The 68,989-nt window shown below is 48.4% G+C and overlaps 1 protein-coding gene and 1 long non-coding RNA gene across 4 annotated transcripts; both read right to left on the reverse strand.

Moving 5' to 3' along the window:
- Nucleotides 1-10,865: 10,865 nt before the first annotated feature.
- Nucleotides 10,866-25,786, reverse strand: PEX26 (peroxisomal biogenesis factor 26). Of its 3 annotated transcripts, XM_074004489.1 has the most exons (7): nucleotides 25,647-25,786; nucleotides 25,172-25,482; nucleotides 24,515-24,599; nucleotides 23,759-23,899; nucleotides 18,578-18,873; nucleotides 17,235-17,381; nucleotides 10,866-13,894 (listed from the first exon to the last, which is right to left on the reverse strand). In XM_074004489.1, exons 4-7 carry the CDS (start codon nucleotides 23,842-23,844, stop codon nucleotides 13,791-13,793), a joined length of 633 nt encoding a protein of 210 aa, XP_073860590.1. In that variant the 5' UTR covers nucleotides 23,845-23,899; nucleotides 24,515-24,599; nucleotides 25,172-25,482; nucleotides 25,647-25,786; the 3' UTR covers nucleotides 10,866-13,790. The 3 variants fall into 3 exon arrangements, with proteins under 3 accessions (XP_073860590.1, XP_073860589.1, XP_065378590.1); XM_074004488.1 differs by lacking the exon at nucleotides 24,515-24,599; XM_065522518.2 differs by lacking the exon at nucleotides 24,515-24,599 and having other exon boundaries at nucleotides 25,172-25,786.
- Nucleotides 25,787-40,224: 14,438 nt separating this feature from the next.
- LOC135965485 (uncharacterized) lies at nucleotides 40,225-48,129 on the reverse strand. The gene is made up of 4 exons (XR_010578454.2): nucleotides 47,956-48,129; nucleotides 43,164-43,390; nucleotides 42,830-43,018; nucleotides 40,225-41,936 (listed from the first exon to the last, which is right to left on the reverse strand). It is a non-coding gene; the product is annotated as an uncharacterized lncRNA (long non-coding RNA).
- Between the last annotated feature and the right edge of the window lie 20,860 nt (nucleotides 48,130-68,989).

Here is a 68,989-nt window from a genome sequence, read left to right on the forward strand (position 1 = left end):
GAGACGGAGTCTTGCTCTGTCACCCAGGCTGGAGTGCAGTGGCCGGATCTCAGCTCACTGCAAGCTCCGCCTCCCGGGTTTACGCCATTCTCCTGCCTCAGCCTCCCGAGTAGCTGGGACTACAGGCGCCCGCCACCTCGCCCGGCTATTTTTTTGTATTTTTTAGTAGAGACGGGGTTTCACCGTGTTAGCCGGGATCGTCTCTCGATCTCCTGACCTCGTGATCCGCCCATCTCGGCCTCCCAAAGTGCTGGGATTACAGGCTTGAGCCACCGCGCCCGGCCCAGTCCCTAGTTCTATATTTGAATCTTTGGGTCAAAAAGTCTTCTGTTGATCCTGATACAGTCCCACTGTTTCTAGAAGTCTCTTTAAAGCATTATTTTTGGAAAAATACTTTTATAGATGAACCCTCAGCCTAACCTGGTGGATATGATGTTGAGAATTCCATGATTATCTGCTTAAAGATCAGAGTATCTGTGTGCCTTTTAGTTGTTAGTGCTGTGAAGGCAAAAACGCCCTCTAAGTCGGAGATCATTCCTGTTGTATGGGGTATCAGTGAGTGTAGACCATGTGCTGGAAATAGACTAAAAGCTATCCTCTTCTTCCAGCATATTAACTGTGTTTGTGCATGTTTGCCGAAAATCCTTTCCATATAGATCAGTTTGTTAGGTTCTCTGGGACAGGTCGGGACTCTGCAATTTCTTCTTCCTGTCAAAATCTTTCCACCGAGATGGTGTTCCACTCATCATCTCAGCCTGTGTAGGAAGTAATAAATACCTTTGCTGGTCGTCTACCTGCTTTGGTTTGGTACCATTGGTAGCATATTACTGACCAGAAAATATGTACATCACATCTCTAGAAAGAAGAAAAAACATAGCAGTTTAATTCCCAATGTGTACCTTTGATTTTTTAAGTAAAAGTAAGAATCTGTACTGACTTTTCACTTGGTTATTCTGGTTTTAAAGTTGGAGCCACCAACTATGTGTTTTTCTATAATGGTATGTTGCTTACTAAATACTTTTGGACCATGAGGTATATTTGAGGTAAATGAGGTACACTTGAGGTATTTTGCAAGAACCATCTTTTTTTTTTTCAAGTTAGAAAGAGCTGGCTGGGCATGGTGGCTCACGCCTGTAATCCCAGCACTTTGGGAGGCTGAGGAGGGCAGATCACCTGAGATCAGGAGTTTGAGACCAGCCTGGCCAAAATAGTGAAACCTTGTCTCTACTAAAAATATAAAATTAGCTGGGCGTGGTGGCGCAAGCCTGTCATACTGGCTACTCGGGAGGCTGAGGCAGGAGAATTGCTTGAACCTGGGAGGCGGAGCTCGCAGTGAGCCAAGATTGCACCATTGCACTCCAGCCTGGCCAACAAGATTGAACTCCATCTCAAAAATAATAATAATAATAATAAATAGAAAGAACTGAAATGGTCAACATAGAAATAAGAAGGAACACTGCATGGTTACTAACATGGATTAGTGGATTGAATTTTGGCCCCCCAAAGATATGTTTACCTAAAATCTCAGAATGTGACATTATTTGGAATAATGTCATTATCGATTACATTATAGATGGATAATGATATATATATATAATGTAATTATAGAAGGTAATAATTACATTATTCCAAATAATCGAGGACCTCAAGACGTAACTGAGGACCTCAAGATGAGATCACCCTGGATTAGGGTGGGTCCTAAATTCAACGACATGCATCCTTGGCAGAGAAGACACAGAGGTACAGAAGATGGTCAAGCAAAGATTGAGGCAGGCATTGGAGTGATGCTATTGCAGGCCAGGGAACACCTAGAGCCAGCAGAAGCTGGAAGAAACAAGGAAGGAATCTTGCCTGCAGCCTTCAGAGGCAGAGGCCTTGGCTGACTTCTGGCCTTCAGAGCCATGAGAGAATAAATTTCTGTGGTTTTAAGCCATACATTTGTGGCAATTTGTTAACAGCAGTCCTAGGAAACAAATGCATATAGTAAGGAAGTGATAACGTTGGAAGCTGAATAGGTAATAAGATTAAATGAAAAAGAATGCCAAACTCAAAGTGGTAGATATATGCTTACAATAAGCACATATGAATGTATTTTGAAGGGAAGATATCGACTTTTATTTTCATGGGGTGTTTTTAGTAAGGTTGCTTGAATGAATAGAAAGCGTTTCATGTATACTATAAGTAGCATGGACTGTTACACAAAACTGAAAAGAAGTCCAGTCATCCCACGTGGCAGCAGAGCCATACTAGGACCCAGGCTATTTTTCACTCTGGTCAATTTGATTTTTTGGTTTTGACCCCAGCAATATGCACTCACAAATCCATTTTTTTAATTCCAGTACCCACCCAAATCCTACCCATCTGCACCTTTTTCCCTGGGCTGGACTCTTGCCTGTCCTTCAGAGTAGATTCCCACCTTCCGGTCCACAAATCTCCAGCCTTTGTTTTCAGTTACACAGAACATTCCCTCACAAACTCTACTACCTTTCCATTCACCAGCCCCCACCTTCCTCTTCCTGCAAATCGTCACTAAAAGGTAAGGCAGACACCATGTCATTTTTTGGTCTAGTACCTGATTATTTTAGACAACCCAGAGAAAGGGTTGATTTGCAGTTGCCTATATAATTGTATGCACAGTTCTCTATCAGACCACTTAAATCTAACTTAATCCAACTAAATGTGCCTATATGCAGACATCAATATCTATTTAACTTATTTCATGCATCTATTTTAAATAGTTTTAATCTATTTTATATTTATTATGCAGTATTTTCATTACTCCATTGCATATGTATATATTTTATATATATGTGTATGTGTGTATACATACACACATACACATATGTGTATCACTTAATACTTTTCTAAGTTTTTCTTATAGACTTTTACTCATTTTATACAATAATATTATAAAGAAAATGATGGAGGTAATTTTTTTCTTTTTCCTTTTCTTTTTTTTTTTTTGAGACGGAGTCTCACTCTGTCTCCCAGACTGGAGTGCAGTGGCAGGATCTCAGCTCACTGCAACCTCTACCTCCCGGGTTCCAGAGATTCTCCTGCCTCAGCCTCCTCCTGAATAGCTGGGATTACAGGTGTGTACCACCACACCCAGCTAATTTTTGTATTTTTAGTAGAGGTGGGGTTTCATCATGGTGGCCAGGCTGGTCTCAGCCTCCCAAAGTGCTGGAATTACAGGCATGAGCCACTGCACCCAGCCAAGGAAGGCAATTTTTGTCCCCATCTTGGAGGTGAGAAAAATTGGACCCAAGAAGATTAAATGATTTATACAATGTTATAGGGCAAATTAGTAACAGAGCCAGAACCAAACCAGTTCGATCCTATATCCAGGAAGTCATATATTTATACTTTTCTTGTGTGTATGTGTGGGACAGAGTCTCACTCTGTCGCCCAGGCTGGAGTGCAGTGGCTCGATCTCGGCTCACTGCAAGCTGTGCCTCCTGGGTTTGAGCAATTTTTGTGCCTCAGCCTCCCAAGTAGCTGGGATTATAGGTGCATGCCACCACACCCAACTGATTTTTAGATTTTTTTTTTTTTTTTTTTTTGAGACAGTCTTGCTTTGTCACCCAGGCTGGAGTGCCGTGGCACAATCTCAGCTCACTGCAAGCTCCGCCTCCCAGATTCACGCCATTCTCCTGCCTCAGCCTCCTGAATAGCAGGGACTGCAGGCACCCGCCACCATGCCTGGCTAATTTTTTTTTTTTTTTTTTTTTTTAGCAGAGATGGGGTTTCACCATGTTAGCCAGGATGGTCTCAATCTCCTAACCTCATGATCTGCCTGCCTCGGCCTCCCAAAGTGCTGGGATTACAGACGTGAGCCACCGTGCCCGGCCAATTTTTAGAATTTTTGAAGAGATGGGCTTTCATCATGTTGGCCAGGCTGGTCTCAAACTCCTGGCCTCATGATCCACCTGCCTTGGCCTCATGATCCACCTTCCTTGGTCACCCAAAGTGGTGGGATTATGGGCGTGGGCCACTGCACCTGGCCTCTAGAAGGCTATATTATAATTACATTAATTACATATTGTCCTTTATTATCATCAAAATCATGCCACCTCTTTGAAAAATAAAAAAATCATCCGGGTATGGTGGCTCATGCCTATAATCCCAGCACTTTGGGAGGTCAAGATGGGAGGATCACTTGAGGCAACTTCAACACCAGCCTGGTCAGTGTAGTAAGACCCTATCTCTATATTTTTTATAAGAAAAAAAAAGCAAGGAATAAAACAGAGTACATAATATACTACAATTTTTTTTTTATAAAAAAGAGAAACTAGGATCTATATCCATATTGATTTTGCATTGGTGGAAAAAAATCTGGAAGAATAAATTTAAAACTAATGACCATGGCCAGGCACGGTGGCTCACGCCTGTAACCCCAGCACTTTGGGAGGCCGAGGCAGGTGGATCATGAGGTCAGGAAATTGAGACCATCCTGGCTAACATGGTGAAACCCCATCACAATTAAAAATAGAAAAAATGGCCGGGCGCGGTGGCTCAAGCCTGTAATCCCAGCATTTTGGGAGGCCGAGATGGGTGGATCACGAGGTCAGGAGATCGAGACCATCCTGGCTAACCCGGTGAAACCCCGTCTCTACTAAAACATACAAAAAACTAGCCGGGCGAGGTGGTGGGCGCCTGTAATACCAGCTACTCGGGAGGCTGAGGCAAGAGAATGGTCTAAACCCGGGAGGCGGAGCTTGCAGTGAGCTGAGATCCGGCCACTGCACTCCAAGCTGGGCGACAGAGCGAGACTCCGTCTCAAAAAAAAAAACAAAAAACAAAAACAAAACAAACAGACAAACAAAAACCAAACTAATGGCCGCGGCTGCCACTGGGGTGGGTGAACTTACTAAATGAAGAGATGGGAGGTGATATGGTTTGGCTCTGTGTCCCCACTCAAATCTCATCTCCAGTTGTAATCCCCACATGTCGGAGGAGGGACCTGGTGGGAGGTGATTGGATCATGGGAACAGTTTCTCTCATGTTGTTCTTGTGATAGTGAGTCAGTTCTCACAAGTTCTGATGGTTTTAAAGTGTGGCGTCCCCCCCTCACTCTCTCTCTCCTGCCACCATGTAAGACGTGCCTTGCTTCCCCTTTGCCTTCCACTATGATTGCTTGTTTCCTGAGGCCTCACAGCCATGCAGAACTGTCAGTTAAACCTCTTTTCTTCAACAATTACCCAGTCTCGGGTACTTCTCTAAAGCAGTGTGAAAATGGACTAATACGGTTTTCACACTAGACTTTTCAAGCCTTTTTAAAAACCCTATGAATGTATTGCATATTTAGAAAATTAAACATGGTCTTAAATGAACATATAAAAAGGCTCAGCACTTCTTTAAGAAATCAGAGCCATTTGCAAAGCCTATTTCGTAGGCTGAGAACGGGAATCAGAAGCTCTGCCTTTTCTGTGGTGTGGTGTTCACAAGATCCTAAGTTCTACCACTCCAACTCTCCCCTCCTTATCTCACTTAGTTAACAGCAACAATAATAACTAGCACCTGCTCACTATATGCTATGCACCTTTTCAGTGTTTTACATGGATTAGCACCAGTTAATCCTCACAACAAACCTATGAAGTAACTGAGGCAAAGGAAAGATTATTTGAAGGTCAAAGTAGGTGAGTCAAGATACAAACTCGGGCCGGGTGTGGTGGCTCACGCCTATAATCCCAACACTTTGGGAGGCTGAGGCACGCGGAACACTTGAGGTTAAGAGTTCGAGACCAGCCTGGCCAACATGGTAAAACCTCGTCTCTACTGAAAATTCAAAAATTAGCCAGGCGTGGTGGTGTGCGCCTGTAGTTCCAGCTACTTGGGAGGCTGAGGCAGGAGAATTGCTTAAACCTGGGAGGTGGATGTCGCAGTGATTCGAGATGGCACCACTGCACTCTAGCCTGGGCGACAGAGTGAGACTCTGTTTCCAAAAAAAAAAGATACAAACTTGGGCATTATGGGCCCGGGACCCACCCTCTTAACCACAATCCCACAGTGTCTCTCATGTACGCAGCAAAATTACTCCATTGGGGTTAGGCCTCGTTTCTAAAAATAAAATAAAATAAAATAAATTTTAAAAGCCTTGCAAAATGATGTTTCCTGGGATGATCAATAGAGCACATCTTTTAGCCACTGTCTTTAGCACCTCTGAAAACAGGCACTTGTCTCTATGGAGACCATGAAATCCACAAACAGGACAGAACACGAACAAGTACTAAAAGGGGAGTGGGAAGCATTCCCGGAAGGTTCCAGAGCAGGGGGTGCCTGCTGGACGGAGGATGTCAGAGCCCACAGAGGGACTGGGAATGGGTAGCATGTCTCTGGTGGGGTGACCAAAAACTTTCACCAGCTCCCCAGTTTTCCAGAGGAAGCAGCCCATCCTTTGGGACCCCACTAAGTCCACTGGTAACCAAGAGCATGGCTTATCTGTGAGTCATCTGATGAAACGACCAGCTTGTATTTATACCCACACAGGAGGACGCCCGCCAGGCTCTGTCGTCGCTGGTACATCTGAGAAGGAACACCTCCTGCTCTTTCTCTGGAGGGAGCTGGGCAACGATACTACTAAACAGATGCCAAAGCACCGAGCCCTCGCCTGCCCCACCTCCACCCTTCAGCCCTGGTGCTGGTCTTACTGCTCACCAACTTTTGCTGCTTCTATTTCTTCCTTCCCTAATTCCTAAGGCCAAAATCCAAGTTCATTCAACAAATCTTTATTACTTGGCCTCTTACATGGATGGCCTCATTCCAGGTGCTATGGGGGAGATAAGAACAGAAATCCTGTACCCATATGCCTAGGTTCAAATCCCAGCTCTACCATTTAAAAGCTGTGGGCCACTGGGCACATTAGCCCCTGAGTCTGCTTTGCTGTCTCTAAAATGATAATATCTACCTCACTGGCTTCAACCCGGGAGGCGGAGGTTGCAGTGAGCCGAGATTGCACCACTGCACTCCAGCCTAGCTGACAAGAGCAAGATTCCGTCAAAGAAAGAAAGTAAGAAAAAGAGAGAGAAAGAGAGAAAGAGAAAGAAGGAAGGAAGGAAGGAAAGAAGGAAGGAAGGAAGGAAGGAAGGAAGGAAGGAAGGAAGGAAGGAAGGAAGGAAGGAAGGAAGGAAGGAAGGAAGGAAAGAAAGAAAGAAAGAAAGAAAGAGAAAGAGGCCAAAGGAAAAAGAGAAATTAGTTATGGAGGCAGAAAAGGGCAGTCAGTGGGGTCAGAGCCAAGGTAAGAAGCCAAAGCAGGGATGGCGCTCTACTGCATTTGTAAAATAAGCCTGTGACATAAAAGTATGCATGCATTTTTCTGAGGGCAAGAACCTGTAGGTTACATTCTAAGGACCATACAAATCCGTTTTCCACTAAGAAACCTCTCCATATAAATTATATTGAGGTCATCGTTAAAGAGGGTTTTTTTCTGGCCAGGCGCGGTGGCTCACGCCTGTAATCCCAGCACTGTGGGAGGCCAAGATGGGTGGATCACGAGGTCAGGAGATCAAGACCATCCTGGCTAACACGGTGAAACCCCGTCTCTACCAAAACTACAAAAAATTAGCCGGGCGAGGTGGCGGGCGCCTGTAGTCCCAGCTACTCGGGAGGCTGAGGCAGGAGAATGGTGTGAACCCGGGAGGCGGAGCTTGCAGTGAGCTGAGATCCAGTCACTGCACTCCAGCCTGGGGGACTGAGTGAGACTCCGGAAAAAAAAAAAAAGACTTTTTTCTGAGCTGACACACTTCTACAAAAGTGCTTTCATTTCTTCACCAAGTCTCTGCTATTATCTGACACCTGTCCGTCCCACCTTGGATAGTATAAAAGTGACAAGAGGATGTTAAAAGTTTCAAAGGGGCTGTTGGAAAATATGAGCTGGGAAACATGCAGAGCTCAATATGAACTCGGGTCAGTATTAAAATTACAAGTAGGTCACAGAACCCCAACCCCGCGTATTTGGATCCAGCCCTTGGTGAGTGGACCCTGGACTGTACCTCCCAATCCCATCTTTACCTGCAGTTGTCCAGCCAACATGACCCCTTCCCACCTGTCCTTTCCTAACCACCTCCGCTCTCTTTAGTAGAGACGCCGAGCTGGCAGCCATGCTGGCTGCACACTGCCATTTTCCACAGGTTCTCAAGTGCCTGGGCTGCCAAGAGGGTTAGGTGTTTACATTTATTTTTAATAGAAATGGGGTCTCACCCGGGGCATCTCTTTTCTTCATACTGCAATGTTGCTGGATACATGATCAGACACCAGAAGGTTGGGCATTCTTGCAATACCTTAACAGTACTCAAATCTGCAGCATGGTACTAAGGAAGTTAAAGTTTGAATGTAACCACTTTATTTTAAAGTTTTTTTTTTTTGTTTTGTTTTTGTTTTTTTTTTTTGAGACAGAGTCTCGCGCTGTTGCCCAGGCTGGAGTGCAGTGGCGCGATCTTGGATCACTGCAAGCTCTGCCTTCCGGGTTCACGCCATTCTCCTGCCTCAGCCTCCCGAGTAGCTGGGACTACAGGCGCCCGCCACCACGCCCGGCTTTTTTTGTATTTTGTTTAGTAAAGACGGGTTTTCACCATGTTAGCCAAGATGATCTGATCTCCTGACCTCGTGATCCGCCCACCTCGGCCTCCCAAAGTGCTAGGATTACAGATGTGAGCCACCACGCCCGGTCAGGTTTTTTTCTTTAAATGAAATGGGGTTGAAATGAACATGATTTTGTTGACCGTGTTTGTGAATTATAGATGCAAGATGCATTGGTAGACTCGTGTGATGGTGTTTTGTGATACTTAAGTTTTACATATCCCCATCTCTGTATGTATCTGCATAGACAAAGAAAAAACAAACTCCTGCTTTGCTTTTATTGAAGGGTTTCCAGGACTGCGGGTCCGCTCCTGAGCTCTAAGTATGTGTATCCTTTGCTTGTATTTTGTATTTAAAAAATAAAATAACCCTTTATTGTTGAGCATGTTGGCATTGTCCCCTTTATTTTTTCTCTTTTTGGGACATATGAAGCAAGTTATTCTTTTTCTGTATCTTTTTTTCTTTTGTAAACTTTTTGTTTTGTTTAAAAATGACTTTATAAAAGGGCTTTTATAACATGCCCCCCTCACAAAAAAGAAGAAATGGGGTCTCATTAGGTTGCCCAGGCTAGCTTTGAACTCCTAGACTCAAGCAATCCTCCCACTCTGGCCTCCCAAAGCGCTGAGATTACAGGCGTGAGCCACCATGGCAAGCTGGATGTTAAAAAAAAAAAAAAAAAAAAGTCTCTGAAGCAGGAGTTGCAGGAAAAAGGAATTAATTAATTAGGGAAAAAAAGCTGAAAGAAAATCAACCAGTATTAATAGTAATTATTTCTGAGTGGTGGGATCACGAGTCCTGTATTTCCTTCTATGCAATTAATATTTTCTAAAATATACATGCATTGCTTTAACACAAGAAAAATATTTGCTGTTTTATCAAGAGGCCTAGAGGTGGCAAACAATGTCTGGACCCCTACACCACGGCAGGAGGAATGCAGAGGCGGGGTGGCGGGGGGTGACGTGACAGGCTGCTAGGCACTGTGCCCACTGTCTGTCCTGTAGCTTCCTACCAGCCCAAAACACTGACATTTCCAGAGGCAGCAAGGCTAAAGGGCCAGAAATTTTTCTGGTTAACACTCCACGTATTCAGCTCCCAAAGGTGCCAGGCCAGGGCGGTGAGGCAGACTTTGGTCAGGCCACAGCTGGGCTGCCTGACTAGGCCAGAGAGTAAATCAGTAGAATTCCCACAGGCCCCATCTGTGGGTGCCAGGTCAAAGTCCATCAGCGCCACGGCTTTTCCGTGCTGGGAGGGAGGAAAGCAGATGACGGCACAGGGAGGTGCCCTACTCAGTTCATGTCATGACTTTCTCTGACAGTTCCTTGGGCTGCTTTCAGTGGATGGCAGAGGATACCCGAGTGCCATTCTAGATTTAGAAAGAAACTGAACGTCCAGAGTGTGAAATGGCCTGTTGTCATCTCCCCTCCGTGGCAGTGGTGGTTGCCAGGCTGGTTTGCGTTTGCCCAAAAGTAACAGTAAAGAGCTCTGACCACTACTGTTCACCCTAAACTTGGGGCTGCTGTGCTTGTAGGCTTTGGAAAGAATGGAGGGGTTTCCACACATTAAAAAGGAAAAGGGCACCAGGTCTGTGCTCTGTGACCCCATCACGCAATGGAATGACACACAGGTATGAAGAATGAGGCTGCTCCACATATGCTGGGACTGAGAAAGGTTTTTGTGTTTTGTTTTGTTTCTGAGACCAAGTTTCACTCTTTGTTGCCCAGGCTGGAGTGCACTCACTGCAATCCCTGCCTCCTGGGCTCAAGCGATTCTCCTGCCTCAGCCTCCTGAATAACTGGGATTACAGGTGCCCATCACCGTGCCTGATTTTTTTGTATTTTTAGTAGAGACGGGGTTTCACCATGTTGGCCATGCTGATCTTGAACTCCTGACCTCAGGTGATCCACCCACCTCGGCCTCCCAAAGTGCTGGGATTACAGGTGTGAGCCACTGCGCCCAGCCGAGAGAGTTAAAAAAAATGTGGCACAGTGTGTGTAGTGTATGTGACTACTATCATTAGTGTATGAGAAAGAAAAGCTTACTATCAGAGACTGTATCTGGAGGGATAAACAGACTGGCAGGGGTTGCCTCTGGGCACGAAACGGGAATAGACAGTGGGAGTAGAAAGAGATTTTATTAGCTGGGTGTGGCAGTGCACACCTGTAGGCCCAGCTACTCCAGAGGCTGAGGGGGAGAACTGCTCCAGCCCAGGAGTTTGGGTCCAGCCTGGGAAACATAGCAACACTGAAAAAAAAGACTTTATTTTCCATGAATACCCTTTTGTAACTTACTTTTGAATTCCGTATTTTTTAATGGTCTGTGGTCTACATACACTCATGTGCAAACACACACATGCAGAAGAACAGGGATCACCTGCATGAAGCTATGAGCTCTTTCCTCATCCCTTCTAGCCCCTTTCTAGAGGCAAAGCCTCCGCCCCCCACCCCCAAGGCACTATCTGTCCTGCTTGCACCCACCTCCACCCCAGGCTGGCCAATAGTAGCCTGTTTCCTCTCCATTCCACCCCTCTCCCAAGCCTCCCATCCAACCACAGGAGAGGATTACTGGTTCCTGCTTTCCTTAGCACCCCTAAATGTAAAGGTATCTGTTCTATGTTGCATGCTTCAGAACCCTGCAGAAACAATCAACACGTCCACTGTTAATACACAGATTACCCATCTTGGATGCATCTGCAACGAGCACTCACCAACTTCGAAGTGGCAACAAAGAAGTTCACAATTACAAGACCATGGGTTCACTATCACAGAAGGGACATGAAACAGGGCCTAGGACACGGGGGGGGCGGGGCACGGAAAGAATTCTTTGAGTAAGCCTGGAAGGTGGCGGGGCTCACCAGGCCGAGAGCAGGTGCTAGGCCTTCAGCAGGAACAGTGTGAGCCAAGGCACAGAGGCCCAAGGGGAGCGTGCTGTAGCTGTGATGGTGGGCAGCTGGAAGGCCGTGCATATAATGAACTGGGGCCCCACATCCAAGGGGAGGTGTTAGCCAAAAGCAGCACACAGAGGCCTTCAATTCCATGAAGAATTTAGATGTTACCCTGTGAGCCATGGGAAGCCACTGAAGCGGTTTATCTAGGGTAGTAAGTGGGCCCAGATTTTCATTTTAAGAAATCATTCTATAGAAGGAATCTCAAACCTCACCTGACTGCCCTTCTCCCCCCAGGGTTCTAAGCTCTACTTAAAAGCCCATATAAAAAAGCATAGATTTGCTTCCTACAGACTTGAACCATGCCCTAGGGATTTAATTCTAAGGGGCCTGTGAAGTTTACCTACTTTACCCATTTTTCTTTTTTCTTTTTTTTTTTTTTGAGACGGAGTCTCGCTGTCGCCCAGGCTGGAGTGCAGTGGCCGGATCTCAGCTCACTGCAAGCTCCGCCTCCCGGGTTCCCGCCATTCTCCTGCCTCAGCCTCCCGTGTAGCTGGGACTACAGGCGCCCGCCACCTCGCCCGGCTAATTTTTTGTATTTTTAGTAGAGACGGGGTTTCACGGTGTTAGCCAGGATGGTCTCGATCTCCTGACCTCGTGATCTGCCCGTCTCGGCCTCCCAAAGTGCTAGGATTACAGGCTTGAGCCACCGCGCCCGGCCTACTTTACCCATTTTTCTAAAGAAAAGTTGTTGACTGGCAACCCCCAAAAATGTACCAAAGCTAGCAAGCACCTTCTGTATTTTTGGCATCAGCACCAACCAACGACACGGTGCAGGGCAGCCTGCTTGGCCTCTGGGTACAGAAAGGCCAGCCCCTGCCAAAAGCCCTTCTTCACCCTGACAGCACAGCAGTACTCTATGCTTCCCTGCACAGAAACTCGTAAGATGCTTGTGGCTGGTAAGAAAACAACACCGAAACATTTCAGCTCCTCATACGCTAAGGCCTCGGTGCCACCTCCCTAAGGTTTTATTGTTCACTGCCTTCAAAACCCATGTCTCTCCTCTGCCCCGCCCCCACATCCCTTCCAGCTCACCTGATTACTCAGTTCCATTTTCAGCTCAGCAGTCTCTGAGGCTGGCCTACTTTTCAAGGCCACACGAGCAGAAAAATTTGGGCATTACACAAACAACAGAACATAACTAGGACAATGGGACACAGAAAGGGAAGAACCTGCAATGGTGTGTACCAAGGAGGCAAGGATACAAGCAGAACCTGGTGAAATAGCCAATGGACAATTTGCAGGGCGGGAGGGAGGGGCTGGCGGGGAAAGAGTGGAAAGAGGCACTGAGCGTAACACAGCAAGGCTTGGCCAGGACAACCTGGAAAATTGAGCTGAAGACCAAGAGGCACCAGGCAAGATCACTTTACCCAGCGATAAGAGCTGTAAGGCTCACTTGGTTTTCAGTAGTCAACCGAGTGGTTCTGAAAACCACGCCCCAGTCTGAACGGTAAGAAGGCTCCCAGAGCTTCAAGCGCGTGGCAAGACCATGGGAGCAGCATCTCGATACAGAATTAGATCAGCTCTGGGGAGCACAGCCCAGGCAAGAAGAGGCCCTCTCAGATCGCACTCTAGCTAATTAAGGTACTGTCCTGTGCGGCATGTTTGTTTGTTTTGAGAGAGTGCGGTAGCACAATCTCGGCTCACTGCAACCTTTGCCTCCCTGGCTCAAGTGATTCTTGTGCCTCAGCCTCCTGAGTAGCTGGGACTACAGGCATGCACCACACCTGGCTAATTTTTGTATTTTTAGTAGAGGCAGGGTTTCACCATGTTGGCCAGGCCGGTTTTGAACTCCTGGCCTCAAGTGATCCACCCGCCTCACCCTCCCAAACTGCTGGGATTACAGGCATGAGTCACCATGCCCAGCAAAGAAGTATGTTTCTCAAGAAGTGAAAGGCCGAGGGTCACTCCACCAGGCTTTTTCTGAACTTCCAGCTCCGTTAACATCCTGACCTGAAGAACCAACCCCTTGCCTTTGCTGAGAAGATGGAATGTTTCATGGACACAGTCCCTGTCCCCAAACCCCTCTTTTTCAAGGGGCACTGTTCTGGAGGTGCTGTGTCTGCTGGTCCCGCTTTGTTTCCACATCATCTACCACGACCAGCCAAACTGGGGTGCAAAGGAGAGGGCACCCAGGCAGCAAGACACAGTGCACTCTGCGAGATTAGGCTGATCCCATTTCCCCAGGGGCGCCTGTGGATGTGTCGCTCTGTTGCTCTGCTTCTGTTGCCGCAGACGTGAGGAGCAGAGAGGCTGTGGTGCACAGGGACCCTCAGTCACGGATGCGGAGCTGGTAGAGGCGAGAAGATGCAGCCTTCCGGATCCAGCGGAAGAGCTGGGCCAGCTTGTAGAGGAAGGGCAGGGAGGAAGGGGAAGCTGCAGGGCAGAGGGAAACTACTGTGAACGTCCTGCCCCTCTCACCTGTCACTCTGCCATCTCCCAGCCTGGGAGACCCCACCACCCATTACACGTAGTTGTTTTGTTTTTTTAGAGGCAGGGCCTCGCTCTGCTGCCTAGGCTGGAGTACAGTACAGTCCGTGTTCGGCTCACTGCAGTCTGAATCTCCTGGGCTCAAGTGATCCTCCCGCCTCAGCCTGCAGGTGCAGTTTCTCCTCCCCTCAGCATCATCGCTCCAATGAGTCGGGCCTGCTGCTGAGGGTCAGGGCCACTGGGCCAGGCCCTTCTGAAGCAGCCTTGGAAAGAGCAGGCTCAAATGTCCTCATGCCATCCCCACTAGGAGACCAGGGTTTACGAGACTAAAGGGCTTACAGGAACCCTAAAGAATCACAAAGAATTTCTAAATCTGTATCAGTCAGGAGGTGGCCAGGGATGAACGCTGATGATACTAAGCATTCCGAGAGCTAACTCGTGACTTCTTTGTAAAGCAAACAGAGCCATCCACGGGGGATCTCTGCTCAGCGTTCAGCAGACAGGTTAGAAAGACACCTCTGAGCTATGTGAAGGAAACCTCACTGGCTGGGCATGGTGGCTCATGCCTATAATCCCAGCACTGTGGGAGGCTGAGGTGGGAGGATCACTTAAGGCCAAAAGTTGGAGACCAGTCTGGCAAACATGGCGAAACTCCGTCTCAACTAAAAATACAAAATGTAGCCAGGCATGGCGGTATGTGCCTGTAATCTCAGCTACTTGGGAGACTGAGGCAGGAGAATCGCTTGAACCCAGGAGGTGGAGGTTGCAGTGCACCACTGCAACCTGGGCAACATTCTAGCCTGGGCAACAGAACAAGACTCTGTCTCAGAAATAAAAATAAAAAATTAGGCCGGGCGTGGTGGCTCATGCCTGCAATCCCAGCACTTTGGGAGGCTGAGGCGGGCGGATCACGAGGTCAGGAGTTTGAGACCATCCTGGCTAACACGGTGAAACCCCGTTTTACTAAAAGTACAAAAAATTAGCCGGGCATGGTGGCGGGCGCCTGTAGTCCCAGCTACTCGGGAGGCTGAGGCAGGAGAATGGCGTGAAGCCAGGAGGCAGAGCTTGCAGTGAGCCAAGATCACGCCATTGCACTCCAGCCTGGGCAACAAAGCAAGACTCTGTCTCTAAAAAAAAAAAAAACAAAAAAAATTAGCAGGGCGTGGCGGCAGGCGTGTGTAGTCCCAGTTACTTGGGAGGCAGAGGAGAGAAGATTGCTTGAGCCTAGGAAGCAGAGGTTGCAATGAGCCAAGATCACGCTGGTACACTCCAGCCTGGGCAACAGAGAAAGACCCTGTCTCAAAAAAATTAATTAATTAATTAATTAATTAAATTAAAATTAAAATTAATAAATAAATTTTTTTTTTAAAAAAGCTCACTGAATAAGAGAAAGAGAAATGGGGAAACAGGAAGAATCTAAAGACTAAGTTAATAAATGGCAGTTCTCAAAACAGACGAACCATTTGAAGGGTTTCTGATTTCCTCTTAAATTTTGAAACTTAATCATATTCTAAGCCTAAATTCATGAGAAGAGTAGATGCCGGGCTCGGTGGCTCAAGCCTGTAATCCCAGCACTTTGGGAGGCCGAGACGCGCGGATCACGAGGTCAGGAGATTGAGACCATCCTGGCTAACATGGTGAAACCCCGTCACTACTAAAAAATACATAAAACTAGCCGGGAGTGGTGGCAGGTGCCTGTAGTTCCAGCTACTTGGGAGGCTGAGGCAGGAGAATGGCGTAAACCCAGGAGGCGGAGCTTGCAGTGAGCTGAGATCCGGCCACTGCACTCCAGCCTGGGCGACAGAGCAAGACTCCGCCTCAAAAAAAAAAAGAAAAAAAAGAGAAGAGTAGAGATTAGAACATAACTCACATTGAGTAACACAAAAAAACCTAAAAGAGCGAGTGCCTAAGTTTGGCCTCATGCACCTGAGGGGTCAATCCTCAGGAAATCACCAGGGTTGTTCCCAAATATCACTTAGGGAGCTCATTCCTTCTTCACAGCCAGGCAGAAAACAGAACCACCCAAATGTTCAAAAACATGGGTTGTTAAATTACTTAGGGGCATTCCTGGGAACTGGAATATTTAGCCATTTAAGGCCATGCTTGAAAGCATATGTATGACATGTAACTGCCTACAATCTCTATATCCACAGAAACAGACTGAAAGCATAGCAGAGTAGCAGATTTCTGTGCCTTTCTTTATACTTTTCTCTATTTTCCACATTGTTTTTTCTTTTTTGAGACAGTTTCGCCCTGTCACCTAGGCTGGAGGGCAACGGCGCAATCTCAGCTCACTGCAACCTCCACCTCCCAGGTTCAAGCAATGCTCCCTGCCTCAGCCTCCCTAGTTGCTGGGATTACAGGCACACACCACCACACCCAGCTAATTTTTGTATTTTTAGTAGAGAGGGGGTTTCACCATGTTGGCCAGGCTGGTCTCAAACTCCTGACCTCAGGTGATCCACCCGCCTCGGCCTCCCAAAGTCCTGGGATTATAGGCATGAGCCACCATGTCCAGCCTATTTTCCACATTTTCTAAAAGGTATGAGTTTTTCATTTACAACTTGTTTCGAATTAACACTTCATTAGACATTAATACTTGAATTAACACTTTTGTAGACATTCTGATGAGGGGAAGTTTATTTATTTATTTTTTTTGAGACAGAGTCTTGCTCTGTCACCCAGGCTGGAGTGCAGCAGCGGAATCTTGGCTCACTGCAATCTCTGCCTCCTGGGTTCAAGCTACTCTCCTGCCTCAACCTCCCAAGTAGCTGGGACTACAGGCACGTGCCACTACGCCTGGCTAATTTTTTTTGTACCTTTAGTAGAGACGGGATTTTATAATGTTGGCCACACTGGTCTCTATCTCCTGACCTTGTGATCTGCCTGCCTCAGCCTCCCAAAGAGCTGGGATTACAGGCGTGAGCCACCGCGCCTGGCCGAGGGGAAGTTTTTTTAAATTCTGAGGTTCCGGTCAGAGGTCAGCCCTAGAAAAAGTGGAGGGCTATGACTCAGTCCATGTTCAGGAGTCAGCAGAGCCAAGTGGACTTTCTCCCGGCTGCTCTCACAGACTCCAGGACTGGCCTCTCCTTCTGGGTGGGGCTGACTCGTGCCCCAGTCTAGCAATTCCTCCTTGTGGAACAGACTAAGGGGGAAATGTCATAGGAGAGGCCCCCATTCCCAGTAGGACTCTGACAGGAGTACTGACAAACACCCACTCCCACAGGCCCAGCCCTGACAACAACCCCTTCCCAGGAAGGAGGGGGGAAGAGTCTCCACCACTTACCTGGATCAAACCTCACCACCAGGAGACAGAGGATCAAGGCAGCCAGAAGGCTCTTTTTGAAGGGCAGAGAAAAGAAGTGGCTCACCGCAGAGTCCCAAAGCTGGCGAACCAACATCGGTAGTGACAGGAACTTGTGGGAGACAGAGCCTGGCCAGGGAGACAGAGCACAGCTTCAGGGGAGTCACGGGAATCAGCTTCCCTGACCCCAACCTCTGCGCTTGCTTCTAAGAGCTGAGCAGGCTGGGCGCAGTGGCTCACGCCTGTAATCCCAGCACTCTGGGAGGCGAGACCGAGGCGGGCGGATCAGCAGAGGTCAGGAGTTCAAGACCAGCCTAGCTAACATGGTGAAACCCCGTTTCTACTAAAAATTCAAAAAATTAGCCGGGCATGGCCACGTGTGCCTGTAGTCCCAGCTACTTGGGAGGCTGAGGCACAAGAATCATTTGAACCTGGGAGGTGGAGGCTGCAGTAAGCAGTAAGATCGTGCCATTGCACTCCAACTTGGGCAACAAGAGTGAAACTTGTCTCAAAAAAAAAGGCCGGCGTGGTGGCTCACGCCAGTAATCCCAGCACTTTTGGGAAGCCAAGGCGGGTGGGTCACGAGGTCAGATCATGAGGTCAGGAGATCGAGACCATCCTGGCTAACACAGTGAAACCCAGTCTACTAAAAATACAAAAAATTAGCCAGGCGCGGTGGCAGGCACCTGTAGTCCCAGCTACTCGGGAAGCTGAGGCAGGAGAAGCACTTGAACTGGGAGGCGGAGGTTGCAGTGAGCACAGTGAGCCGAGATCGCGCTACTGCACTCCAGCCTGGGCGACAGAGCGAGACTCCGTCTCAAAAAGAAAGAGATGGTGACTTTCTGTCCATGGAAGTATTCACAGCTAGACTAGATCATTACTCAAGGAGAAGGGCAGAAAAGATTCAGGGACCAGGGAAAGGGTCTGCAAATTAGTTTCTTATATTCCTCTGGCTATCCCAGCAGATCTCAGCTGCGTCTGTATTGGGGCCAGCATTTAAAGGAGGAAGGACATCCCACCCAGACCATGGTGGAAGCAAGAGACCTTGTCAGAGGACTCCAGCGGAAAGATGACTTTCAAAAGACAAGTCAAGGTCCCAAGACCCAGCAACACCTTCCCATGTGGAGATTCTCCTTCCACTGCCAACTTCAGAGGGTCTGGGCTTCACTTTGTTAAGCAACTCAACAGGCCTCCTATTCTGTGATTCAAGAATTATTTATACAAAGAACTGCTCCTAAGCTCCCAGGAGTTTCACGATGGACCCTGAGGTACAGTGCAAGGCCACAAGTCCACTTTACAGAGGCCACAAAGGGATAATGTCCTACCTTCCTCGTTTGGCTTCTGGGCCTCCTCAGAGCCTGAGTGTTCCTGTTGCTGCTGCTGCCTCGCTGTGTGAATGGCCTGAAGTACATCCAGTCGCCGCTCCTCACCGAAAGCTGCAGAGCCCACCACTAGCTCCTCAGCCTCCGACAAGCAGCCCAGAGGCAGCAGCACCCGCTGCACGTGAAATTCTGCCAAGGCTCCATATTCTGGAAGGTCTTGGTTGGCTGGGTCTTGGAGCCAGGCACCCACCACATCCAGCACAGCTCTAGGCTCTTGCATTTTGCTGTATAAAAGAATGCTGCAGTCCCCAAAAACCCGATCCCAACAAAATTAGAGTCAGTGCTCAATGACTGGTTCATTTCTCATGACCACTATGCTTCTCCTATCCAACCCCTCCTCACTGTGCCCTCCAGCCCTTTCCGATGAAATGTGGATGCTAATGGGAATTTGCCAGGACACACCCATCACTAACAGCATACTCAATGGGAAGCGGAAAGCCTTGCCTCTAAGATCAGGAGCAAGACAAAGATGGCTACTTTGACCGTTTTTTATTCAACAGAGTACTGGAGGTCACAGCCAGAGCAATCAGGCAACAGAAAGAAATAAAAGGTATCCAAATCGGAAAGGAGGAAGTAAAATTATCCCTGTCTGCAGATAATAAGATCTTATATACGGAAAACCCTAAAGACTCCACCAAAAGAGAGAACTAATAAACGGATTCAGTAAAGTTGTGGGATACAAAAATCAATGTACAAAAAAACAGCGTTTATATACCACTGGAAAAGAGACCAAGAAAACAATTCCATTTACAATAGCTACCAAAAAAAAAATACCTAGGAATAAATTAAACCAAGGTGGTAAAAGATCTCTACACTGAAGACTATAAAACCTGATGAAAGAAGTTGAAGGGGACACAAAAAAATGGAACGATATCCCGTGTCCATTCACAAATTGGAAGAATATTATTAAAATACCCAAAGCCATCTACAGATTTAATGCAATCTCTATCAAAACACCAATGGCATTCTTCACAGAAATAGAAAAAACAATCCTGGCCAGGCGCGGTGGCTCACACCTGTAATCCCAGCACTTTGGGAGGCCGAGGCAGGCGGATCATGGGGTCAGGAGATTGAGACCATTGTGGCTAACACGGTGAAACCCCGTCTCTACTAAAAATACAAAAAAATTAGCCAGGCATGGTGACGGGCACCTGTAGTCCCAGCTACTTGGGAGGCTGAGGCAGGAGAAAGGTGTGAACCTGGGAGGCAGAGCTTGCAGTGAACTGAGATCACGCCACTGCAGTCTAGCCTGAGCGACACAGCAAGACTCTGTCTCACAAAAAAAAAAAAAAAAAAGAGAAAGAAACAAAAATCCCGAAATTCATATGGAACCACAAAAGACCCCAAATGGCTAAAGCAGTTGTGGGCAAAAAGAACAAAGCTGGAGGTATCATATTACCTGACTTCAAACTATACTACACAAAGCTATAATAGTAACCACAACAGAATGGTTCTGCTCTCATGGTATGGCATAAAAACAGACAAAATAGAACAGAACAGAGAGCCCAGAAATAAATTCATGCACCTACAGCCAACTGATTTGCAACAAAGGTGCCAAGAACACACACAGGGTAGACAGTCTCTTCAATAAATGGTGCTGGGAAAATCAGATATCCTTATGCAGGAGACCAGACCCCTACCTTTCCCCACACACAAAAATTAACTCAAAATGGATTCAAGACTGAAGTGTAAAATCCAAAACTATGAAACTGCTAGAAGAAAGCAAAGGAGAAATGCCTCACAACCCTGGGCTGAGCAAGGGTTTTTTAAAGTAAGACCTTAAAAGCACTGGTAAGAAAAGCAAAAATGGACAAATGAAATTACGTCAAACTAAAAACTTCTGCATAGCAAAGGAAGCAATTAAGAGTGAAGAAACAACCTACAGAATGGGAGAAAATATTTGCAAACTATCCATCTGACAAAGAGTTAATATCCAGAATATATCAGGAACTTAACAGCAGGAAAAAAAAAAAAAACCTGATTCAAAAGGGAAAAAGACCTCAATAGACATTTCTCATTTCTCAGAAGAAGATGTACCACGGCCAACAGGTATCTGAAAAAATGTTCAACACCACTAATCACCAGGGAAATGCCAATCAAAACCACACTGAGACACCACCTCGCTCCAGGTAGAACAGCTCTTATTAAAAAGGCAAAAGAAAATCAGTGTTGGTGAGGGTGCGGATGTGGAGAAAGGGAGCACTTACACACTGCTAATAGGACTGTAAATTGGTATAGCCATTATGGAAACCAGAATGCAGGTTCCTTTAAAAAATTCAAAATAGGAAAGACGGCACTTCCTTTTGCAAGTGGTGGCAAGTGCTGAGAGAATGCCATGAAGGCCTTGGGCACACTGCAAGAGTATCTGCCGCCTGCCCACCCCCAAATGCTGCCCTTCTACTGCCAGCAAATCTCTGCACCTAAGCAAGTTGTTGCCAAGTCCCGCTTCTGGTACTTTGTATCTCAACTAAAGAAGATCAAGTCTTGGCCGGGCGTGGTGGCTCACGCCTGTAGTCCCAGCACTTTGGGAGGCCAAGGTGGGTGGATCATGAGGTAGGGAGTTCGAGACCAGCCTGACCAACATAGTGAAACCCCGTCTCTACTAAAAATGCAAAAAATTAGCCAGGCATGGTGGCGAGCACCTGTAATCCCAGCTACTAGGGAGGCTAAGGCAGGAGAATTGCTTGAACCCAGGAGGCAGAGGTTGCAGTGAGCCGCAGCCCGGGCAACAGTGCAAGACTCCGTCTCAAAACAAAAAAAGAAGATGAAGTCTTCAGGGGCAAGTGTCTACTGGGCAGGTGTTCCAAAAATCCCCCTGCAAGTGAAGAACTTTGGCATTTGGCTACACTATGACGCTTACTGCAGCATCCACAATATGAATGCAGAATAGTGGGACCTGACCACCCAGTGCTACCAAGATGGGCACCTGGCACCATGACCAGGGCCTACACCATCCGGATCATGAAAGTGGAGGAGATTGCAGCCAGCAAGTGCCCCCAGCCGACAGTCAAGCAGTTCCACAATTCCGAGATCAAGTTCTTGCTGCCCTACCAGGTCCTGTGTCTTCAGCACAAGCCACATTCAACACCAAGAGTCCCAACACCTTCTTCTAGGTACAGGGAACTCTCACCGAGTGTCATCAAAATAAACTCAAGAATGGCCAGGTGGCCGGGCGCGGTGGCTCAAGCCTGTAATCCCAGCACTTTGGGAGGCCGAGACGGGTGGATCACGAGGTCAGGAGATCGAGACCATCCTGGTTAACACGGTGAAACCCCGTCTCTACTAAAAAATACAAAAAACTAGCCAGGCGAGGTGGCGGGTGCCTGTAGTCCCAGCTACTCGGGAGGCTGAGGCAGGAGATGGCGTGTATCCGGGAGGCGGAGCTTGCAGTGAGCTGAGATCCGGCCACTGCACTCCAGCCTGGGTGACAGAGCGAGACTCCGTCTCAATTAAAAAAAAAAAAAAAGAATGGCCAGGTGAACAAAACAAAAATAGAACTACCACATGATCTAGCAATCCATTATCTCCCATGTTTAATGCAGCACTGTTCACAATGGCCAAGATATGGAATCAGTCTAAGTGTCCAACAATAGATGAATGGATAAAGAAAGTGTGTGTGAGTGTGAGAGAGTGTGTGTGTGTGTGTGTGTGTGTGTGTGTGTGTGTGTGTAATGGAATACTATACAGCCATGAAAAAGAATGAAATCTTTTCATTCATGACAACACAGGTGGACCTGGGGGACATCGGGTTAAGTGAAATAAGCCGGGCAGAGAAAGATAAATACTACACGATTTCACTCATGTGAATCTTTAAAAAAAAAAAGTTGGTATTATAGAAGCAGAGAGTAGAACAGTGGTTACCAGAGACTGGGAAAGGAAGAAAAGGGAGACAAAGAGGTTTGTCAATGGGTTCAAAGTTACGATGGGATAGGGGGAATAAGATGTGGTGTTCTGGCCGGGCGCGGTGGCTCAAGCCTGTAATCCCAGCACTTTGGGAGGCCGAGACGGGCGGATCACGAGGTCAGAAGATCGAGACCATCCTGGCTAACACGGTGAAACCTCGTCTCTACTAAAAAAAAAATACAAAAAAAAAACTAGCCGGGCGAGGTGGCGGGCGCCTGTAGTCCCAGCTACTCGGGAGGCTGAGGCAGGAGAATGGCGTAAACCCGGGAGGCGGAGCTTGCAGTGAGCTGAGATCCGGCCACTGCACTCCAGCCTGGGCGACAGAGCGAGACTCCGTCTCAAAAAAAAAAAAAAAAAAGATGTGGTGTTCTATTGCATAGTAGGGTGGTTATAGTTAACAGTAAGGTATTGCATATTACAAAATAGCTGGAAAAGAGGCTTTTGAATGTTCTGATCACAAACAAATGATAAATGCATGAGGTGATGGATATCCCAATTACCCTGATTTGATCATTATACAACATATACACAGCATATATTGAAATGTCAAACTTACCCCAAAAATATGTACAATTACAAGTGTCAATTTTTAAAACTTTGCTTTTTTTGGCCAGGTATGGTGGCTCACACCTGTAATCCCAGCACTTTGGGAGGCCGAGGAGATCGAGAACGTCCTGGCTAACACGGTGAAACCCCATCTCTACTAAAAATACAAAAAAATTAGCCGGGCATGGTGGCAGGTACCTGTAGTCCCAGCTACTTGGGAGGCTGAGGCAGGAAAATGGCGTGAACCCAGGAAGCTGAGCTTGCAGTGAGCTGAGATCACGCCACTGCACTCCAGCTTGGGTAACACAGGGAGACTCCATCTCAAAAAAACAAAAAACAAAACAAAACAAAAAAACTTTTTTTTTTAAGAATTAGAAATTCCCAGGATGTAGCAAGCTGCTCTTTCAGCTCGGTCCACTCTGTCATCCCATGTCACTCCTATTCCCTGTCCCCTCCCTTCTTTATATCTATTCTACTCCTAAATTCCTCCTCCCTTATCCTTTATTGCTATGTATGGAACTCTAGGAAAAAAAGAAGAAGTGAAGGGAAAGAATTAGATGTGGAGGGCAATAGTAGGGAAGGGGAAAAGAGTAGGTATTAGGCCCAGATTGCGGAGAGGAGATGCAAATCCTCTTGTTTCTGAAACGATCTGATGAGTCAGCAAAGACGACTCACCACAGCTCCAGGACTTTGGGGGGTAGCTTTTCAGGGACCTGGTAATACTGAAGGACCCAGGAGAGGACTTCTTGCCACCGATCCATTTCTGCCAGGGCCTGGATCCCCACAACACACAGGGAGCACTTCACCTCCAAGGAGCTGTCAGCAGAAAAACCAATTTCAGTTAGAAGTGGTTCCCCTCCATTTCCATGCCCACCTCCACCTTGGGACTGTTCCTCTCCAGCTCCCAACTCAGCAGCCATCATCTCTCTCATCCCTGTTAGTACTTAGATGGGCTTCACAATTGGTCTCATGGGCTGCCCTTTCCCCCAGGAACTAAAAGTTCCTGTAAACCTCTTAAGAGGCAAGTCAGCTATTGCTCAACGTTCTTCTTTGTATCCAAGTGAAATCAGATTTAAATGAAGAGGAAGGGTAATCCTGAGGGGGAAATAACACGCATCACCGGTGTGTGGGACAAAAAAGAGCTGGAACTAAGTTTGCTCAGTGAACAAATGGGCTTGCAGCAAGGTTTCTGGCTGAATGGAGGTATAGCAACTCCACAGCTGGCTAAAAGGCACCACCTAGTAAGGTTCCTCCAGACACCGAGAAGCAAAGCCTTCTGCATTCACTGAAATGAGCTTCCACCCAGTACCCTAAAACACAGCCAGGGCTCTCCAGATCATCCTTCTCTGCGGTCAGCTTTCGCTATTCTACCTAACACCTCCCTGGAGTGGCCTAACCCAACTTTACAATGCAAAGAAATGACGCTCTCACCTGCCAGACAAGGCTGGTGGCACTAGAAAGAGCAATGCAAGCCCAAGGTTTTTTTCTCCGGATTCTTTTCTTTTTCTTCTTTGTGCTAGAGAAGAGGGCTCATTATGTTACCCAGGCTGGTCTCGAACTCCTGGGTTCAAGCAATCCTCCTGCCTCGGCCTCCCAAAGTGCTGGGATTACAGGCGTAAGCCCCCGCGCGCCCGGCCCTGAATTAATTATTTAATCCATTCTTCCAATTGGACCAGAACACTGCTCCTGCCATGACCCCCATTCCCCATCATCCGCAAGGTCAGGAATAAACAACCTTGGGCGGGGCGGGGCGGGGCGGGGCGGAGGTACCTGGGAGAGGACTTTTACCACCTGCTTACTGACAGAACTTAGCACTTAATACACATTCAGCCTTCGCATCATGCCATTCTACCCTGGAACAAGGAGCAAATAATTGGCCGTGGGTTCGCCACTAAGCTCTTGTTATACGACTTCCCTCCTCTGTAGAATTGGCACACGATGAGCAACCACCCTGTCGGAGACAAACCACTGATGAAAGCGAGGTGTAAAGCTCCTTGTGGGCAATCTGGGAATGACAGAACTCCTGAGACCTTGGGCCCCACCATAAGAGCACCCGGAAATCGGTTCATTTCCGAGCCCAGCACGTACGTGCCCGCGGGTTCCTCTGGCAGGGCGTGGTTGGCCAGACTCTGCCAGGCCCGCTCGCAGGTCTCCAGCGCCGCCCGGAAGTCCAGGTGCACCACCAGGAGGTCGGCCGCCTCCTCCAGAAGGTCCACGGCCGGCGACCGGGCCGGGGCCGCGCGCACCGGCTCGCTGCTGCGCAGAGGTCCCCCAAGCCCCCTGAAGGGGGCTGCAGAGGTCGAGCAGTCGCTCTTCATAACGAGTCCGGGCCCAAGGCCCAGGTCCTCAGACGTCGGAGTGACCGCCTCCCCAGAGGCTCCGGGATATCCCGAGTTGGCCTGGGCGAAAAGGGAGAGTCCTCATCTCTTTGCCCACACCCCTTCCCGAGGTCGATTCCCCGAGAAGGAAAAGGAAGGGGCCTGAGGCAAAGGCAGGGCTCGCCTGGAGGCTGAGGAAGCAGTTTACATGTCGAATTTGCAGGATTCTTGCATCCTTGGAATACCTGGCCCTAGCGTCTCCGGCCCCGCGACACGTGCAGGAACTGCCTCAGCTCCGGGCGCCTGGTTACGGTCAAACACTCTCACCTCGCCTCCCAGCAGCGGGCGCGGACATCTTTGCGCTCGCCCCGCCCCGCAGCCGCACGGCGTCCCAGCGGCGCGGGGACGGCGTCCCAGCGGCGCGGGGTACTCTAGGAGTTGTAGTTCCGCAGCTCCCGGCCCATCGGCTTCTATAACGGAAACAGGCGGGAGATTGTGGACTACAACCCCCAGCACGCCGCGCCCCGGAAGCCGCCCCTGTTCCGTGAGAAAACAAAGTGCGCTACAGCTTCGGAGTGGGGAAGTCAAAACGAAACAAAACTGAAGCTGTCTTGTGAAATGGAGGGATCTTCACTAACCAGTTCCAGCGGAGGCTAACGGAAGAAATGCCAGCAATGGATTTGCAAATACATGCACGCTTCCAATTCAGAGCTTCTGCGACGGCGGCGATCAGGGAATCTGTAATGTAATGTCAAGGCTGAGGCAGAGCTGATCACACATTTTGGCAACCTTAGTCTTGAATTAATTCACACTTTCTCCGCGTTGCCTCCATAGTTTGCTTTGGGAGAATAAATATTGCCTGGTGAGGATGAGGGACTTAGGGTGTAAACCTTCACAAGGATCACTGAGAATATGTTGGTCCCAAGGGCAGTGTTCCAAAGTGAATAGTGACCCCACCGACGCAGGGTTGGGGGCACTGAGCATAAGGGCCTCATTTTCTCACTGCTTTGTACCCCACCCTGGATTTGTTGTTAGAAAACGTTAAATGCAGATACCAATTCTACCTCCCCACTGTTGTCACTTCCAATCTGTCCTTATTTTATATTTCTCGTTATCGTTTATCACCATCTACATACCAGTGTCTATATTTTACTTACTTTTTTTGTCTGTTTCCTTCCACTATGATACAAACTCACAAAGGCAGACGTTTTTGTCTCTTTTGTCACTGTGGGAACCTCAGCGCCTTGAACAGTGCGTGCCATCTATAGGTAGTCAAAAAGTATTTGTGGAATAAGTGAAGTTGTGGCTTCACTTTTATCTGGTTACAGAGTCCATACTTATCTTTCCTCGGAATCTGGTGGACTTGGTTCTGCCTCAGCTTCCCCTGCAGACTTTTCCGCAAGAGAACAGAAAGCCCAGAAGATGGATGTGTGTATGTCTGGTGACAAGGGTAGGGGATGTATGATGTGAGCAGGTGCCTGTCTAATTTCTAGGACAGCAAAAATTCTAGGGAAGCTTTGGAGAGAGTTCAAAGGGTAGAGAACTGGGGAGAAACTAAAGCCAAGAGGACCTAGTACAAAAGTGGGAAGCAAGGCAAAGCCCGAGTGAAACAGAATATAATAATGTGTGATTAGTGGATCTGTTTAAAATTATTATTATAGTTACAATTTACCACATACTCTGTTCCCAGTACTTTATTATAAAGTGCATTATGTATGGTATAGTTTTGTTTTTCACAATGTCCTTATCTTACATTGTGTAACTCACTCATGGAATGACTGTGCATGCCCTGAATAGAAAACATACTTAGTTCTGTCCCTGCAGAGCAGAGTAGGGCTCAATACACGCCTTTGAGCCAAAAGAGCCTAGGTTTGACTGAGATTTTGTCACTTACTAGTTGTGTGACCTCGGCAATTTATTTAAATGAGCTCCGATTTCCTCACCTGTACAATTGGGATAACAGTTTGTCCTTAGCTCCCGATGGCTGAGGGAAGAATTAAGTGAAATTGCGCACAAAGCGCCATGCGCGTTAAGCACTGAAAACTGTGAGCCAGGCCTGGGAAGACGGAATATGCTCAGAATTGGCCAGCCCTAAGTGGCTGCTGCCTGGGAAAGTCCCTTTCCTTAATTCCTAACAAATTTCTTGCTATTCCAAATTTGTCCAGGAGATGGACACACAGTCTTAAAAGAAGCAGCCTTGCTAAAAGTAAATTTGCCTATTTAGTAGTGAGACAGCCAGAATGAGGTCAAGATATTTAAGGCAGGAGAGAGGAGAGCTAGAAACCATGTAAAAATATGATTGTATTCCACTTCTGATTCACCCAATTTTCAACTATTCCCGGGCTTCGTATCTGTCCGTATGTAACCACTGTTTAGCACTATTATGCCCACAAATGGATTCCTCAACACACATCCATTGGGATACATCATCTCCTCTGTGTCTACAAGTACCTAGAATTTCTCAAGCAAAGACACAGAAATGCTAAACAGAAGCGAATTCATTCCCCCTGGGGGAACGTGAATGGGTATTGTCTTTACTTAGCCAACCTTCTCTCTCTAAGTTGGGGCTCATGGGACAGCCTTTGAAATCACCTCTTCTTCTCTCATTTCCTCATCCTTGAGATAAAAAACAGTGGAACTAAGGACAGCCCTTTCAGATGTTTAAGGCCAGGCCCATATTAATATTTGTATTGTTGCTCACGCCTGTAATCCCAGCACTTTGGGAGGCCAAGGCGGGCGGATCACGAGGTCAGGAGATCGAGACCATATTGGCTAACATGGTGAAACCCCATCTCTACTAAAAATACAAAAAAATTAGCCGGGCGTGGTGGCGGGCGCCTGTAGTCCCAGCTACTCAGGAAGCTGAAGCAGGAGAATGGCATGAACTCAGGAGGCGGAGCTTGCAGTGAGTGGAGATCCGGCCACTGCGCTCCAGCCTGGGCGACAGAGCAAGACTCCGTCTCAAAAAAAAAAAAAAAAAAAAAAAATGTCTTGTTTGAATTGCTTCGTTTTGGGAAAACTAGCAGAGCACCTGAGATGCCGGTATCCTCGTTGCGACCCCTTCCCTAGCCCTCCCTAGGCTCTGGAATTTGGGGTTGTTCCTTCCATTCGGCAGAGGGCTCAGTGTGGCTCCTTCATCTGAGGAGGCAGATTTGTTCAGCCTGCTGCCGCAGGGGATGAATTGTTGTTCTTGTAACAGAAAGCACACTGGACTGGAGATGACAGGCACAGTTAGAATCCTGGTTCCTTCAGGTGGGGCACAGTGGTTCATGCCTGTAATCCCAGCACTTTGGGAGGCCGAGGTGGGAGGATTGCTTGAGCTCAGGAGTTCAAGACCAGCCTGGGCAACATGGTGAAACCCTGTCTCTACAAAAATTACAAAAATTAGCCAGGCGTGGTGGCGCATGCCTATAGTCTCAACTGCGCAGAAGGCTGAGGTGAGAGGATGACTTGAGCCCAGGAGGTTGAGGCTGCAGTGAGCTGAGATCACACCACTGCACTCCAGCCTGGGAGACAGAGTGAGACCTTGCCTCAAAGAAAATAAATAAAAATTTTTAAAGAATAAAAATCCTGGTTCCTTCAGTGACAAAGCCAGGTGACCTCTAGAAAGTCACCAGATTTCTTTGTGCCTCAGTCGTCTCATCTGAGGACACTAATACTAACACCTGCTGCATAGGGTGGCTGTGAAGAGCAGAAGAAACCATGTGACAGTCCACTGAACACTTGTTAATCACGTACTTGTTCAGGCTGATGTAAGGCAAGAAAGAAGAAAGAATTTCGGCCGGGCACGGTGGCTCATGCCTGTTATCCCAGCACTTTGGGAGGCTGAGGCGGGCAGATCACTTGAGGCCAGGAGTTCAAGACCAGCCTGGCCAACATGGTGAAAAACCATCTATACTAAAAATACAAAAGGGCCGGGCGTGGTGGCTCAAGCCTGTAATCCCAGCACTTTGGGAGGCTGAGACAGGAGGATCACTTGAGCCCAGGACTTTGAGACCAGCCTGGGAGCAAAGCGAGACCCCATCTGTATTGAAAAATGTTTTCTTTTTTTTTTTTTTTTTTTTTTTTTTGAGGCGGAGTCTCGCTCTGTCGCCCAGGCTGGAGTGCAGTGGCGCGATCTCGGCTCACTGCAAGCTCCGCCTCCCGGGTTCCCGCCATTCTCCTGCCTCAGCCTCCCGAGTAGCTGGGACTACAGGCGCCGCCACCACGCCCGGCTAATTTTTTTGTATTTTTAGTGGAGACGGGGTTTCATTGTGTTAGCCAGGATGGTCTCGATCTCCTGACCTCGTGATCCGCCCGTCTCGGCCTCCCAAAGTGCTGGGATTACAGGCTTGAGCCACCGAGCCCGGCCTGAAAAGTGTTTTCTAATTAGCTGGTCATGGTGGCACGTGCCTTGTAGTCCCAGCTACTTGAGAGGCTGAGGCAGGAGGATCGCTTGAGCACAGGAGTTCAAGGCAGCAGTAAGCTATGATGCGCCACTGCACTAGAGCCTTCGAGCCTGGGTGACAGAGCAAAACCCTGTCTCAAAAAATAAAAAGCATACATCTGAGGTCAACCTAGCCTGTGTTGCCTTCTCCACACTGGTTCCACATTTCAGGCCAATAAACAGCATCCACAGCTGCCCCATCGAACATCCCAACCAGCCAGAACCCCTCCGTACAGAGACATCTGTGGCAAAGCTCTGCATGCAATAGGTTCAGACCAAGTGGGGACCTTTGGCCAGAAGCGAGCCGAGGAGATAAGTATAGGTGGGGTGGAGATATGTTTTTCCAGGATGGTCAAGGCACGCCTCGCTTGCTCCAGACGTTCATCAGTGGGATGGCATTTTTATGGCTCTTTTTTAAAGCCTGGACTAGGAGTTCAGGGCAGAACTCGTTGCTGCCTCTAGTGTTCCTCTCCATGTAGACACAGCAGAACTCTGCTTCTGTGTCTAAGAAGTGACCATCATAATCGTCCTGTATAGCACTTTACAACAATAATAGTGATGGCTCAATTTATATAGTATGATATTGACTATGCAGTAGGTGTTTTTCTGAGTGCTTTATTTATTTAGTTAGTTAGTTATTTGAGACAGGGTCTCTCTGTGTTGCTCAGGCTGGAGTGCACTGGTGTCATCACAGCTCACTGCAGCCTCAACCTCCCGGGCTCAAGCAATCCTCGTAACTCAGCCTCTGAGTAGCTGGGACTACAGGCACATGCCACCACGCCTGGATAATTCTTTAATTGTTTGTAGAGACGGGGTCTCACTATGTTGACCAGCTTGTCTTGAACTCCTGGGCTCAAGGAATCCTCCTGCCTCAGCCTCCCAACGTGTTGGGATTACAGGTGTGAGCCACCACACCTGGCCTGAGTGCTTTACATTTAACTCATTTGAATCCTTATAACTATATGATGGAAGCCCTAGGCTCACTCTTATTTTGTCAAGGAAGAAACTGAGTTATGGGGAGGTTAAATAACTTGCCCAAGGTCACCCAACAAGTGCATAGTGGAGCTGGGGGAGGTGCGGGGACTTAATCCGGGCCACTGGGCTCCAGTCTTTCTTCTTAATTAGTATAATACTGGATCTACAAGGTACTATTGCTCGTCTTATTTGACCTTGAAAGCAAACCTGTGAACAAGGTCATATGGGTATATTATTATTATTATCCCTATGGATAGATGGGCAATGAAAGCTTGGAAACTCTGCCCAAGTTTAAAATCCATGGTTTCAATGGAAAAGCTGGGAAGGAGGTTTCTTACCAGATCCCATGCCCAGGGGCCATGCTTCAAAGGGCCTCCACAGCTCTTCTTCATCTGCCTTGAAGGTGACTTCAGGAGCCCCTCCGTTTCTTACCTACCCCAGGAGTCAGAAGATGCCCTCAGAGAAGGCTGAACAAACCTTCATGATGACAGACCAATTCATTCCCTCTCCAAGCCTGAGGAATGAAACCAGTAATGGGTGTGCACTGGGGATAATTCAGCCCTGGCTGTATTGTGGAAGGATATAAAGATGCTCTTCCCTCCCAGAGTCTTTCCTGATCCTACCTAATTCAGGCGAATCACTCTTTCCCAATCGTGCTCTGCTTTTTTGATGCCTCACCTGTGGGTCCTTCCAAGTTTCCATAGTTCCTTATAGTTATTTGTGTCATTCCCCTGTTGTACAGTGTCCTCCTTGGGCAGGGACAGGGTCCCACTCATTCTAGGATCCCGGTGCCATCTAGCTTGGTGTGAAATAACCGCATGTAATGCTACAGAGGGGCCCCATCTCCCCTGTGCTGTTCGGTGTCATATGGCCTTGACTTTCAGCCACCCTTGCTGGTGAGCACTATGTGAAAAGGTCGGAAGCTGAGAAGGTCCATGCCCTGGCCCAGGCCTGCAGAAAGAGAGACACTGGCAGATGTTTCCAGATACTGATCTGCCCAGCCTGACTTCTTGTCTATGAGCAATTTGCAACTAGAGTTCTTTTCCTTATTTCCTAGCAAATAATCTAATAAACTCAGTCACTCTGAACCACAGAATTTTAGAGTTGGAAGGAGCCTTATACTACAGTCAAGGAGAAACTGAGGCCCCACTCAGCATCTGTTTCCAGAGCAGAGGAAGAAGGACACCAGATGCAACACTTAAAAGCTGGTGAAGTGAGGAAAACAGGTGTCCGTGGATCTTTTTAACCAATGACATTTCAGTTCACTTCAAAAGTTAAGGGCTACTCAGCCAAGCTCCAGTCTACTTGGTTTTGTAAAGACCTTTCTCTGCAAGTTAGTATGTTCAGGAAAAATGACCCTTCCAGCTGGGCGCGGTGGCTCACGCCTGTAATCCCAGCACTTTGGGAGGCTGAGGTGGGTGGATCACCTGAGGTCAGGAGTTCGAGAACAGCCTGGCCAACCTGGTGAAACCCTGTCTCTACTAAAAATATAAAAATTAGCTGAGCATGGTGGTGGGTGCCTATAATCCCAGCTACTCGGGAGGCTGAGGCAGGAGAATCACTTGAACCCAGGAGGCGGAGGTTGCGGTGAGCTGAGATCGTGCCCTTGCACTCCAACCTGGGCAGCAGAGCAAGACTCCATTTCAAAAAATAAAAAGAAAGAAAGAAAAAAAAATCACCCTTTCTGGGATTCACAGGGCACAACTCTTGGAGGTGCCAATCATATCACACATCATGTATGGGGGGTGGTGCCCCTGGAGTTGTGCAGCTTTACAGCGTGCCAGGCCGGATGTGGCAGCCTACCCTGTTCCTGTGCCACCCTAACACGGGCTTTGATGGCGAAGTCCAGATACATTCAGTTTTCTGGGGACACTCTCAGTGGTTTGTGGCAACAGCAAAGGTTCTGCCCATCCCCCCAGCCCTAGACTCTTATCCTCCCTCACTGAGGATGGGCTGCTCAACAGACAGGCTGCCTCTAAGCAGGTACAGACCTGCCTGCGGGGAGTTCTCTGGGAAGAAGAGGATCCCGAATGGCAAGGCATGCAGTCACCATCCCTTCTATTTTGTGTCCTGCTGGGAAGCTTGTTTGTTCTTTGTGCGTCTGGTTTTGAAATGTAGCGGGACAGTGGAAATATATTACAGGTAGACTCCACACACCTTTCCCCTAATCCCTCGTGACAGAGGTGATTACCTGGGCAGCATGAATGAGTAGGTGAGTTCATAGTTCTCCTCTCTTGACAGCCAGAGTCTAAGGGATCAGAAAAACAGAGGTGGAAAAACAGGAATCACATGTTACCATAGCAAACAAGGAAACTCATGTGTACACAGCCTATGATTGAAACCACCATGTTATTACAGCCTATGAAATAAACAGAGATGAAAAGGCGTCTCTTCTTCCCTTCCCAGGGCCATGTTGCAGGGACTCCTTCCCCTCTGACTTCCTGTCACAGGCGTTTGTCATTATGATTTTCACCAGCTGCTCCTGGTTTTCAGAAACTCCATTTTCCATACCTGAGAAAACCTGTGAGATTAAAGGACCCTATGGATCCAAGGTTTTACAAACGGGAATCTGGTTGTTCAGTATCCACTGTCTTTTGTCTTTTGTTTTTGCTTAAATGATACATACCTAAAGTAAAAATAATTCAAAGACACAAAAGTACAAAGAGAATGAGAATCATCTGAAATCCCACCATTCCCAATAACAGCTTTTTGCACTTTGCTGCACATCCTTCCACAAGCACACACGGTGTACATGTGTAGCTACACACAGTTATGCCACTCTGCACCCTGACTAACTCATGGCACATCAGGGGAATCCTTTTTATTCTTCAATTGGATATTGGAATTACTACCTAAAACAAGAAATCAAATAATCCTGCTGTTGCTAATAATGACTTAGCTGTTTACAGTTCTCCGTAGCTAAAAAGCAAGTGTATGTACATTCTTGATCCCATATAGTCCTGAAGCTGCAAGGAGAACTCTGGGGTGCCGATCTCCCTTCTTTGTATGCTTAATTCTCATCATCCTTCACATTTGTGTAGTACTTTACAACTTAAGCACTTTCACATTATTTGATTTGATTATCATGAAGTGAGATGGTCAAGCACAAGATATGTAAAAATGATTGCAATGACAATGATAATAGTCGTAACGATATTTATTGAGAAATTAGTATGTGCCAGGCTCTGGGCTAGTTCCATTACATGTGTTGATGCATTGTTTCATTTAATGCTCATCATCCCCATGTTAAACGTAATAGAACTACAGTTTAGAGAGGCTGAGTAGTTTGATCACAGTTCCACAGCTAATCCAGATGGAATTCTAATCCAGGTGTTTCTGACTTTAAAATTCCTTGTTATTCACCACTGCGTCATACTGCCTCTTATAACGGCTGATCTTTGTGCAGCACTTTACAAAAAACTCTAACATATATTATCATCTCAATTTTATAGATGAAGAAACTAAAGCCACAGAGGTTACGGGTTTGCCTGAGTCTCAGAGCTGGGATCCTAACCAGTGTGATTTCACCTCTGCTGCTGTTTCCACTGCACTGTACCAGACTCTCTCCTGAAAGAAAAGGTGCTGGGTGTCAAAACTCTTCTCTCAAGTCTCCAGAAAGGGGAGTTCTTACTAAGGTCTTTCAAAAATCCTTCCTGCCGCAGTGAAATCTGTGTTCCTTTTTCTGTGGGAACAAAGGTCAGCCTCTTGCATAGAGACTGAGCTGTCATGCGCTAGTTGGGAAGAAGGAGATAAAGTTCACGGAGCTCAGGTCTGGTCTGGATGGTTTCTTCTTCACCATTTTCTTGTGCGTTTGGCATAGGGCAGAGTTGGTCTGTCTCATTCTTTTTTTATTTTTTCAGAGAGGAAGGAGGGAGCCTGTTTATTCTTGAGGATATGAAACTAGAGATGATACAAAATAGAATGAGATGCAGGGAAACCATTTAAACCCAGGGCGAGTGGAAGGCACTTACAAGGAATTACACAGCATCCTTTTGACGAATAGGCAAAGTGTTGGTTTATGGAGGCATCTTGGGCGATCAAAATTAATATTTTCCCCTCTAGAGATAACAAGTGTTATTTATAAAGCACTCCTTTCTGGAATGAACTCACAGCACTGAATGGGTGTTGGCTAATTACCCCACCCAACAAACAATCGGGCAGCAAGGAAAACAGAGAGATAATTATACCCATTTTACAGGTTGGGAGACTGAGCCATGAAAGGAGCGAGGCCTTGCTCAAAACCAGCTCATGGAGAGCTGAAAATAGAAGGCAAGCCTCCTAATAGGACCCTCGCATCTCACTGTGTACAGTTTTCCTGCTTTCAGATGTCCTCCTGAGAAAGGACAGACTGCTTGCTCTCCAGAGAAAAGCAGCCGACATTCACTGGGGACTACAGCTCCCAGCAGACACCGAGAGGAGACAGGGCTGTGCCCCTAGTGCCCATTCCAGATTCCCAAATATGGAGAAGCACTGGGTTTTGGAAGAGGAACGGAATGTTTACCCTTGAGAGAAAGAGAGAGGGAGGATGAGGTAAGTTTGGAATATTTAACTCTGTCACCTAAACGCCTGCCTGGTCTTTGAAATATAGCAGCCAAAGTCATGATCTTTTAATACATCTTTCTAGAAGATCTCACTTTTTAAATTCAGCAGTCAGTTGAGCAGAAGTCTGCTTTCTCCTAGGATTAGATGTGTGATGATGGGGCGTTGTAGTTCCAGGAGGCCAGATACCCTTTTTCTGACTCGGAGCAGCTCAGAAAGTGGTGGTGGGAAGGAAACCCAGGGGAAGATGTGCTCTGCTGCAAAAGGAGCGGGCGGATGTCCCTGAGGCTGGGGCTGCTGGCAGGCTTGCTGAACCAAAGGACCAGCAGCCTGGGAGGATAAGGGTTACTCTTTGTCTGCCTGGGAGGCTGCTGAGCCCGCCTGGTGGGAAAGGCATGAAAGAACTATTCCCACCAGCTCGGTCTCCATTCTGTCAACAAACATTGACAGAAGCCCCTTTGCTGGAGGCACTAGGCTGGATGCTGAGGGGGATGTCTGACACCGAGCAGATCTCTGCCCTCAGGAGGCTTCCCCTTGAGGATGGAAAAGGAAAGATGGAGCAAGGAAGAAAGAGACAGACAACTTAGGGCAGCGTGTTCCTACACCTTTCATTCAGTGTTTATTTAGCCATCGCCCACCATGTGCCAGGCAGGCACTGTTCTAAGCCACTTGGAATGCAATGGTGACTATGCCAAAAGAAAAGGCTTCTGCCCTTATAGATTTCACCTCCTGGCAGCCCCTGATGTCTGGGGGAAGAGTTCTCCAAGCAGAAGTAACAGCAGCAAGTGCAGGGCCTTGAGAGGGGTGTGAGGGTGGTGAGCGTGCGAGCAGAAGGCCAGTGTGGTGGGAGGGGAGTGGACAAGGGCAGGAGCAGGAGGTGGGAGAGCCAGGCTGGGGTCAAAGCACACAAGGCCTCATAAGGATTAGGCGGGATTTCTTTCTAGTTGTAGTGGAAACCATTGAACTGTCCCCAATGAGGGGAGCAGACTCTGAAAGAGTCTGGAGAATGGTGCGAGGGTGTTTCTGAGCAGGGATGGACAGGAGGACAGATTCTGATCTAGAGAGAAGGTGCTGCTGTCAACAAGACCCTCAGAAGCTGGGTGTGGAGCTACGCTAGCCCATGGCCTGTTCAGTCCATCCATCTGTCCAGAGACGTGGTCACTTGGGAAGCAGTGGATGGCGAGGCTGGAGAAGGAGGATTAGGAAGATGTTTGTTCGTTTGTTTTTTGAGACAAGGTCTCACTCTGTCACCCAGGCTGGAGTGCAGTGGCACCATCTTGGCTCACTGCAACCTCCACCTCCCAGGTTCAAGCAATTCTCGTGCCTCAGCCTCCCAAGTAGTTGGGATTACAGGCACACACCACCACACCCGGCTAATTTTTGTATTTTTAGTAGAAATAGGGTTTCACCATGTTGGCCAGGCTGGTCTCAAACTCCTGAGCTTGGCCTGCCTTGGCTTCCCAAAGTGCTGGGATTACAGGTATGAGCCTGTAATGATGATGCACCCAATAATGAGGCTGCACCCAGCCTCATTCAGAAGATTTTGAGTCAGAAGGCTCTGAGCCTCAGGTTAACAGTAACAGGGAGACTTGGGTACATAGAGCCATTTTTCACAGACTTTGATGTCCATCTGAGAACCTGGTCTCCACCAAGAGGGCACCGTTTTCCCCTAAGAGATTTGTTGCTTTGGAGGCTTCTGAGTGCCACACTGAAACTAAGGTGGCTGAGCTGCACAACTCCAGTGGCGCCGTGGACTCTGTATTGTACGTGAAAGGTGCCCCCAGTGCATGACGTAAACCACAGGGCAAGGCAACTGGTGGCACTGCGCAATGGCAGAGGCACCGGTTAGCATTTGGGGAATGAAGTGTCAAACCCGCCAACAAGGACACATGGCACTTTAGTCACTCCCTTGACCCCCGACCCGGCAGAGCTGGCTGCAGGACAGGAAGAGGAATGGGGACGAGAAGAACGGGGTGAGAGAGAGCTGAGAGGGAGAATGGAAAAGAGGAGTTAAAGGAGTAGGTAAGGGAAGAAGCACTTAATTTAGGTCATCCTTTTGCCTAGCAAAATGTGAGAGGGAAGTGAAAGAAGGGCAGAAAAAGGGAGAAAAGGATTGTACAGGTGGCTGAGTTGCAAGTAGTTTTTTGTTTAGTTTTTGTTTTGTTTCATTTTGTTTTTTTGAGATGCAGTGTCGCTCTGTCACCCAGGCTGGAGTGCAGTGGTGCGATCTCAGCTCACTGCAAGCGCCACCTCCCGGGTTCACGCCATTCTCCTGCCTCAGCCTTCCGAGTAGCTAGGACTATAGGCGCCTGACACCACGCCCAGCTAATTTTTTTGTGTGTTTTTAGTAGACGGGGTTTCACCATGGTCTCAATCTCCTGACCTCATGATCCGCCCGCCTCAGCCTCCCAAAGTGCTGGGATCACAGGCATGAGCCACCGTGCCCAGCCTGCAAGTAGTTTTAGTAGAATTGTCCACAGCTGTGATCACTCTGGTGCAGTGTGGCATGTATCATGGTCCCGCCAGTCTGTGGAACTCGGGACAGTAGCAAGGCACCGAGACTGCAGCTCTGGGGGTCTAGAGAAGACCCTGCCCATGAGGAAGACAGTAGGCTTGGAGCCATCCAGTTCCTGGACATGCAGGCCAGCTGCTAGTCCACATTAAGCTCCCCACCAAGGGGTCTCATCCTTACTGCTCCCTTTCTGTCTGATTTTGGGGAGACCATGGTCCCACCCCAATAGGTCAGAGCCGAATCAGTTCAAAGCAAATGACAGTCCCTGCCATGCTGCTGCTTCTCTCAACCCCCAGCAGCCAAACAGAAGAAGGACTTTGCATGAAGAGGGAGCAGCAGACTGTTGTATGTGTGGCAGGGATGATGTGATGATGGGATTGGTGCGTTCTCTGCCCAGTCAGATCCATTTTCAATTCTCAATAATAGGAAGTAGCAATAAAAGATTCTCTCCGGGCCGGGCGCGGTGGCTCAAGCCTGTAATCCCAGCACTTTGGGAGGCCGAGACGGGTGGATCACGAGGTCAGGAGATCGAGACCATCCTGGTTAACACGGTGAAACCCCGTCTCTACTAAAAAATACAAAAAACTAGCCAGGCGAGGTGGCGGGCGCCTGTAGTCCCAGCTACTCGGGAGGCTGAGGCAGGAGAATGGCGTGAACCCGGGAGGCGGAGCTTGCAGTGAGCTGAGATCCGGCCACTGCACTCCAGCCTGGGTGACAGAGCGAGACTCCGTCTCAAAAAAAAAAAAAAAAAAAAAAAAAGATTCTCTCGGACCATCACATCGAGGTTGCATACTTCCTTGGACATGCAAGATCCAGCAGATTGTAAAGCGAGCTATAGTATTTAGGAGACAGGACAGACATACCAATGACATCACCTCTCCTGCCTCTCACCCTGCCTCCTTTCCAGAGCTATTGCATTTAGAGCAGTGTTGCCCCCTGCTCCCTTCACCAAATGCAACTGGCATACAGCTGCAGACACGGCTGCTATGCCCCATCCATCCTACAGGTGCCCATTGTCCAGTGAAGAAAGGCCTGACTTTGGTGTGATAGCGTCAGAGTGTCTGGAAAGAATCCTCCATCCCCCAAACCACCCAAGAATTACATAGCTGTGCCCCATCATGCTGGCTAAGAACCTCTGCCTCTGCCTGCACCAGCATGACTTTAGCTTAGCAAGCCTCGGCTCTGAGGGATGACGCAGCTTTGACCGAGGGAAGCCACCACTGCCTGCCTGTTGGTGGGCACAGCCAGGAAGACTCCTTCAAGGAGCACAGGCTCATTTCATCCATCTCCCGGAAGCAGCTTGCCCATGTCCCTCAGGACCCAGCCCCTGCCTGCCTTCCTGGCCTCATTTCTCACGCCCAGTCTCCTCCTCATACCCACAGCTGCAGTCATAAAGCCCGCTCTGCCACTGTCCTGGTCCACTCTCTCCTCTCCCAGCCTGGGACTTTAAGCAAATGACTCCTTCTTGGAAGCCCTTCCCTGCTTCCTGGACAGGCTGACCCCTTTTAACCCTCCAGAGTTCAGCTCAATTATTACCGCTTCTGGGAAGATTTTCCTGAACCTCTCCTCGCCTCTGTCAGATGGGTGACTAGCTCCTCGTCTGTCTTCCTGTGGCGCCCTGTACTTACCTGCATTGCAGCCGGCTCACCGTCTGCTTACGGAAGCAAATCCCACACCGAAACTATTAACTCCTGCAGGGCTTTGCTGCGCATTTTATTTCTAACTCCTAACCTAGCTAGGCCGTGAATATTTCTTGAATGGATGATCAGGATGCCATGGCCTCGTGAGTCACCAGGTCTCCACTAGCGAGGTAAAATAAAGAAGTAAGGCCATGATCTCAACTTTCCAGGCCAGTCACCTGTCTTACCAAGCACATCCGCGTCCTGAGGTGTTGACTCCTGCACCCATACTCTAAGCCCTCCCTTGGGCTCCCCCAACCCAGTCCTTATTCCCACCTCTGCCACCCTTTATTCTGAGGCTCCCCTTGGGCACTCCGTGACTAAGAAAACAAAAGTGTCTCTCTGGATTACCAAAGAGAGTGTGCTGCGTCCTTGGATAAGGACTTCCTTTTCCCCCTTCTCTTCCTGAGTCAGGAGAACCTGGGCTGCACCCTTTCCAACTGCGGATCAGCCTCTGCTCGCATCCCACTCCAGCCCCCACCTGAATGGGGGAGGGAACACAAAACCTCAGAGAGGGTCTGGAGGCAAGAAGCAAATTGAGTTTGAAAAACGGGACTTGTACAAGCAAAATAGAGGTTGAGAACATCAACATTCAGCTAGGAAAGCAGAGGGGAGAGGTGATGGGACGCTGCCTAGAGGCCTCGTTCAGGCAGGTTGGGAATGTACAACTGGAAGAAAACTTTAGTCAGATATCAGCAGGAACCGTCAGTGTTTTACTCAGTGTTTTAACAGATCTCCACTGTGGGGATTGTCTCCTTGGAGTCAGAGTTGGGAGTGAGTGTGAGACCCCTGGAGGCCCTTTCTACCCTGAAATTCTATGCTCTAGGCCAGCTGTGGCCTTCCTGGGACCCAAGTTCCATTAAAGCTATTTTCATCAGCAGTAAATTAGCTAGTCTGGGAGGATGGGAAAGTACGGCTTCTAAAGGAGGCAATTCACTGGGTCAGGATGCCCTGAGGCAACAGTGGAGAAGCTTTGGATCCCAGAACAACAGCCTCCAGTGTTCAGGATGCGGTGGGTTAAGTGGGGAATCTCCACAGAGCCTGACCCATCCACAGAGCGGGCAACACCAGGACCCCCGGATAAAACTGCAGAGACTTCCGAGCTCCCTGGGGCTAACAGCTCACCATTTGTAACACTAGCTATTCAGGCAATGAAGCTTACAGTCCAGGCTTACTCTTAACAATAATCCTGGCTACTGCCATTAGACTGAAGCTCAGAAAAGTTAAGAAATTTGCCTGACACTACCAGCTAGTAAATGGCAGGGCCAGATCCTAACCCAGAAATGTGACATCAACTCAGCTATGACACATCACTCCATCTCCCAGTGCTCCTCCCCGAGGAACCGATTCAGTGAGTTGGCCGGTGACAGGGACGGTCTGGCCTAAGCTCCACTCTTCCCTTCCCAGAATAAAAGGGAAGACTGAGATCTCAGTGCCTATCAGATTTATGTTGGTGGCACACAAGTGCTGCCTCTGAAGACCAACATATGTGAAGACCAACATATGTGAAGACACAACATATGTGAAGACACAACATATGTGTCCTTTTTCCTGGCTGGGCCAGGTTCTTTTAGCAAGCAAGAACTCACTGGGCTGTGCAGAAAAAGCAGGGTTGGAGGGAGAGTCGAGCTAAAGAGGCGCCTGGAGTAGTGGAGAGAGCCCTAGGCTGGGTCAGAATGTCTAGCTTCTTTTTCCAGTTAGTGCAGAACAAGTTACTTCCTCTCCAATCCCCAGAATCTTTATCAAGGAAAAGGGTGTGGGGTGGTGTAGAACAGAGGTATTAGTATAAGGAAATGCCCACTCTACTGACCTTGCTGGGTTACAAGGATAAAATGCAATCATTGCTGTGAAAGAACATTGACTAATATGAAGTGCCGTATGTAGTCATGTTTTATAAAATCCTTAAGCGCTTGTGTCATTGACTGTCCAGCTCAGTGTGTTTTATAGTGAGGTACTGGCACTCAAATGCCCAGCCTAAGCATTTCGATGCCCTAGGGCTCTCTGTAATCTGTTGATCAAATCATCCAGCCACATCAAAATCTTGACAAGATCAGTCCTTCCTGACTGTCCACTCTTGAACTCTGAACTCCTGATATTAACCTCAGTTCCACTTTTCTAAACAAGTCGGCCAGGCGAGGTGGCTCACGCCCGTAATCCCAGCACTTTGGGAGGCCGAGGCGAGTGGATCACCAGGTCAGGAGTTTGAGACCAGCCTGGCCAATATGGTGAAACCTGTCTCTACTGAAAATACAACAATTAGCCGGACGTGGTGGTGGATGTCTGTAATCCCAGTTACTTGGGAGGCTGAGGCAGGAGAATCACTTCAACCTGGGAGGCGGAGGTTGCAGTCAGCCGAGATCGCGCCATTGCACTCCAGCCTGGGCAACAAGGTGAAACTCTGTCTCTAAATAAATAAATAAATAAAACAAGTCAAGTTCTTTCTCATCACTGGACTTTGCAAATTCCAAGTCCTTAATTCAGAATACTTGGTCTGATCATCCCTACCCCACATCTAAGGTCAACATTCAAAAAGCAGAGACCAGCCGGGCATGGTGGCTCATGCCTATAATCCCAGCACTTTCAGAGGCCAAGGCAGGTAGGACACTTGAGCCCAGGAGTTCAAGACCAGCCTGGGAAACATGGCAGAACTCTGTCTCTACCAAAAAGAATACAAAAATTAGTTGGGCATAGTAGCGGGCACCTGTAGTCCTAACTACTCAAGAGACTGAGGTGGGAGGATCACTTGAGCCCAGGAGATGGAGGCTGTACCTATTATTGAACTACTCCACACCACTCCAGCCTGGGCAACAGAGTGAGACTTTGTCTCAAAAAAAAAAAAAAAAAAAAAAAAGGCAGAGACTGTCGTGTTTGCGTCGTACATTGCAACATCAATGCAGTGCAGAATGGGTGTCAGTAAATGCCTGATGAAATATGGATTTCCCTTCAATTTCCCTTCCCACCTCTGCCTATTTTTTTCCTTGCTACTGAGATGGTGATTGTTCTGACCTCATTCTATGGGGATGCCACAGAGATTAGCTCATTAAAAATGATGAAGCTCTCCTGACACTTTGTGTTAATGTTTAACAAAAATAGCTGGGGGTGTAATGACTCAGGGAGACAACGGAGAAACCCTTTGACTTTCTTAGATGGGCAGGACAACCAGGTGCCCCCGTTCTCCCACACACTAGCTCTGTGGGAGCCCTGACCCTTGCCCTCAGTGCCTCCCACCCTGCTCTCTCCTCTGGGCAAGGCAAGGGACATCCCCAGCCTTAGCCTGGGAGGCCGAACCCCACCCACCGTCGCTTTGGACATGGCCTCTCCCTCTGGGAGATTCTTGCAACCGTGAGATGGCTGGAGCTTTTGGAAGCATGGCAGAGTCTGGAGGCCACAGTCACCTGCTGCTGAGGTTCCCGCATCCCTGCCCCTTTGCCAGATCAGACTGTGGGGCTGGGGTATGTGAAGAAGGGCAGTTTACTTAGTTCTTCCCTAGGATAGAGAAAAGGGAGGGGAATGGTCACTGGCAGTGAATAAATTAAAGACCCATGCCGGCTGGAGACCACTGGGGAAAAAACAGCAAATCCGTGAATTATCCTGTTTACACCAGAAGTAAACTGATAGTCTGGACCTTTACCTAATAGACTGTGCTGAAATCACAGGCCATTCACGAGGAAAGATGCATGGAGCTGTGTCTTTGCTCCTCCATATTCATTAAAGACTTTGGCACCACTCCACTCCAAGTCTTGCCATCATCCTGAGTAACTTCAGTGTCCAAACAGACCATTCATTTACAAACTCGGAATCACAACCCATTAATGAGTCATGAAATTGATTTTGAGGATTGTGGTCAGCAATCTTTTTCTAAAGAAACGGAGTAGAAAGAAAATATTAGAGTACTTCACATGTAGGAAAGGTGGTTTGGGGGTAAAATATTTATTTTAATTATATATATGATATAAAACATATGCTAATAATAGGTTATTTCCATGACATAATACCTTCATCTCTAATAGGTCACGGTGTAAACTATGTTTCTAGTTGTGGGCCGTAATCAAAAGTCTAAAAGAGAAAGGAGTATATACAATGGAATGTTATTCAGCCTTACAAAGGAAGGAAATTCTGATACATGCTACAAAACGGTTGAACGTTGGGGACATTTGTGCTAAGTGAAATAAGCAAGTCACGAAAGGACAAATATTGTATGGTCCTACTTTCATGAGGTTCTTAGAATGGTGAAATTTATAGAGACAGAAATCCGGAGAATGGTGGCTGCCAGAAATCCGGAGAATGGTGGTTGCCACGGGCTGGCCAAGGTAGAGGGGGAGGGATGGGGAGTTGTGGTTTAATGAGTACAGAGTTTCTGTTTTGTGAGATGGAAAGAGTTCTGTGGCTGGGTGGTGGTGATGGTGGTACAACCATGTGAATGTACTTAATGCCACTTAACACACTTAATGTTCTTCATACAATGTACTTAATACATTTAAAAATGGTTAAGATGGGCCGGGCGCAGTGGCTCAAGCCTGTAATCCCAGCACTTTGGGAGGCCGAGACGGGCAGATCACGAGGTCAGGAGATCGAGACCATCCTGGCTAAGACGGTGAAACCCCGTCTCTACTTAAAAATACAAAAAATTAGCTGGGCGTGGTGGCAGACGCCTGTAGTCCCCGCTGCCCGGGAGACTGAGGCAGGAGAATGGCATAAACCCGGGAGGCGGAGCTTGCAGTGAGCTGAGATCCGGCCACTGCACTCCAGCCTGGGCGACAGAGTGAGACTCCGTCTTTAAAAAAAAAAAAAAAAAAAAAAAAAAAAAAAAAAAAAATGGTTAAGATGGTTAATTTTATGTTATGTGTAGTCTACCACTTTTTTTTTTTTTTTTTTTGGGACGGACTCTCACTCCATCTCCAAGGCTGGAGTGCAGTGGTGAGATCTTAGCTCACTGCAAACTCTGCCTCCCGGGTTCACACCATTCTCCTGCCTCAGCCTCCCGAGTAACTGGGACTACAGGCGCCCACCACGACGTCGGGCTAATTTTTTGTATTTTTTAGTAGAGACGGGGTTTCACTGTGTTAGCCAGGATGGTCTCGATCGCCTGACATCGTGATCTGCCCGCCTCGGCCTCCAAAAGTGCTGGGATTACAGGCGTGAGCCACCGCACCCGGCCTCTACCACACTTTTTAAAGCCCTGGGAGAAACCTCCCACATACTTGACCTCACGTCAGGTGACTTTGGTCTCCACTCATGTTCAGCTCCCATTCTGAAGGCTACACCCTGGTCCCAGCCATCATCAGGAACTACTTTATCTTCCACTCTCTGACCTCAACGTCCTATCTTTCCAACTTTCTCACTCCTTTTATTCCTTCTGTAACAATGTTTCTGTCTGGTTGCATCCCTGAAACTTTTGACCAATCTACCCCCTCCTAGTGAGGCCACCTCCATTCCTCCCGAAATTGCTGCAACAGTCGTCTCACTGGTCTTCCTGCCCAGAGTCCTGCCCACTCCAGTTCATCCTCAACTTCGCATTAGGAGTGCCATCTCTGACGTTTCAATCCGATCTTAACACTCCCTATTTAAAACCTCTCAGAGGCCGGGCGCGGTGGCTCAAGCCTGTAATCCCAGCACTTTGGGAGGCCGAGACAGGCGGATCACGAGGTCAGGAGATCGAGACCATCCTGGCTAACACAATGAAACCCCGTCTCCACTAAAAATACAAAAAAATTAGCCGGGCGTGGTGGCGGCGCCTGTAGTCCCAGCTACTCGGGAGGCTGAGGCAGGAGAATGGCGGGAACCCAGGAGGCGGAGCTTGCAGTGAGCCGAGATCGCGCCACTGCACTCCAGCCTGGGCGACAGAGCGAGACTCCGCCTCAAAAAAAAAAAAAAAAAAAAAAAAACCTCTCAGAGGCTCTCTATTGACCTCAAGATAAAGTCCAAACTCCTTAACAAGGCAGACAAGCTGGGGTGCGGAGCGGCTCCTGGTTGATATGCCTCCCTTCTCCGCTGTCCTCCTGCATGGGCAACGTGTAAGCTTTAACTTTATCAGCAGGTCTTGCAGTGCACTGAGCTTTCACTTTGCTTCTGGGTGCTAGGGTCCTCCCCATCCCATTCCTTCTTCACTTGGCTAACTTCTATCACTCAAGACTCAGTTGGCCAGCACTTCCGGGAGTCTCCCTCTGTCCTCACCAGGCTGGATCTGGGGCCCTCAGGTGAGGTCCCGTAGCACCTATGCCTGGCCAGATCAGAGGGCTCGCCGCTCTGCACTGTAATGACCTGTTTCCTTTTCTCTCCACCCTGACCAGACTGTCATCTGCCTTCCCCCACAGCCAGGCACTGTGTGAAATTCATCGTGGCATCGCCATGCCTGTTACACTGCCTACCACAGATAGACATTCTCTGAGAGGCGAGTGGGTGGGTGGACAGGAGGTTGTTCGAATGGGTGTGGACTGCACAGATTTTGAAATTCCAACCTGGGAATCAAGTTCCATCAAGACTTTCAGCTGGAAACACATTTGATCAAAGATGGTTTATCCAAATTAAGAATAGTTTCTGTCTTTGTATAGCACCCAATGGTTTGTAGCCCGCTGTCATATTTATGATGCTGTTTAACACACTTAATGACCTGTGAGTTAAGAAGGAAAGCTATCATCATTACCACATTGTAAATGAGGTGCGTATGTTCACCCAAGGTCAGAGAGTTAGTGAATGTCAGAGCCAGGACACGCACTCAACCTCTTCCTTCCGCTTGCTCTACCCCACTGCATTTAACCTTTAGGAATAAAAAGAATCAGAATAGCTAATCCTAATATTACAACCTTTCAGAAAACAGGGAATATGTATTTTCTGGCTTCTGTGGGATTCTACCAAGGTCCTAGTTCTCAGGTACTTAAAAAATATTAACTAGCTCCACTGCAGCAAAGCTATCCTTGATGTGCCTTGCTTTTTCACATTTTTTAGAAAAAGAAACAAAAACAAGTACCCCAAAAGACCAGTGTCTAACAACACATGGAAATAATGCCTTATATCCACCCTTCATCTCTGCAGTTGCAAATCAAGCCCAGTTTCTTTTATTTGGTTCTCAGTAGAGAGAAATAAATAAAGCATGAATATCATTTCTATCCCATCTACATCCAAAAAGGCATGAAAAGCGTTTATCACTATTCCTCATATAAATAACCTCTTCCATCTGCTTGCTGTAGTCTAATTTAAGTAGTCCTAATTGCATTCTGCATAGGACCTATTTTCCAAATATTCATTTTATTTGTTCTTATATGGACTGTATCCAATTGCTCCCAGTCTCTTTTACCTTTAAAGCCAAAACTGGACATGAGTCACCAGTAAGTTTCTGGTTAAAGCCAAGAACAGTGGGAGGATAACGTCATGGGCCTTCAGCCTTGCTCGTGATGCTCATTTGAGTGTGTCTCAGGCACACGCAACTACACTGTGTGTCCCCAGAGGAAGGCGAGCACTGTGGGGCTCAAGTGCTGCTGCTTCTGCCCAGGGGGAAGCACAGACAGAGCATTTAAATGACAAACAGCTCTTCCTCTTTCTCCACATATGCACCCCATAGGCACTTTGGTCTCTACCTGGATCCGTTAAGCACCCATAACCATCTTTTGCAAAAGTGAACTTAGGCTGGGAGAGGTGGTTCATGCTTGTAATCCCAGCACTTTGAAAGGCCGAGGCAGGAGGATCACTTGAGGCCAGGAGTTCAAGACCAGCCTGGGCAACAAAGCAAGACCCTGTTTCTACAAAAAATTTTTAAAAAGTAGCCAGGTTAGGCCGGGCGCGGTGGCTCAAGCCTGTAATCCCAGCACTTTGGGAGGCCGAGACGGGTGGATCACGAGGTCAGGAGATCGAGACCATCCTGGCGAACACGGTGAAACCCCGTCTCTACTAAAAAATACAAAAAAAACTAGCCGGGCGAGGTGGCGGGCGCCTGTAGTCCCAGCTACTCGGGAGGCTGAGGCAGGAGAATGGCGTGAACCTGGGAGGCGGAGCTTGCAGTGAGCTGAGATCCGGCCACTGCACTCCAGCCTGGGCGACAGAGCGAGACTCCGTCTCAAAATAAATAAATAAATAAATAAAAATAAAAATAAAAATAAATAAAATAAAAAAGTAGCCAGGCATGATGACCCACACCTGTAGCCCCAGCTCCTCAGGAGGCTGAGGTGGGAGACTCTTAGCCTGGGAATTCAGGACCGCAGTGAGCTATTATCATACCACTGCACTCTAGCCTGGGTGACAGAGCGAGACCCTGTCTAAAAAAGAAAAAAGAAGTTGAGGAGCACCAAAGACACAGCCGGCACAGTGCTGCCTTGCTTGGCTGCCGCATCTCTACGCCTCTTTGAGCCCACAGCCATTCCCAGACTGCAGGAGCAGATTCAGCCCCTCGACGGTCTCTCCTCAGTGTGCAGCGTCCCCATTCTCCTCACCTGACACAGCCTAGCTCAATGGGCCCCCGAAGAAGGGATTCTCTTGCTGGGCCAGCAGGTTCCTACTCCAACTGTGCATCTTAGTTTCAGTGTGAGTCACTGTGGGACCGTAGGCAGGGTCAGATGCCCCCAAAGGTAGTCAGGTGTCAGTCCGGAGATCTGTGGGGATGGTCTGGACTAGTTTCCCTGGGATGGCAGGGCTGGAGGGAGGCCTGGCATCAGGAAGCACATGACTGGCAGAAAGGGGAAAGGAATACCAATTTCCATCCTCCCCTGCAAGGCCGCAAGACACTCCTAAGAAAAATTACCACGGTGTGTGCTTAGCTGGAGCCAGTGTTGTCTATTTTCTTATAATATTAATTACTGCCTTGTAACTGTAAGTTAACTGCTGGATTTTAAAAGAGCTCACAGATGAAAGCTAAAAGAAGAAAAACAGAGGAACTGGAAATTCCACACAGCTACGAGCAGCAGATAAAAGCTGCCCCCCTACAAATGCAAATCTAGATGAAGAGAAGGTAAACAAGATAATGCCAGCTAGGGTTGTTCAAGGAAACAAGAGAGTGTTCTATAAATATAACCAGAAAAAAAATATTTGTCTTAGCAGATGAGATCATCACACATGGCTCATGATAGAGATCTTTTGTTGCTCCCTTAATTGAAGCTTGGAAGAGAGCAGAAATGAGAGCAGAAATCAGACTACTGCCCACAAGGTTCCAGTGGGCTGGTCCATGTTTAACTAAGTGCAGCTGAAGTCATGAAGACTCGATGCCATCAATCTGAACTATGGCCTGTGTCTCACAGACATGTGGGCCCCGCCCTGCCCACTCAGCACCAAACCGGCTATGGCTCACCCGCACTGAGCAAATCAAGGGCAAAGCCGGGAAGGGGCACACGGCCACGGGCTGAACACAAGCCTAGGGGCAGGGAAAGGCCGAACAAAGCCCCAGCCTCCACTTTTCTGGGACTTCCTTTTCTGAAGGCTACTCCCCATGTGGGACAGGAGCTGGAGCAGAGCTGGAGACCTCCACCCATAGCCAGTGCCTGCTGCATGCCACGTGAGCTCTCGGCATTGGGACTCTGGCAGTGAACAAGACAAGCCCCCAGCTCTGGGAGCTGGAGATGAAAGGCTTCGGGGGTGGCTGGAGACAGCCAACAGAAATGACAACTAGCCAAGATAATTTATGTACTCACAAGTATACACTGAACACAAAATGCACATAGAAGCCAGGCATAGTGGCTCACACCTATAATCCCAGAGCTTTGGGAGGTCCAGGAGGGAGGATCACTTGAGGCCTGGAGTTTGAGGCTGTCGTGAGCTATGATCACACCACTGCAGTCTAGCCTGGGTGATAGAGTGAGACCCTGTTTCAAAAACAAACCAGAACAAAAGTGCAGCCAGAGAGTGATGTGGGGCTCCTTTAGCTCACAAGGTTAGGGCAGGCCTGTCTGAGCAGGTGTCAGAGTTGCAGCCTGAAAGGTGAGGGGGCTGCTGTGTAGCAGGGAAGAGTGTTCCGAGAAGAGGGACCATCGAGTGGAAGGGCTCAGAGTCAGAAAAGAGCTTGGTGTGTTCAGGGGACAAAAAGAAGGCCCATAGGACAGTGCCAGAGAGACCAAGGGAGAGGAGGGAGAAGAGCCGCAAACGCCGGCAGGGCCAGCTCTGTCGCTGCAGGCCACCGGAAGGGGTTTGGATTCTGTTGGGTTTTTTAAGGGGAAGAGTGCTGTGATGTGGCATGTACTTTAGAAAGGGCTAAAGCACTCTTGGGCTGCTTTGTACAGGATGGGCTAGAAGGGGCCAAGAATGGTGATAGGAAGACTAGATAGGGGCTTTGGTCCATGGAAGAGAGGAGGGTGGCCAAGATCTGGGTGGAGGAAGTAGAGGTAGTTAGTAGTTGTCCACTGGGAAATGCGTTTTGAATGTAAAAAAAGTGGAGAGGACTGGCTGGGCGCGGTGGCTCCCACCTGTAATCCCAGCACTTTGGGAGGCCAAGGCAGGCGGATCACGAGGTCAGGAGATCGTGACCATTCTGGCTAACGTGGTGAAACTCCGTCTCTACTAAACAAAATACAAAATATTAGCCAGGCGTGGTGGTGGGCGCCTGTAGTCCCAGCCAGCCGGGAGGCTGAGGCAGGAGAATGGTGTGAACCTGGGAGGCAGAGCTTGCAGTGAGCCGAGATCGCACCACTGCACTCCAGCCTGGGCGACAGAGTGAGACTCCATCTCGGGGAAAAAAATAAAAATAGAGAGGACTTACTAATGGATTCATTGTGAGATGTTAAGGAAAAGCAAAGAGTTCAGGGTGAGGTTTTTGTCCTGAGCAACAGGGTAGAGTGGTTTCACTTAGTAAGATGGAGGAGACTGGGGAATAAATGAGTTTGGAGTGGGAGGGAAGCAAGTCTTCTGTTCTATTTATTTGTTTATTTATTGAGACAGAGTCTCACTCTGTCACCCAGGGTACAGTACAGTGGCGTGATCTCAGCTCCCTGCAACTTCCATCTCCTGGGTTCAAGCGAGTCTCCTGCCCCAGCCTCCCAAGTAGTTGGGACTACAGGCAAGTCTTCTGTTTTAGACATGTCAAGTTTGAGACCTATTGGGCGCCAAGACAGCACATAGCCTGGGAGTGCATATGAGTCTGAAGCTCGGCTGGAAGATCAGCAGAAGGTCAAAGGTGAGAGTCAGTAGCATGTGTGTGGTTCTTAAAGCCCTGGGGTAGAGGAGCCTAGGACCAGAGTGCGGAGAGAGAAGTGATGGAAAGACTCAGGACAATTAGAGAACAGGAGGAGGAGGCAGCACAGGAGGCAGAGGCTGTAGCCATTGCAAGAGGAGCATATGGGCCGGCTGTGGGCCTGGAAGGCCTGGAAAAGAAGCACTTTGAGAGAGGGTGCTGCTCTGTGTCAAGCCATGCCAGAGGCCAGGGGAGGGGACATGGGGGGATTCCCTACTGCCCTGGGGAAGATGGAGGTCAGGGGCAGCCTCATGAGGAACCATGAGAGGGGATGGTGGAGACACGAGCCAGGCAGAGTGAGATGAGGAGGGAGTGTGGGGAGGTGGGGAGGCAGTGCACACAAACTGTAGGATGCTCTGCAGCACCAGGGAGAAGGACAGGTGGTGACAGCAGAAGAGGAACGTGCCTCAAGCTCTTTGAACAGGTTGTTGGGCTGCCCCTACCACACCCAACTCTACCACTTATCAGCCACCTGACCCGGAGCAGCTCACTGAAACCCCATGAGACCCCATGCCTCTGCTGCTGCTGCTGTTTTTTTTTTTTTTTTTTTTTTTTGAGACGGAGTCCCTCTCTGTTACCCAGGCTGGAGTGCAGTGGTACGATCTCAGCTCACTGCAACCTCCGCCTCCCGGGTTCAAGTGATTCTCCTGCCTCAGCCTCCCGAGTAGCTGGGATTACAGGCGCCCACCACCACACCCAGCTAATTTTTTTGTATTTTTAGTAGAGACGGGGTTTCACCATGTTGGCTAGGCTGGTCTTGAACTCCTGACCTCAAGTGATCTGTCTGTCTCGGCCTCCCTAAGTGCTGGGATTACAGGTGTGAGCCGGTCAATCTTGTCTTTTTAATTGCAAATGACAAGAGAGAATGGATTGGGGGTTAAAACTTTGGGAGAGAAAAGGGAGAAGCCGGGCCGGGCGCGGTGGCTCAAGCCTGTAATCCCAGCACTTTGGGAGGCCGAGACGGGCGGATCACGAGGTCAGGAGATCGAGACCATCCTGGCTAACACGGTGAAACCCCGTCTCTACTAAAAAATACAAAAAACTAGCTGGGCGTGGTGGCGGGCGCCTGTAGTCCCAGCTACTCGGGAGGCTGAGGCAGGAGAATGGCGTGAACCCGGGAGGCGGAGCTTGCAGTGAGCTGAGATCCGGCCACTGCACTCCAGCCTGGGCGGCAGAGCGAGACTCCGTCTCAAAAAAAAAAAAAAAAAAAAAAAAGAAAAGGGAGAAGCCACGTAAGCAGAGAAGAGAGGGTTCCAAGAGTCCTCATAGAAACGTGGCCTCAGAGAGGGACAGAGACCCTTCTGCTGCTGAAACAAGGCAGCCTACAGTCGCCAGGGTGTCCTGTTGATCTCCACCGTGACTCCTGCCCAGGACCACCCCAGTGCTCAAGCAGAGCAGCCTCACCTGCTTTAGCTATGACGTCCACCCTGCGTCAGTGGCAGAAGCAGCCCAGAAGCCTCCTGTCCGCTTGTTTCTCTGGGGTCCGATCCCCTGAAGCAGCAGCAGGTTTCCCACCATCTTTATCGCTTTGCCTCTGCCCAGCATGGCCACATGCAGTGCACGTGGGGAAGAGCTCATTGGGGAAGATTCTGGCAGAAAGATAACCAGAAAGTTTGCACCAAAACCCAGCCTGACCTCTCTCTCCCCTGAAAATGGGGTGCATAGACTTTCTTTTTTTTTTTTTGAGATGGAGTCTCGCTCTGTCACCCAGGCTGGGGTGCAGTGGCCGGATCTCAGCTCACTGCAAGCTCCGCCTCCCGGGTTCACGCCATTCTCCTGCCTCAGCCTCCCGAGTAGCTGGGACTACAGGCGCCCGCCACCTCGCCCGGCTAGTTTTTTGTATTTTTTAGTAGAGACGGGGTTTCACCGTGTTAGCCAGGATGGTCTCAATCTCCTGACCTCGTGATCCGCCCGTCTCGGCCTCCCAAAGTGCTGGGATTACAGGCTCGAGCCACCGCGCCCAGCCGGGGTGCATAGACTTTCTGTTCCTTGCACATATAGTAGTCTGTTTTGTTGCTAGTATTTAACCAGCCTTATCCAACTGTGAGGCCAGGCTTCCTCTGAGGCCTCTGGGACCTACCCCAGCAAATGGGGCATAGAATCTCCACTGCCTCCTTTAAATGATGGGCTAGGCAGTGACTGGGGAGACGCAGGGAGGAACCCCAAAGATGTCCTCCTCATACTGTTCCAGACAGAAAGAGCCAAGTCTTGATCTGTGCTGGCAAAGTAATTTTTCAAACTGGAATTGCTGGTAAGGCTGCTTCCCTAAAAGGCAACTCAAGTCCTGTCCCCAGCCTGCCTTTCCCTGGAGCCATGGCTCCCTGCCATTGTGCAGCCATGGAGACTTCCACAGACTCTCTAGGGCACAGGGTTCTTCTAGTCCATTCTCCCCTATCTCAACCCCTTAACTCCCCACTTAGCCACCCTCACCCACTCAGGATAACAATGAACACTTGGAAAACTTCTCTAATAATACTCTAGAAAAGCAAAAACGGCGCAGTGGCTCACGCCTGTAATCATAGCACTTTGGGAGGCTGAGGCAGGCGGAGTTCAAGACCAGCCTGGCCAACATGGTGAAACCCTGTCTCTACTACAAATGCAAAAAGAAAAAAATTAGCCAGGCGTGGTGGCGGGTGCCTGTAGTCCCAGCTATTTGGGAGGCTGAGGCAGGAGAATCACTTGATCACTTGAACTCCGGGAGGTGGAGGTTGCAGTGAGCTGAGATCGCACCACAGCACTCCAGCCTGGGTGACAGAAGGAGACACCGACTAAAAAAAAAAAAAAAAAAAAAAAATCCCAGCACATTAGGAGGCCAAGGCAGGCAGATCATGAGGTCAGGAGATTGAGACCATCCTGCCTAACACCGTGAAACCCCATCTTTACTAAAAATACCAAAAAAAAAAAAAAAATTAGCCAGTGGTGGAGGCAGGTGCCTGTAGTCCCAGCTACTCGGGAGGCTGAGGCGGGAGAATTGCTTGGACGTGGGAGGTGGAGGTTGCAGTGAGACGAGATCGTGCCACAGCACTCCAACCTGGGCGACAGAGGGAGATTCTGCCTAAAAAAAAAAAAGGCCGGGCACGGTGGCTCACGCCTGTAATCCCAGCACTTTGGGAGGCCAAGGCGGGCCGATCATTAGGTCAGTAGATCGAGACCATCCTGGCTAACACGGTGAAACCCCGTCTCTATTAAAAAAAAAAAAAAAAAAAATAGCTGGGCGTGATGGCGGGTGCCTGTAGTCCCAGGTACTCGGGAGGCTGAGGCAGGAAAATGGTGTGAACCTGGGAGGTGCAGCTTGCAGTGAGCTGAGATTGCGCCACTGCACTCCAGCCTGGGCAACAGAACGAGACTCCGTCTCAAAAAAAAAAAAAAAAAAAAAAAAGGAGAAGAAGAAGAAAAAAAAGAAAAACAAAAATGTCCCTAGTTACACATGGTGCAGCTCCCAGCCCAGACTTCAGACTCTGGGGTGGCACAAGGTCTCCAGGAATCACTTCCAAAAATGCTTCAGTCCAGCCCAGCTGTAGCATCTACACTTGTATGATGGGCTTGGGTCTCAGAGTGTCCCTGTTGTCTGGTTGTCCCTGGTCTATCAGATCACTTGGATGCCAGATGCATCTGATCATCTCTTCCCTGTCTTCTCTATACGGTTGTGGTCCACTCAAAGTAGGACAGTTATCATCCCACCAAAAGAAAGATGGGGCAGGGCAACGTGGCTCATGCCGATAGTCCCAGCACTTCGGGAGGCCAAGGCAGGAGGATTGCTTGAGCCCAGGATTTTGAAACCAGCCTGGGCAACATAGCAAGATCCCATCACTACAAAAAGTTTAAAAATTAGCCAGGCAAGGTTACAAATGCCTATAGTCCTGGATACTCAGGAGACAGGTGGGAGGATCACTTGAGCCCAGCAGATCGAGACTGCAGTGAGCTATGATTGCGCCATGGCACTCCAGCCTGGGCAACAGAGCAAGACCCTGTTTCAAAAAATAAAAAGATGGGTTCAGCCGGGAGGGGTGGCTCATGCCTGTAATCCCAGCACTTTGGGAGGCTGAGGCGGGTGGATCACCTGAGGTCAGCAGTTCAAGACCAGCCTGGACAACATGGTGAAAACCTGTGTCTACTAAAAATACAAAAATTAGCTGGATGTGGTGGCAGGAACCTGTAATCCCAGCTACTCAGGAGACTGAGGCAGGAGAATTTCTTGAACCCAGGAAGTGGAGGTTGCAGTGAGCTGAGACCACACCATTACACTCCAGCCTAGGTGACAGAGCGAGACTCAGTCTCAGAAAATAAATAAATAAATAAATAAATTTTTAAAAAGATGGGCTTATCGAGGACCATGGGTCTCCTTTGCTCTGCTCTCTGCAGAGTAGTTAAACAGGAGAGATGAGGGAAGCACTGCCAGTGCTGAGGCCCCTCAGGCCTCCTTGGGTTTTCACGCCAGCAATAGGAACTGTGGCTCGGACCACGTGTCAACACCACATTTTGCCATCCTTCTCTGCTCTGGGCACCACCTTTCTGGCCGTCTTCACCTGAGCCTTGGGGTGAATTCTTCCTGTGGGTCCATCTGACTTCCCAGGCAAGAAACAGGAGAGGTTTTTAAAATCCCTATTATTACTTGAATATCTGAAGCACTTGGAATAGGAGGGGAACAGGAAAGGAAATCCATTAAAGGCACTGTGAGGCAGATAAAACGCAGAGAGCAGAGAACCGGGGTGAGTGGGAGGAGATAACAGGGTGTAAGGAGCGCATCACCGCAGCCAGCGGCACGTGGCGTTTGCCAGCTCCCTAAACGGACAAGGGCAGAACGCGTTTCAGTCTGCCTTTGCACGAGAGGAACTAATCCCCTTGGAAAAGGAATGGGTTCTAAGAGGGTCAAAGGAGTTGCTCGAGGCACGGCGTCATTCGGCTGCAGCAAGGGAATGTAAACCAGCTGCGCGCAGGCAGCGCCTCCGTGCCTGTTCTAGCCGGGCGTCGGGCTTCCTGTGTGGTCCTGAATCCGTCTTCTGGTTTCTGGAATCTTAAATGCACTGGCAGATGGTGGGGACTTTAGAGCTATGTTCCTTAAATATTCTCAGGCCCTAGAGAAAAAGATTCTTGTTTATTCTCATTAGCTTACTTATGTTTCATAACACCCGCACCTTCTCCCCAACAAAACGTGAGGTGTGACTGCACACACAGGGCACGTCCGGAGCACCCAATGATGTGGGGTGAGATTCCAGGAGGCTACTGGGGTCATGTACGTGCCATTAGCACTGCTTTCTTTCTGTTTTTGTTTAAGACAGGGTCTGGCTCTGTCACCCAGGCTGGAACACAGTAGCACAATCAGGCTCATCTCATCTACAGCCTCCAACTCACAGGCTCAAGGGATCCTCCCACCTCAGCCTCCTGAGTAGCTGGGACTCCAAGGGCTTACTGCCATGCCCGGCTAATTTTTGTATTTATTTATTTTTTGGTAGAGATAAGGTCTCGCCATGTTGCCTAGGTTTGCCTCAAACTCTTGGCTCCAAGCAGTCCCCCTCCTTGGCTTCCCAGCGTGTTGAGATTACAGGCATGAGCCACTGTGCCCAGCCAACAGTAGCAAGACCTGTCTCTAAAAAATAAAATTGTTTTTTTAAAAAATCAATGTAACTTGTTGGAAAGTATTGTAAAGGCTAATAAAGACATATCGTTCCCCCCCCGAGAGGCTCTAGGTTCTCCTAAGCATCATCCGTGCGTGTGGCGAGATCCACATAATAACTAAACTTCTGAAGAAAGTTATCTTTTTCAACTCAGTCATGTGGCCCTTCGGGTTGACCTGTCTGCTTCTTTTTCCTTCTATGAATGATGATCTGGTTTTGACCCAATTGGATGCCATCCCAAATGCTATCTAGATACAGATGAAGTTCAATTCGTTCAGGTTCCTATCTTGAAGCCAAACGGCAGTCAGCGCCATTTTCAATGCGGGTTCTGTATTCATCTTCAGAAAGACTAAGTCAGTAGTAGGCCGGGCGCGGTGGTTCACGCCTGTAATCCCAGCACTTTGGGAGGCCGAGGCGGGCAGATCACAAGGTCAGAAGATTGAGACCATCCTGGCTAACAGGGTGAATCACACCACTGCACTCCAGCCTAGGCAGCAGAGCAAGACTCTGTCTCAAAAAAAAAGAAAAGAAGATCAGGGTCTTGATTTCCACTCAGTCCTATAGCGTTTCATGTTTATTGATTGACTGGAGGCTGGATGCAGTGGCTCATGCCTATAATCCCAATACTTTGGGAGGCCAAGGAAGGCAGATCACTTGAGCCCAGGAGTTTGAGACCAGCCGGGGCAATGTGGCAAAACCCTGTCTCTACAAAAAAAAAAAAAAAAAAAAAAATTTAGCTGGGCATGGTGGCATGCGGCTGTAGTCTCAGCTACTCAGGGAACTCAGGTGGGAGGATTGCTGAAGCCCAGGAGATTGAGGTTGTAGTGAGCTGAGATCACACTCCAGCCTGGAAGACAAAGTGAGACCCTGTCTCAAAACAATAAAAATAATAAAGAATAAAATTGAATGATTGCAACCAAACTTCACATAGTAAAAAAGCGTATAAAATAATTTTGATGGCCGGGCTCAGTGGCTCACACCTGTAATCCCAGCACTCTGGGAGGCCGCAGCAGGCAGATCACCTGAGGTCAGGAGTTCAAGACCAGCCTGGCCAACATGGTGAAACTCCATCTCTACTAAAAATACAAAAATTAGCCAGACATGGTGGTGGGTGCCCGTAATCCCAGCTACTTGGGAGGCTGAGGCAGGAGAATCGCTTGAACCTAGGAGGCAGAGGTTGCAGTGAGTCGAGACCACACCATTGCACGCCAACCTGGGCAACAAAAGCGGAACTCCATCTCAAAAAAATAATAATAGGCTGGGTGTGGTGGCTCACGTCTGTAACCCCAGCACTTTGGGAGGCCCAGGTGGGTGGATCACCTGAGGGTCAGGAGTTCAAGACCAGCCTGATCAACATGGAGAAACCCCGTCTCTATTAAAAATACAAAAATATAACTGGGCATGGTGGTTCATGCCTGTAATCCCAGCTACTCGGTAGGCTGAGGCAGGAGAATCACTTGAACCTGGGAGGCGGAGGTTGCGGTGAGCCAAGATTGTGCCATTGCATTCCAGCCTGAGCAACAAGAGTGAAATTCCATCTCAAGAATAATAATAATAATAATTTTGATGTGGGTTTCATTCATTGTCTTGAACGAAAATGGCAGCCAATGTTAAAAGTCTGATGTTTTTATTGGGTGTCGGTGACATTTGACAAGTATCAGAGGCTACCAATATCACTGTTACCCAATAAAAACAGCAGGCAGAGGCTACTTGTCAAATGGATGCCTTGTGAGAAGACAAAACCTGAATCTGCCACCTCAAAAAATAACCCATTGAGTGTACTAAATGTGCCCATTAAAATACTGACAATGTTTTCATAGCTAGCAATTGTCCTTTTCACACACATCAGCAGGATGTGTGACATGTCACTTTATTTATATAATACTTATGTAATAATACTTTCATATTATGCTTTTTCTGAGTATATTTTAATTACCAATTAATCTCATTTTATTTTTTGAGAGAATGGGTAGGTAGAAGTGAGTATTTTAAAAATCAGGGCTGGGCACAGTGGCTCACGCCTGTAATCCCAGCGCTTTGGGAGGTCAAAGCAGGTGGATCACTTGAGCCCAGGAGTTCGAGACCAGTCTGGACAATACAGTGAGACCCTGTCTCTGTAAGAATTAGCAGGGTGTGGTGTTGCACACCAGTGGTCCCAGCTACTCAGGAAGCAGAGGTGGGAGGTGGGAGGATCACTTAGGCCCGGGAAGTCAAGGCTGTAGTGAGCTGTGATCGCACCACTACGCTCCAGCATGGGTAACAGAGTGAGACCCAGGGAAGTACAAATGGCTATTTTAAGAGAATATAGGCAGCGTGTTGTGGATCTGGTAAGAAGTCCAACCAGAATAGCTAGGTCTAGGGCCTGTGGTAGAACTAAGACTTCAGATGAGGATTGATGAGGTTGGGGTGGGCCTGGAGAAGTAAAGAAAGAGAGAGGAAGGATGAGGGCACCAAACTGGTTCTACTTCCTCCTGAAGGCCTCCTAGCAGAAGCCATTAGCCAACAGCAGGTGCACTGCATATACAGGAATGCGACTGGAATAGATGTCTTAGCCCTGTACAAAGACTGCATCTCAGTTGTATCGAGCTGGTCCTGCTATTCAAATCCTACAGACCTTATTGAACTTCCAGACTCCACCCTCTGGAGGGTCTCCTTCCCTCTCCTGTACCCCAAAACCCTGAGCTCGTCAGGATTTCATCTGGCCTGTACAGCTGCCCCCCCAGGCCCTCCAGAGAAAGAGAGGACAGCATGTTGGCTCCTGGGCCCTGGTGTTTCACTCTGAGGAGGTGGGTGGACGGGAGGGTGGGAGCCTGGAAAGAAAGTCAGGAGGACCTCATCTCTAAGTCCGAGAGTTGGCCTGATGAGGAGAGTATCGGTGAATGGCGTCTTGCTGTTATTTCTCTGTATCCCTGCTGGGGATGGGAGTTCCTGGCAGCTGGCCCTGGCCCTGGCCTTGGCCTTTGTCTCCCTACACTCTCCTCTTGGCACAGCCAGAGGCTTTCAGTGTTGTGCTTTCAGGGTCACATGGTTTAAGCTTTGCACAGCTGCCGGGGGAAAAAGAGAGAGTGAGGGAGAGACTGAGACAGAGAGCACTCGCTCCATTCTTACCATATATGAGGCTAAGCGATGGATATCGGCATGACTCAAAGCCCATGAAAGCAATCTCTGCCTGACTCTCACCCCTCGCTATGGAACACACTGCCTCTCACCCTACTTCTGGGCTTTTCACACCCAAATCCTCCCCGGCCCTCCACACACAAGCTTCCACTGACCCCCCATGCACCCTCCCCTGAGTACACACACACTCTCACACCACACAAAAGATGTGTGTGCGCACTGTCTTTTTTTTTTTTTTTTTTTTTTTTTGAGACGAAGTCTCGCTCTGTCTCCCTGGCTGGAGGGCAGTGGCGCGGATCTCAGCTCACTGCAAGCTCCGCCTCCCGAGTTCCCGCCATTCTCCTGCCTCAGCCTCCGGAGTAGCTGGGACTACAGGCGCCCGCAACCGCGCCTGGCTAATTTTTTTTTTTTTTTTTTTTGTATTTTTAGTAGAGACGGGGTTTCACCGTGGTCTCGATCTTCTGACCTTGTGATCCGCCCGCCTTGGCCTCCCAAAGTGCTGGGATTACAGGCGTGAGCCACCGCGCCTGGCCGTGTGTGTGCACTTTCTATCAAACCCATGGAAAGAAAAGCCAGCAACTTAACCTAATAACTTTTGCACATCATGGCGGACAAGAGCTTGCTCTGGCAATTCTCTCCCTCTCTCTCTCTCTCTCTCTCACACACACACACACACACACACACACACAAACACACACACACACACAAACACACACAATGCCCATGCCATGGGTGTTTTCCATACTACTTTAAGATTTTAGAATCTCTGTCCTTAGTCTCTCTCCAGTGTAAATTCTTGAGTGCCATCTCCTGTTTTTCCACCAGTGCTGCACCTTTCCCATCAGAAAAGTTACTTACTTCGATCAGACTTCTCACACCGTGGAGTTTCAGAAGCCAGCCCTCCCGTGTCCCCAGCCAGCCAGTGGTCAGTGTTCCTCCTCTGCCTCTCCCACAGCACCTTGGCCTGTGCTGTGTAGCTTCTGCATGCTTCTACCACTGTTTGTAGCCTCCATCAGCAATTGCAGCCAGCACCAGCCAATGCAGGTGGGGACCGTGGTCTGCCTCACGCTGCTTTAGGTCACCTTGCATTGTCTTTATGAGCTTAACATCACGAGCGGTCACCGGTAATATGGTCTTACAAAGTATGGTTATGATGCAAGATGATTTTTTTAAACAAACATATGAAGTCTTAAATATTCAAATAAGGCTTCAAATAATAATGTGATCACCGCCACTGCCATTATTCTCTTACCTCTCAAGGTCATCAGTGGGAAGGCAGCGTTCACTTAGGTGAGAATTTTTTTGGTTTTTTTGGCAACAGGGTCTTGCTGTATTGCCCAGGCTGGGGTGCCAACACGGCTCACTGCAGCCTCAACCTCCTGGCTCAAGCTATCCTCCTGCTTCAGCCTCCCAAGTAGCTGGGAGTACAGGTGTGTGCCATCATAACCAGCTTATTTTTTAAAGTTGTTTTGTAGAGATGGGGTTTCACCATATTGCCCGGGCTGGTCTCAAACTCTTGGGCTCAAGTGATCTGCCTGCCTCAGCCTCCCAAAGTGCTGGGATTACATGCATGAGCCAACATGCCTGGCTGACATTTTTGATATATTGTTCCCAAGCTAGTATCTCTTTTTTTTCTTTATTTTTTTCTGAGACGGAGTCTCACTCTCTAGCCCAGGCTGGAGTGCAGTGGTGCAATCTTGGCTCACCGCAACCTCTGCTTCCAGGTTCGAGCAGTTCTCCTGCCTCAGCCTCCCAAGTAGCTGGGATTACAGCCATGCGTCACCATGCCCAGCTATATTTTTGTATTTTTAGTAGAGATGGGGTTTCGCCATGTTGACCAGGCTGGTCTCAAACTCCTGACCTCAGGTGATCTGCCCTCCTTGGCCTCCCAAAGTGCTGGGATTACAGGCATGTATCATTATTTTATAGGCCCAGTTCTGCTACATCTAAGAAGTTTTGAAACATAAAGATAACACACAAATATATTATAAAAGCCTACATTGCTTATACCTTGGTTTGTTTGTAGGAATTGCATCCTGTAGAGTAGGGGTTGGCCAACTGCAGCCTGGGGCCAAATCCAGTTTTTGTGTGACCTGCAATGCAAGTTAAGAATGGTTTTGATATTTTTTAGATGAGTCAAAAAATCTAAAGCAGAATAAGATTTCATGATACATGAAAATTACATGGAATCCAAATTACAGTGCTTATAAATAGTTTTATTGGAGCACAGCCATGCATACTTGGTGACATTCTCTGTGGCTCCTCACACACTGAAACAAAAGGTCAAGTCATTGCGACAGACACTATGTGGCTTGAAAAGCTGAAAACATGTGCTGTCTCGTCTCTTACCAGAAACGTTTACTGACCCTTGCTCTAGGTGCCACTTTTCAATCCCTGAATATCTTTGGGAAAAGATATGACTCTTTTAGGAAGAAGTGTGGTTTACTAGAAACGGAATCCTTAAATAACAATGGCTTAAACAAGGTAGAGAATAATTTTTATTTTACATAAAAGAAGTCTGCTTTTATATAAGCAGATTGGGCTGATACAGTAATCCTGTGGTCATCAGGGCTGAGGCTTCTTCTGTCTTTCTCCTCCGCCATTCTTACTGCATGGCTTCCATCTTTCAGATCGCCTCACAGTCACATAATGGTTGCTGGAGCCCTAGTCATCACATGGTGTTCCCAGTAATAGAAAGTAGAAGAGGTGGCCGGGCACGGTGGCTCACGCCTGTAATTCCAGCACTTTGGGAGGCCGAGGCGGGCAGATCATGAGGTCAGGAGATCAAGACCATCCTGGCTAACATGGTGAAACCCCGTCTCTACTAAAAATACAAAAACTTAGCCGGGCGAGGTGGCCGACGCCTGTAGTCCCAGCTACTCGGGAGGCTGAGACAGGAGAATGGCATGAACCCGGGAGGCGGAGCTTGCAGTGAGCCGAGATGGCGCCACCGCACTCCAGCCTGGGCGATAGAGCGAGACTCCGTCTCAAAAAATAAAAAAAAGAAAGAGAGAAAAAAGAAAGTAGAAGAGGTTAGGATCAAAGAGTTCCAGCTTAACCAGCTCCCATTAAACAGCTTCCCCAGAAGCTCTACCCAAATATTTCTTCTTACATCTAATTGGCCACCTTCATTTGCAAAAGAGGCTGAGATATGTAGTTTTGTGGCTGAGAACATTGCCACCCAGATAATGCCAGGGTTCTGTTAATGAAGCAAGAGGAGAAAGTAGATAAAGGTTAGGCAACTGGCCATCTCTGCCCTAGGAACAAGTGGCCTTTCTGTGTCCTTTTCAATATACGCTGCATACTAGTTTCTCATAAACATAAGAATTATTTTTTCAAGCACCATTTTTGTTTGTTTGTTTGTTTTTTGGTTGGGACAGGGTCTCGCTCTGTCATCCAGGCTGGACTGCAGTGGCTTGATCTTGGCTCATTGCAACCTCCACCTCCCAGGTTCAAGAGATTCTCCTGCCTCAGCCTCCCAAGTAGCTGGGATTACAGGCACATGCCACCACACCTGGCTAATTTTTGTATTTTTAGTAGAGACGGTGTTTTGCCATGTTGGCCAGGCTGGTCCTGAACTCCTGACCTCAGGTGATCTGCCTGCCTTGGCCTCCCAAAGTACTGGGATTACAGGCATGGGCCACCGTGCCCAGCCTCTTGCTCCCTCTTTCAACAGGTTTCCGTCTTTCCCATGTCTCCTCTTCCCGAATACCTTGGCATCATTGAGACTGGAGAGTCACAGCAACCTCTTTCCTAGTTGTCTTGCCTCTAATCCTGTGCTCTTTTTGTTTTATTAACTTTTGTGCTTGAGCCATTTTTTCTTTAGTTTCTTTGTACCAATAATTATATTTATGTAATTACATGAACAGTGATATAATTCTATTCAACAGTATATATTAATGTTCCAGGGACCAGGTACCAAAAAAACACAAAGCTGTTAACAAGAACGTCAAACAAATGTGTGGGCTGGGTGCAGTGGCTCATACCTGTAGTTCCAACACTTTGGGAGGCCAAGTCAGGAGAATTGCCTGAGCCCAGGAGTCCAAGACCAGCCTGGACAACATAGCGAGACCTCATCTCTACAAAAAACATAAAAAATTATCTAGCTAATTGGTGTTGGCAGGTGCCTACAGTCACAGGTACGTGGGAGGCTGAGGTGGGAGGATCTATCGCTTGAGCCCAGGAAGTAGAGGCTACAGTGAGCCAAGATTGCACCACTGCACTCCAGCCTGGGCAACAGAGTAAGACCCTGTCTACAACACACGCACACACACACACACACACACACACACACACAGAGAGAGAGAGAGAGAGAGAGAAAGAGAGAGAGAGACAGAGAATGTGGCCTGGCCTTAGTCTCTGTCACTTTTTTTTGTTTGTTTGTTTTTGAGATGGAGTGTTGCTCTGTCACCAGGCTGGAATGCAGTGGCGCAATCTCTGCTCACCACAACCTTTGCCTCCCCAGTTCAAGTGATTCTCCTGCCTCAGCCTCCTGAGTAGCTGGGACTACAGGCACGCACCACCACACCCAGCTAATTTTTGTATTTTTAGTAGAGATGGAGTTTCACCATGTTGGCCAGGATGGTCTCAGTCTCTTGACCTGATGATCCACCCACCTCAGCCTCCCAAAGTGCTGGGATTACAGGCATGAGCCACTACACCCAGCCTACTTTTCTTAACTTACTAAGTTTATATGTGCTAGGCCAGGTGCAGTGGCTCACACCTGTAATCCCAGCACTTTGAGAGGCCAAGGTGGGAAGATCACTTGAGCTTAGGAATTTGAGACCAGCCTGGGCAGCATAGCAAGACCTCGTCTCTATAAAAAATTTAAAAATTAGCCTGTGGTGGCATGCACCTGCTACCTCAGCCTACTGAGTCCAGCTACTCAGGAGGCTGGAGCGGGAGGATCACTTGAGCCTGGGAAGTAGAGACTGCAGTGAGCCAGAGATTGTACTACGCACCCTAGCCTGGGTGACAGAGCAAGACCCTGTCTCAAAAAAAAAAAAAAAAAGGTTTATATGTGCTTAAAAGAACCAAGCCTTTTATTGAATATTGAAGATTCACCAAGGATTTTATTTGATCATGTAATATAATTATAAAATCATTATTAATAAGCCATAAAATGTATGAAAGTATATCTAGTGAAAACTAAGTCTCCTTCCCATTTATGTCCCCCGCCACCAGCTCTCCTACCCAAGATAACCACTTCTTGAGTATTCTCAAAGATGGTCTATGCCTTTCCAAGTCCACGTGCATATGTATGCACACATGTGCCTGTATGACATTTTCCAGCAGAAGTGGTAGCGTATCATACACACTGTTCTGCATCTGCTGTTTTCATTTAGCAGTATGTCTTAGGGATTATCCGCCTATAGCCAGATCTACCCAAAGCTCAGATATGACTGTGACAAACCAATGAGCAAAATGTGGGATATACACACAATGGAATATTATTTGGGAATATTCTAATAATATTAGAAAAAGAATGAAATTCAGCCTGCCATGGTGGTTCACGCGTGTCCCAGCACTTTGGGAGGCTGAGGTGGGTGGATCATCTGAGGTCAGGAGTTCAAGACCGTCCTGGCCAACAGGGTGAAACCCCATCTCTACTAAAAACACAAAATTAGCCTGGTGTGGTGGCGCATGCCAATAATCCCAGCTTCTTAGGAGGCTGAGGCAGGAGAATCGCTTGAACCCTGGAGGCGGAGGTTGCAGTGAGCTGAGATCACGCCACTGCACTCCAGCCTAGGCGATAAGAACAAGACTCCGTCTCAAAAACAAAACAAAACAAAACAAAACAAAAAGAACATTGATTAGGTGCCTTGGTAGATTCAAGCAAAGAGATGATGATGGCTTATACCAGATAGGTGATGTGAAGTTAAAGAAAAGTGGGCAGATTAGAGATATATTTTGGAGGCAAAATAGACAGGAGATTGGAGCCTGGCATAGAGACAGAATGCTGCCCAGAGTCTCTAGTTTTTACATTTGGGTGGGTGGTGGGCCATTCCCTGGGGGAAGTTAAGTTCCTGGGACTTGGGAGTCAGGACCCTTGGGTTTTAGTCCCAGCAGTTTCTGTCTCTGGGAGTCAGGCAGGTGACTTCCCCTCTGTAGGTCTCCTCGTCTGATGAGTAGGTAAACTAAATCCTTTCTGAAGTCCCTTCCAGTAAATGGCTCTACAATCAAACTACTAGATATTTACATCTTAGCGAATGTTCATTTCTGAGTTTAGTTTTTTTCCATAGCACGAACTGAGATGTGCTGTGGGCTTTTGAATGGGAAATGGGGATGCAGGGGAGAAGGACATTTGAGAGGGTGGGGTCCTAGGAGCCTGCAGGTGGCCTGAGCAAGCTGGAGATAGGGAAGCAGTGCCAAGAGAGATGCACAGAAGTGGACACCAAAGGGTGCACAAAAGCTATTCCTGCATCCCAGGCCAGCCAAGGGACAGCCCTCCCACAGAGAGAAGGGTACAAGGGAGGAACTTTGACAACGATTAATCAGTTTCAGTGAGAGAGAAAACCTAAAATACAGCCAGGAAGAAAAAAACTCCGTAGCATGATCCAAATCTGATGGGATTTCATAAGATATCCCTCTAATCCACTTCCTTTGCTTTGTAATTGATTTTAGCCAAAGCAAGCCTCCGAAAGTTAGGCTTTTATCCCCGATCTTGTGCCTGGCATTTGCTCCAGGCGTCTTGTAGCCCCAGTGAAAATGTGAGTTCCCAGGAGAATGAGCCTCGTACTTGTGTTCTTTTACCTCCTTATATTATACCCGTAACAGAAGCACCGTAGGTGTTTACTGATACCTCACATCTAGAAAAGGTGCTGTGGAACAGTCATGCCCTGACCCGGACTTCATGCCTTTGTCTGTTAAGTACAGTGATTTGTCACTCCATCCTGGACAGAGCTTGGGGGGAAACCGAGGTCTTCTCTGTGGAATGTGAGGTTTTCCGGTCTGTCGCAGGCCCAGGCTTCCCTAAGGCGGAATAAGAAAAGAAGGGCTTCGTGTTTCTGAGGGAGAGAGCGGCTAGTGGTGCAGCTGCTGAATGACGAATGACGACCCAAGGCAACAGAGAGGGCTGTGAGCTGCCCTCACCCTGGCCCAATGCTGCCGAGCTAGCTCGACTCTTGTTCCCTCTGTGTTGCAGTGGCCACCAGAGCAGGGAGTGCCCATAATGTTGGCCAATCAGATGAGGACTGCAGAACAGGAGAAATGGGAACTGTGGTCCTGAAAACCTGTGCTTTCTTGGCCCGATGAAATGCAGAGTTATGTGAAGCTTGTGTCTTCCCGTGTGATAGCGTGCTTCTGGCTTTCAATATCCTGAAAAACAACCCACTAAACGTATGTGTATACACATATGCAGGAAAGCCTGTACATCTATATGCTTTTACATGTGTATATGTATAGCAGAGATCTGCTTGCTCAGGAAATATACCCCTGGATGTGTTTGTTGTGATTGATACACACACAGGAATATCCATCTGAGGAGGCTGGTATATATCTGTGTGCTCGTGCCCAGATATATAGAGGGAGGGGCTTTGAGCTGAGCCTGGTCCCAGGTGCCTCTTGCTTGTGTTTCTGGGTGAGGAGAGAGCCGAGTGCAGTGAACATGCTCTCTCTTTTTTTTTTTTTTAACTAATTAATTTATTTATTTATTTTTGAGACGGAGTCTTGCTCTGTCGCCCAGGCTGGAATGCAGTGGCACGATCTCTGCTCACCGCAAGCTCCACCTCCCGGGTTCACACCATTCTCCTGCCTCAGCCTCCCGAGTAGCTGGGACTACAGGTGCCCACCACCACGCCCGGCTAATTTTTTTGTATTTTTAGTAGAGATGGGGTTTCACCGTGTTAGCCAGGATGGTCTCGATCTCCTGACCTCGTGATCCTCCCGCCTCGGCCTCCCAAAGTGCTGGGATTACAGGCGTGAGCCACCGCGCCCGGCCGTGAACACGCTATCTTGCTGCCAGGCCTCCGACTGCCTGAGGACGCCAGTTGTAACCTTGCCACTCCTCAGCCTTCCCCACGGCTGACGCAGGAGGCGAACCCCATGAACTGCTGCCTGATTAGCAAGGCTGGGCAGGTGTCTGCCTCCCAAAGAGGGAGCTAGGGTGGGGGCACCCCACAGGTGGCTCCGCAGGAGAAAGGGCTACCAGGGGAGCCCAGCCACGGGGGCACCCTTCACTCTCACCCCACAAGCTTTTTGTTTCCATCAGGAGATATTTGATTCAATAGATCTGAGACATGATCCCTGCTCATTTTCACTCCATACATTCTTTGCCCACTTCCATTTCTGTCTAACTCAAATTCTCTGCTTCAGTCAAATTAGCCTGCTCATGGTTTCCTGAATATAGTTGGAGATTGCCTGCCCCCGGGTCTTTGCCTGCCCCGTCTCCTGCCTTGGAATGTGCCTCTCTACCAGCCACCAGCTGCTCCGTAGCCCCCCGCCCTCCACCACTTCCAAACACTACCGAGGTCCCTTTCCTACTAGAAGCCTTCCCTGACCACCCAGCTGAGTGCGTTCTCCCTGTGCAAAACCCTCTCCCAGGTTGGCCATCTGCTGCTGGCATTTAGGGTTAGCTCTCTGTGGGCATGAGATCACAAACTTGCCTTTCTCATCAGACACCCTGGTGTGCCTGACCAGAGGCCCCTCTCCAGGCTTCTTCTCAGGCCTTTTAAGTGTCCAGAGTGTTTTAACCAGTCACCCCCAGTTTCTGTGACATTGCCCTCCACACATGGCACAGAGATAATGAGACGATCTAACAAAACACCTCTACTAACCGCACGTAGCACATGGTCAATGTGCAGCCCCTGCCTTAAACCAGATAGTAACCAGTTAAGAGTTGATATTCTTATTTGGGTATCTCAAGACGACTGGAAGTCTTCATTTATCGAGTCCTTTACTCCAAGCACTAAGTCTTCTTGATAATCCACTCTGAAAAATCATTTCAGGGGCCCATTTTTGCTTGTTTGGTTTGGTTTTTGCTCTTCTTGGCCTATAAAATTACCTATAGGAGTGGATGAATATTAATCTAGGACCCAAGACCCTGAGCTCTGACCTTAGCTACCCGTTATGCTGAACTACAAGGACGACTGGCCAGTTTGGGAATGATTTGAACTGTCTGCACGGTTCTCTTTTGAGCTTCCTGTTTTATTTTATTTTATTTTATTTTTTCCCTGAAACATGTCTCTAGAGGTTGGCTTGGGTAACAACAGCACGCTCACTGCTAGAACTCTCGTCCCAGACTCAGTAAGCAGCCAGCATTCACCAAGTATGAAGTTTCTGATACCCAAATGTAGGCTTTCCCTCTGTAAGCCAAAATTGTCCACTTGGGAATCTGAATCAGAAACTCCTTGGGGGATGTGGAGACTGGAGCGATTCCCAAGTCTGCCACAGGACATAGCTTTCCATGTGGACAGTGATACTGAAAGCTGTGGGGTAGACAAGCAGGAATCCTCCCTCCTGGAAACTTTCACTTCCTCCAGCCAGTCCAAGGCTAGATTGGGGGTCACTGTAAATTTCCGAGCAGCCCAGGATAGGAAGCCCAGTCTCTGGGGAGACCTTGTCAAAGGCCAGCATCTTTTT

Source organism: Macaca fascicularis, chromosome 10 (genome assembly GCF_037993035.2).
Source record: "Macaca fascicularis isolate 582-1 chromosome 10, T2T-MFA8v1.1".
NCBI classification, from domain to species: Eukaryota; Metazoa; Chordata; class Mammalia; order Primates; family Cercopithecidae; genus Macaca; species Macaca fascicularis.

Excerpts from the sequence above, each read along its gene's own strand:
- PEX26 (XM_074004488.1), bottom strand. The coding sequence starts at position 25,401 with ATGAAGAGCGACTGCTCGACCTCTGCAGCCCCCTTCAGGGGGCTTGGG. Across the intron at positions 17,382-18,577 it reads CCAGAAGCCAAACGAGGAAG|GCTCTGTCTCCCACAAGTTC; the intron begins GTAGGACATTAT and ends CTCCCTGGCCAG. Across the intron at positions 13,895-17,234 it reads GGTGGTGAGGTTTGATCCAG|CTTCCCCTTCCTCCCTGCCC; the intron begins GTAAGTGGTGGA and ends TCTGCCCTGCAG.